General features: G+C 41.7%; 2 protein-coding genes and 1 long non-coding RNA gene across 3 annotated transcripts; all 3 read left to right on the top strand.

Moving 5' to 3' along the window:
- Positions 1-32,662: 32,662 nt before the first annotated feature.
- LOC149473095 (uncharacterized) lies at positions 32,663-55,552 on the top strand. Its single transcript, XR_016313776.1, has 3 exons — positions 32,663-32,732; positions 36,483-36,568; positions 54,130-55,552. It is a non-coding gene; the product is annotated as an uncharacterized LOC149473095 (long non-coding RNA).
- A 6,400-nt stretch (positions 55,553-61,952) lies between these two features.
- LOC149473094 (E3 ubiquitin/ISG15 ligase TRIM25-like) lies at positions 61,953-62,831 on the top strand. Its single transcript, XM_089683850.1, has one exon. It carries the CDS (start codon positions 61,953-61,955, stop codon positions 62,829-62,831), a length of 879 nt encoding a protein of 292 aa, XP_089539976.1.
- A 70-nt stretch (positions 62,832-62,901) lies between these two features.
- On the top strand, positions 62,902-70,059 carry LOC149473093 (E3 ubiquitin/ISG15 ligase TRIM25-like). The gene is made up of 2 exons (XM_089683838.1): positions 62,902-63,480; positions 69,970-70,059. The coding sequence occupies exons 1-2, from the start codon at positions 62,902-62,904 to the stop codon at positions 70,057-70,059; spliced, it is 669 nt and encodes a 222-aa protein (XP_089539964.1).
- The last annotated feature ends 2,030 nt before the right edge of the window (positions 70,060-72,089 follow it).

Below are 72,089 nucleotides of genomic sequence, written 5' to 3'. Positions count from 1 at the left end.
AGTACTCTGTAAAAGAAAAAGGTGAATACTTTCCTGTCCGGTGGGCAGAGAGTCCAGTATTTGTTTTATTCCAGAGCTAAAGGGTGCTGCTGCTATCTGACACTTCTGGGTGTGTCAGATAGTGTGTACTCACTGCACTCTGTGGTTCCATCTGCTGGTCACTATGTCACTCCAGCACCTTAAAGTAGTGTAGGAGCAGGTAGGTGATACTGCAGAACACGGCAGGGAAAACACTAACCTACAAACCCAGAAGTGTTGAAAAACAGTGATGCCACTAGCTCTGGAAGAGAAAGAACACTGAGAAGCTAAATACTGTGTTTCCCCGAAAATAAGACACCGACTTATAGTTATTTTTCCTCAAGAAAACACACTATGGCTTATTTTAAGGGGATGTCTTATTTTTATTAAGTATCGTACAGCAATCTACATTTATTCAAATATAGTTAAGTTGTCTTAAGCTGAAGCTTTTCCCCTATCCCCTGGTGTTTGTGGGGGGTGAGAGAGACCCACAGACTGTTGCTGGTCGGTGCTGGGGAGCAGCAGCTTTACTGGTGTTTGTGGGGGGTGAGAGAGACCCACAGACTGTTGCTGGTCGGTGCTGGGGAGCAGCAGCTTTACTGGTGTTTGTGGGGGTGAGAGAGACCCACAGACTGTTGCTGGTCAGTGCTGGGGAGCAGCAGCTTTACTGGTGTTTGTGGGGTTGAGAGAGACCCACAGACTGTTGCTGGTCGGTGCTGGGGAGCAGCAGCTTTACTGGTGTTTGTGGGGGTGAGAGAGACCCACAGACTGTTGCTGGTCAGTGCTGGGGAGCAGCAGCTTTACTGGTGTTTGTGGAGGTGAGAGAGACCCACAGACTGTTGCTGGTCGGTGCTGGGGAGCAGCAGCTTTACTGGTGTTTGTGGGGGCTGAGAGAGACCCACAGACTGTTGCTGGTCGGTGCTGGGGAGCAGCAGCTTTACTGGTGTTTGTGGAGGTGAGAGAGACCCACAAACTGTTGGTCGGTGCTGGGGAGCAGCAGCTTTACTGGTGTTTGTGGGGGGTGAGAGAGACCCACAGACTGTTGCTGGTCGGTGCTGGGGAGCAGCAGCTTTACTGGTGTTTGTGGGGGGTGAGAGAGACCCACAGACTGTTGCTTGTCGGTGCTGGGGAGCAGCAGCTTTACTGGTGTTTGTGGGGGGTGAGAGAGACCCACAGACTTTTGCTGGTTGGTGCTGGGGAGCAGCAGCTTTACTGGTGTTTGTGGAGGTGAGAGAGACCCACAAACTGTTGGTCGGTGCTGGGGAGCAGCAGCTTTACTGGTGTTTGTGGGGGGTGAGAGAGACCCACAGACTGTTGCTTGTCGGTGCTGGGGAGCAGCAGCTTTACTGGTGTTTGTGGGGGGTGAGAGAGACCCACAGACTGTTGCTGGTCGGTGCTGGGGAGCAGCAGCTTTACTGGTTTGTGGGGGGTGAGAGACACCCACAGACTGTTGCTGGTCGGTGCTGGGGAGCAGCAGCTTTACTGGTGTTTGTGGGGGTGAGAGAGACCGACACTGTTGCTGGTCGGTGCTGGGGAGAAGCAGCTTTACTGGTGTTTGTGGGAGGTGAGAGAGACCCACAGACTGTTGTTGGTCAGTGCTGGGGAGCAGCAGCTTTACTGGTGTTTGTGGGGGTGAGAGAGACCCACAGACTGTTGCTGGTTGGTGCTGGGGGAGAGAGACCCACAGTGCCGAGTAAAACAGCAGGCACAGCTTTACTTCTTCCCCGAGGCCACACAATATGGTACCTAAAGCAGAGCGTCCTGATCCTCACTTCACTGAGAAGACTTTTACTTTCACTTTCTACCTCTTCACCATCTCCCTCTATGAATTGGCTTGCAGCACGCACAGAATGACTGGGAGCCGACCTTGTTCATGGGGCTGCCCGCAACCTCTCCATTCACCTCCGAGATAGCAGCTGTCACAATGGGGGAGATGAGAAGGGCTGCCCGGCTCCGCGCCCGTACACTGCATAGCCACGCCTATCACTGTCTTATTTTCGGGGTATGGCTTATATTGCGCAAATGCTTAGAAATCCTGCTATGGCTTATTTTATGGGTATGTCTTATTTTCGGGGAAACACGGTACTTACCTATCCAGTGGGCACTGAATCCAATTTCAGGAATTTTTTATTATAGCGGCACATTCACTTTAAGGCGCACATTCCGGAAACTCTCCATGTGCATTCTTGAAATGCTCAAAAAATGTGTTAAAAATGCACATCACACTTGTTTTGCCATTAATTGTTAATGGTACCCCAAATATGGCTAGCAAACACGTGTTTTGCGGCATGGTAAAACGTGTGCGAAACTTAATGCCCGAAAACGTCCGAGAGCTTCTTTTGGCACGTTTGTCCCCCATAGGGCAGCCCATTCAAATGAATAAACTGCCATATTCTGTTGCGGAAAAAGCACAGAAAAACATGGGTGACAAATGTGACACAGCACTGTGAATGGGACCTTGAATGTGGCATGCATTCCTGCAATATTGCACTCTCTGCTGTGGAGTATAATGGAATGCCCATCTATCTACAGACATGCAGGGAGGCAGGCACTCTTTTATACTCTATGGCATGCCTGTATCCAGAGGTGTACCTACAGGGGTCGCAACTGAGACCTAGCCCCATGCTTCAGGGAGCCCATGTGGTCAATTGTACGCCTGGATAGGAGGAGAGGCAGGGCAGCTTCGACCGCAGGAATTCAGTGGTTACAGGAGGAAAATCGAGAGATCATTTCCTCTATATGCAGCTTCCCCCATATCTCCTCCTATCCAGCTTCTTTCTGCTTTGTCATTTAGCGGCCCCTTCATTTTCTCAACAGACAGTTAGTGATCAGTACCAATCACTGACTCTATCTATTCATAACTGAAACACAGTAAACTGTGTTTACTATGCTTCAGTTTATGAATGGGCAGGGAAATCTGTACAGACCTATTCCTGTCCATTCATTCTGTGCAGCTGAGGATGCAGAGAATGAGATTGAGGGCTGTCTCCTTAATCTCATTTCTCTGTCCCAAAGGTGGAACATCAGAGGTCTGTTTAGACCCCTGATATCTCACCAAAGCCAAAGAGCTCCTAAAAACAAAATTGTAAAAAATAATTTTAAAAAATTTAAAAATGGTAAAAAGAATAATAAATAAAATAAAACAACAACAATAAAGAAAACTACTGACACCAGTGGCGGAACTACCAAGGTCGCAAAGGTCACACTTGTGATTGGGGCCTTGCGCCCCCCCCCCCCCTTAGCTATTTCTCTAATGATTGAATTAATTTTTTTCCCTAATTATTTTATTATCACATTAAAAATGCTCCAAATGAAAAAAAAAAAAAACTTTTATTTTGATTATAAGTAGGTCCACCAATGCTTTGTTCTATTATTGTAAGTTTAGTGTTGTTATAAATTGGACAAATCAAAGAACAATGTAGACATTTTTATCTACTACACTAGTTGTTTTAAAAAAATACTTTTCAAAGTAGAAAACAAAACAGTTTATATATATATATATATATATATATATTTATTTATATTCTATCCCTGGCCATGCGGGATCTCCTGCATGGTAGGGGTTGGGGAAAGACCTGGAAACCTACCCTGTACAATAATTGCTAAGAGAATTCATGGAAGAAGTCGCTTGCGAGTGATGGTCCATGCAATTGCCAAGGGTCGGATACAACTGAATGGATAGATAGATATTCTATGGATTTAAAAGACAATAAAATATTTTTTTGCAAGACAATATAATCAAAAGAAAGTGTTGTTTGTGCTAAAAACTGTATTGTTTTGTTAAATTCTATGCAGCCATCCAATCAACATATGGATATAAATTTGACCCTTTGTCTCTTTTAAATAGTGCTTATGTAGTGTGCAAAAATGCCTATAAAAATGTGATATCAGCACCAATATAACCACACATACATACATAGTATACATCTTCTTTATAAAATGCATTAGACTATTGGTGGTTTATGTGGATCCTCTGAGATCTATGCAAAGCAGAATGGGCCCCAGGTCAGTAAAGATGCAGATACATATGTATGTCAGTAAGAAGATATGAACCAGGCTGGGCTGCAGGCAAATATCCCCTCTTCCTTTGTGTCCCTATCTGATAAATAGGTCTGAATGTGCAGTTTATAAGCATGATGTCCTTTTCCTCAGGAGACTTTATATAGTCATCATACAGGGTTTTTTAGTCTGGAGACTAAAGCTTGCCATAGATGGATCAAAATTTGACCAGTTCAGCAAGGACCGGACAAATTTCAATTAGTGTGAGACCTTCCCTTAGATTGATGACTGTCAAATGAACAAGCCGGAAAACTTTTGATGATCAACTGCTGCAGTCAATTGGCTGCAGCTGCTAATTAGTGTATTCTGACAGCGCCGGGCCCCACTGTCAGAATACAATATCCCAGTTGGGTAGGAGGGGTTGATGGATTCCTCCATCCAACCCGTTTGTGTAGTTGGAGGAACTGTCTACGGTCAGCTTTAGTTAACAATTTCTAACACAATAGTTTGGATTGTCTTGGGTATATACAGGTAGTGCTGCAAAAACAAATAGCAAATAGTATTTCTCTGTTGAATATTTTTACTTTCTCTCTCTTTTTTTTTTTTTTTTTTTTTACAGCATAGGTACATGGATATAAAGTCAATACAGAACTGAAAGGCAAAATGAAGCAAGATTCACTGACATCAGTAGCCCAACTGAGCGAACAGTGCCAGAACCTACCGTGTGAACTTACGTGGTGCCGCCATGCAGATTTTACTAAAGATTCAAAATAAAAAAACTATACAACTAACAAATAAAAATGGTTTTTGTGTATGAATTCTAATGGTTGCCAGTAGCCAAAAGCCCATTGAAGAGTACAAGTTTTTTTCTTATTTTTCACCATTTTTATTTTATATGATACCAATCAAGGTTTACGCTGGGCAAATAACCTTTCAGTTTTTGCCTGCATAGAATGAATAAATACAAATTATTTGTAGGTGATACTGCATGTATGAAACTGAAATATAACAGATGAAGACTTCAAGGGTTATTGGGGAACTGTCCAACCTCTTCTGTATGGTTCTCAGTGGTCTGAGAATTTAAATTGAAGAAGGCCCAGACTCTTCTCTATCTGATAAGTTATGCTTCCTCACATCATTATGCAGCTAAGGACTGGGAAATGTTTTAGGGCCCCTTTCTCCAGGATAACATGGTGTAAGCAGAAGTTGTTACTATACTCTTAAGTACCGAAGTGCTGTAATCTTTATTTCTGGAATTAAAGTATAACTAAAAGCAAACATTTTTTGTGTCAGATAGAAGGGAGCTCCTTCTGCTGCCAGTCAAACTCCTGCAAGGAGGGAGCATGGGCATGGCTTACCAGCGCTGTGTGTATCTATGCATGCACACCGCTCGGCTTGGGAGCGCATACACATGGGTGCCTTCTTAGCATCCGGCTTGCTGGGGAGGCACCCAGAGGAGGAGCAGGAGGATCAGACAGTGCCAGTAGGGAATTGCCAAAGAGGAGGTAAGGGACCTTTTAAATAAAACCTTAAAATAAAAGCCACAATATTGCACAGAGCAGCTAAGTATAACCTCTTTTTTTTTTTTTTTAATTCCAAAAGGTATTTATTGAAGTAAAAGGCATATCAGGTCATATACAGATACGGAGCACAGTCCGCGTATATACATCTGGCCTATTCTCCCGTAACGCAGACGGGTTATCAGATATTCATTTGAAGTGTGAATCGTTCTGAAGCAAAATAACACATTATAACAGGTGAACGATATAAACCAGTAAAGTATTGATTATAAATGGTAGTCTAGAAAATTAGGATGGATGCTGATCTATTGAGTAGGGAGTGCTCACATAATAGGACAATGAAGCATAGGACAACGATATCATCTAAAGGCGTGCATATCGTATGTGTCCGTATCCAAAAAATGTAGGTTTTTTTTTTTATAAAGGACATGCACACCTATATGCGAGAGGACACTCCATCCCTTATAAGAGATATAGTCAGTTGGGTAAGAAAAAGGTGTGAAGGAAAGAAGGAAAAGAAAGGAGAAGGGAGCATCAGATGAAAAGATAGGAAAGATAATGTCATAGAGGGGAGGGAGAGAAGGAAAAAAAAAGGGGGGGGTCAATTATTAAGTAGTTACTGTTAAACCAATCATATTGTGGTACATTAGTCAAACTAACGTATATTATTCCTTTGATTTAAGATACAGTCCGGTTAGGCTCAATCCATGGAGCAATTCTGGGGGTGAGAGCTTTAAAGGTTGTCTCTTTTTTTTACTTTAACAAAAAAAATTATAGCCTTTAATATCACTTTAAGTGTGGGCCCTGACATGTCCAGAAGGCTGAAAAAAAGTTAGTTTTTGAAAATTTGCTTTTTATTAGTTATTGAGATGGTAATAATGCAACATATCTAACGAGCAGGGCCCTCTGTTTCCTCTTGTACCAAATTGTATCGTAACTGTAATGTCTGCCTTCATTTTGTAAAGTGCTGCGCAAACTGTTGGCGCTATATAAATCCTGTATAATAATAATATATTTCTCTGCAGCTCCTTCCCTGTTTGGTCAGGTGACAAAATGGAAAGTGATGGGAGCACTCACAATCGGCCACCAACAAAAGAAGGCATTCTAATGTCCTCCAATGGAAGGGGCACACAATACTGACCACCAACCTAAAAGGACCACTTTTACCATTGACCACTAATGTAGGAGACACTTCTCCACTGACAATCAGTGAAAAGGTGCACTTCACCTATGACTGCCTATGTAAGGAATATAAGGTGATACCACACTGAACACTATGTGAACATACTGCAAAAATACCACTGAATTTCATAAGCAGTGCTGTACATTACATACTCCTGACCTAAGGGTTTGTTATCTCAGCGGTTGCTGATTGCTAACTAGTACCCAACCTAGTTAATCAAGTTCTTACTTAAAGAGTAACTCTACTTTTGTTGAGAAGAATGCAAGCCCTATTGGGTAACAGTGTACTCTCCAGCACTCCGGGAATCAATTGCCAAAGGAAGGCCAGGGGAACCAAGGCAAAAGGTGGCCTATGGATAGCGTTTTGGAGATGCAGCCCTCCTCAGATAGGGAAATCAACAACTTAAAAAGAGCAAACAGGTGGCGCAAACACCTACTGCATTATCCAAGGTTTATTGAAAAGTAAAAAAGACAAAAACATACAGACATAGCATGTGTGCAAAGCTTTGTATGATAATAAGAGATGGCCACAACAATGGGCAGGGTGTTCCGACTGTCAGTGTGGTTGGCTCTCTGAAGCGTTTCAGGGACGAATCCCTTTCCTCAGAGCTAAGCTAAGCTTCCATCATTAGCTCTGAGGAAAGGGATTCATCCCCAAAACGTGTCAGCAAGCCGACCACACTGACAGTAGGAACACCCTGCCCATTGTAGTGGCCATCTCTATTATCATACAAAGCTTTACACACATGATATGTCTGTGAGTATGTTTTCGTCTTTTTTACTTTTCAATAAAACTTGGATAATGCACTAGGTGTTTGCGCCACCTGTATGCTCCAATCCCTATTGGGTGACCAATGTACATCTCAAGGATTTTATCAAACTTTGTGGCAGATTCCTGCCTTGCCCTTTACCATGAAGTTTTCTCTGTTTTTGTTTCACCATGTCCTCTGCAGACTGATTCTGAATGGGAGGGGCTGACTCATTATAATCAGCTGGTGTACTCTCAGTATTTTAATGAGAAAAGCTGCAGTATCTACATCCCTGAAGAATCATTTAACCCTTGGGGAGTACCTAACCCAAACTGAAATCCCTTGTGCAGGGGGTGTTTAAAAATTTTACTTATATCTTAGTGAAAACATCTGGGAAATTTAGTGAACCAATCAAATAAACAGGAATATGAATTTCTGGGACCCTTCTCTACACCAGCAGTGTATAGAACACAATCAGGTTGCCATATTACATTGAATTTTTCATAAGATTACAGCATCAGATTGAAAAAGAAAGGTAATTTTAATAAGATAACATTACAACATGGCTTGTGTTGCAATTCCACAGTATATGCTTCATTATTTTTTGCATTTTCTCTATTTTTTTCCACAAATGTTGAAGTTAAGGAAGGCAAAGGCATAGAGTTAGCTTAATGTCTATATTTTGTGCATAGGAAGGCATGCGGTTTCTTTTTTTATTTTTGTTCCAACGTTCACTGTGGTATGATATACTGTACGTTCCTTGGGATTTCTCTTTCCAGTGCGCCCAGGGTTGCACAAAATTTTTTACAATCAAAGCAATGCACCTGACTTAAAACATTCAGATTAAAAAATGAGGTGTCGCGCAGATATTATTATTACAGGTACTTATATTATTATTATTATACAGTATTTATAAAGCACCGATGATTCGCTCAGCGCTGTACATTACAAAGGGGGACAGAACATGTGACAGAACAATACCAATACAATGCAAAACATGAGGGGATTGAGGGCCCTGCTCTTTCGAGTTTACAATCTTATATAGCGCTGTCAATTTACGTAGTGCTTTACGTACAGTTCAGCTCATATATATTTGGGCACAATTTTAGTTTTTTTTTCAGGTATTTACCAACACATATTCAAACTATAGTTATATCATGGATATGGGCTGAAAGTGCACACTCTCAGGTTTAATTTGAAGGTATGTACATCCAAATTGGAGGAAGGGTGTAGGAATTACAGCTCTTAAGAGTAGCCATCCGACCTTTTTCAAGGGATTCCAGAGAAGGGATACTGTACAATAGCCTTGCCAGCATAAGAACAGACATCTAGGATTACTCCTACACAGGGACGGACTGACCATTTGGAAACTCGGGCACTGCCCGAGGGCCCGGGGTCAGTAGGGGGCCCCATGAGATGTTCCTGGTACCTTTTTCATAGGCTTTTTTGAGTTTGGGCCCCATGATCCCCTATTGCCCGGGGGTTCCATGAGTTGTCAGTCCGCCCCTGCTCCCACATAAGGTCAAAAGAAGCGTTACTGCGTAGCATCCAGCCAAGGCTTTGGCTATAGACAGGGCTGCTGATAAGACAGTTCAGCTAGTCCTGTTGTACTAGACCTGGGCCCCATCAGCTCAATAGGGGTGTTTGGGGCAGCTTTATAATTCTTTTCTGCCAAATACAAAGATAGGACTCTCCTTTAAGAATCTTTCACCCAAGCTTTTCCAATTAGGGCCACCTACCAGTTTTTTATGCTTACCTTAATTGAAAGCTCCATGTGGGTCTACAGGAGTCTGGATGTAAATGGAATTCTTGCCATTTACATCCGCCTACCTCCATGTCCATTCAGGTCCAGAAAAAAAGTTTTTTTTCAAGGCAGGGTCAGGGGAGGGGCCAGGGGTGGGATCAAGGGTGGAGTCAAAGGGGGCCCTATCAGGTAGACTGTACAGGATTTCTATCAGTGACCCTGGCTATAGATACCCTTTAACATGTGATCTGCATTCATCTCTTGGGTCGGCTGCTGAAAGTATTCAGCATTCGTTGTCGTTTCCAGTATGTGCTGAATATCTTCACCCATTCAAGACAAGAACGCAGATAAGCAACTGTCATTTTTACTTCCTCCATACTTATCCTGGGCCAGTGACTCAGTATCTGGGGGGTTTCCAAGAAGTCATCTGTTCTTCTTAGAAATTCTTTCACTTTCATTTTGTGTTCATCATGGCGTCTGCTGCTATAAGAGAGGAGCTGACCTGTGCTATCTGCCTGGACATTTACACGGATCCCGTATCACTGAGATGTGGTCACTACTTCTGCCATGACTGTATAGTAACTGCACTGGACACCCAGGAAGGGGGTATATATTATACCTGTCCTGAATGCAGAGGAAAGTACCCAAAGAGGCCTCGTCTGATCAAGAACAGGAAGCTACGTAATATAGTGGAATACGTCCGAACTACGCAGAGAGAACAGGAGAAAACCGGGGTATCATGTATGTATTCTGTTCCCATGTTTGTATGCTGAAGTCTCTTGGTCTGAGATCACATGGAAGTCCTTATTACCATCACTGCCAGCAGAGCTCTCACTCTGCCCCTTGGTCTCAGATCAGTAGCTTCTACTTATCAAACTCTGTACCTCAAGTAAAAAATGCTGCATGTGTACAGCCCCATCCAGGTGTATTGTAACAACAATACAGTAATTACAGCAGCCAGGGCGCAAAAAAAACACGTCTGAACCACTTGTTTTTACCGTGCCCCCTCATCCCCAGATACCCATGTGTAGGAGCCCTTAAAGCATATCTATGATCAAAATTTAAAATCATATATTCATTTCCATATTGTGTTTCAATTATTTCTAGCCTATTCCCATTCATCTAAATAACCTTGAAGGTTTCAATTCACTTTGTAAAGATCCCCAGACATTTCCCTGCTTGAATTCTGTGACATAAATTCGCTATGCCCTATTGATAGTCACTGTTATGTCACACATTTCACAGAGCCTGCCTTCTGAACTACAGAGGTTCTCAGAGGAGGAGTTTCAGGAGGCGGAGTCAGTACAGGAATCACAGCTTGCAGGCAGCAAGGTACCATGGGATATGTAGTCCTTAGAAATGGCGAGCATGCAGCAGAGGAGCAGCTGGAAAGCATGCAGGGAATCTGAGAAATTGTGGAAAGAGATGGCCAGCAGACAGGCAGTACTCATGACATGAAAGCAGAATTTTTTTTAAGTAAGCTTATATTGGATTGTCAAAAATAACTATTGATTGTATTGCTATCACAGTACTGATGTTAAAAAAAGGAAAGTCTGTGCTGTGACCATAGAATTCCTTTAAGCTTAGGGGGTGGGACTTAAGTTTGGTGTTAAGGACAAAGTGAACCTGTGCTTTCCCCATTCCTTTCTACCCTGCTTTTGGAGTATTACCAGTCATAATATACTAGGCACCTAGACATATTAGGAGACAATTATCAAACAAATTGGCAACACAATTAGATGGAAACCAGGCTACCTCCTGTTAAAATGCCTATGCAACAGTTTATCTATAACTTCCACTTCCTCAAATATAATAAGTGACAAATTCAGAAAATCAATATACAACAAAACTTAAATCCCCATAGCACAAATAAAACCTTCACCCTTGAAGATATGAAATAACAATATAGAAATGTGCCAAAATTATACAAACTAATACTTATACAGTCCGCCCCATAGAACAACTCTATATCAATATTCAAAATAAAATTAAATTAAAAAAAGTCCAAAAAAAAGTCCAACCAAATAAATATAAATCCAAAAAATTCAAAAATAAAATAAAAGGGATCCCTTATGATTAAGTCGATGACGAAACGCGTCAAGGGCTGTGACATCAAGACGCATACAGGAACCGGAAGTCGACCGGCGGCCATTTTGCAAAAGGGAAAAAGAGGATAAGGACTGTGTGTTGGTCCCTGGATGTTCCCTGGATGGTAGCCTGGCGGTTTTCACGGTATCTAAAAGCGGTTTTGAATCATTTCAAATGTGAGCAGTTGGAATAAAGTGTTTTTCTGTACATTACTTTGGCGGTATTACACTATTTGTCCCTCATATGCTTTTTGTCTATATGGTGCCAATGATATGGAGATATGGAAAATCCTGCTGGAATAGTGCACTGAATATAGTGGAATCTGGGGAGCACTTTAGGAGGATCCCATCCATAGGATACTATTAAATATTGAAAGCAGGTTTATTGAGGAGTGTTGGTAAGGGTATATATTCCTTACTACAATAGAAGTGGCACAGTGTGGATTTGTTTTGGAGCACTGGAAGAGTGATTCACAGTACACAGTGCTTTGCACTAATTTTTCTTTTTTAATGTTTGTTCACTTGATTCACTTTTTACACTAATTATCAAAAGAAAAAAATGATATTCTTATTTGGATAATCACCAGAGTGTTGTCACGAATATTTCATTATATTATAAAGATAATACACTATGTGATATTGTTTCTTTTTTTTGAGGTTTATCGTGAGAAAGGAAGGATTGGAAGGATTTCTCAGTTTTATTTTATTTTATTTTTGAATTTTTTGGATTTATATTTATTTGGTTGGACTTTTTTTTGGACTTTTTTTAATTTTATTTTATTTTGAATATTGATATAGAGTTGTTCTATGGGGCAGACTGTATAAGTATTAGTTTGTATAATTTTGGCACATTTCTATATTGTTATGCAACAGTTTAGCTGTGTTTTTGCAACCCCTGTGCTTGAAATCCTGGGCAGCAAATTGTGACAGATTTACAAATGTCTGACACAGATTTATCATTGTTGATAAGACAGAATTTCACTTTAAACAGACACACACAAAGTGGTCAGGTGAGGTTTCATTCTGTGGCAGTGCTCCTTTAGAGCAGCAGGTCTCTGGATGGCCAACAGCAACAGCCATGCTAGCCCAGTGCACCTCCCGCCATCTTCCTGAAACAGGAATAAATATCTGAAACAGATTTATCATTGTTGATATGACAGAGTTTCCTTTAAACAGACACACACAATGTGGTCAGGTGAGGTTTCATTCTGTGGCAGTGCTCCTTTAGGTTGGCCAACAGCAACGGCCATGCTAGCCCAGTGCACCTCCCACCATCTTCTTGAATTATGGAGGAATTCTGCCATCTTGGCTATTCAAGTACTCCCGGCCTGAGGTCTGCTCCCAAGAACACTTGGTATTTTTGCTAATGAACGATTTTCAACACAGTCGGCTTTTTTGGATGCTTTACTAAAAAAAAAGAGTGGTAAAAGCTGTTCTGGCATACAAAACTGTTCCAATACTATTTTAAAATTTTTTCCGTTATCAGCTCCACCACCACTGACAACAGTCATCCGCCCCTTCAGAGGGAAGCACTCCCCTTCTCAAATCAACCCTAACTTCACCTGCAGCTCCTCTACATCTTTCTCCAGCACCACCTATATAGATTCCTGCAACTTTCACAACTGTGGGGTATTTGAGGCTGAGGACACGCTTGATCACACTGATCACAACTACACTTGGGAAAGTATTAGGGAAGCTGTCCACTGTTCCACCAGCCCAGAATGACTAGGAACAAGGAGAGCCCAGGGGGTCTGTTACTATTGATCCAACCCCTGACCCCTTGCCAACCAAAATGTCTTCCTAGGCTCCGTCTGTCACGGATCCACGGTCGCCGCCACCAACATGCGACAATCGCACGACCGTGACTAACAGTAATACGTCACGCCCACGGCGTCAGACACCAGACCTTCTCACCAAACTCGTGACCGAAGGACCGGCCGATCTAAAACCGCGGTGTGACGCGCGTAACAAGGCCCCACCCAGCTGCACCCTGCACAGCGATTGTCCAGCTAATGGGCTACAATCGGTGCCTGCAGCCTGAATGCGCTTGTTACTGGGTCAGGTTAATTACACCACTAGCCCTTCACATTGCCACCACCATCTTGAAATGTACAGAGAAGACGGACTCTGTCAGAAATACACTATAATGATTGAAAAGTCACCTGTCCAATATGGTCAATTGGGCAGGGAGTAAACAAACACAGTAGCCTCTCTTCAAAAGGCAGGAATTCGTGAATTGCAGGTAGGCGCTTAAAAACAGTTTAACACTTTCAGAAAGAAAGATTTATTACTAAAAGAGTCAAACAGGTGCAATAAAATATTTACAAAGAGATATCACAAAAATATATATATATGTATATAAAGACACAGCAGCAAGATAATAGGAAGGAGATTACGGGGTTAAGTTACTTGCCTTGCCTTGGTTTTGCAGATTCAAGTTGCAGAGCAGGGTGATTCTTTGATCTCCTTTTGTTACGATGTTCACTGGGAGATCTGTGTGTATCTTAAACTAGCTTGTCTCTTCTTAAAAGTCCCTCTCAAAGGGGAGGGAGGCTCTTACTACACGTTTTGGGAGTGGTCAGTGGGAAACTCAGTTAAAACTAACAGCTTCATAATCCATGACATGAAACACACAGTTGACCTGAGGAATGTTCAATTCTCTTTTAAGTCCTGGAGAGAAGCTATTATCTGTTTTATGATGTGGGGGCTTACACAGTTTTGGGGTCAGTGCTTTCCAATTCTCTGAGAAATGCTGCCTTATCAGACGTAGGTGAGAAAGGTTACATGTTTCCCCAGACAACTGGCACCCAACCAGGGATGTCTTAACCTGGTTGACCCACACCATCTGTCTGGAGATAACGTTTGCCTCTCAGGACTGCAGGGGGGTAGGAAATGAGGCTGAGGAATGAGAAATATCTCAAATAAAAAGAGAAAAAATGGAAAAGGAGAACTCAGCTCCAACTCTGAGTTAGTTTGCTACACTGTCCTCCTCCCAAGGTATGGCTAGATATTTTGGTTTCTCAGGATCTGGAAGGGTTTCAAACAGATACATATGACACTTCCCACACTGTGGCTACAGTGGTACCTGCGATTCCCTAACATCATGATGGCACAAAGGCAGTCCTCTGTTGTGCAGGAACCTCAGCCCACTGTCCACTGTAGTTCCCCCACCATACAGGGCCAAACCTCATCCTAAGTAGCTCTTTTCCAAGGTAGTAGAAACCTGCTTTCTACTTTAACCACATGACCTGACAAATTGCTGCGTTCTTTCCACTGCCCCTTTGATTCCGCCTTTCAATCAAGCCCCAACTAGCAAAGCTGATATATTCTCCTTTGGTGGCAACATATCCTACCCTGTCAACTACGCCAAGTGTAAGCAGTTCCTGGTTGGCCACCAATAACTGTCATGCCAGGCCAGGGCACCACCCATTCCCTCCCTAAAACATGATCGAGATGGGGTACCAAACACCTGAATTATGGATGAATTCCTTCATCTTGGCTACTCACATAATCCTGGTCTGAGGCCCACTCCAAAGAATACTTGGCATTTTTGCTAATCAACGATTGTCCATACGGTCAGCCATTTTAGATGCTTAACTAAAATAATATAAGAGTGGTTAAAGTGGTACAAAGCAGTTCCTGTGTACAAAACCATTCCAATTCTTTTTCCTTCTACCTCTCCCCACAAACTCTGGCAACTCTTGTATCAACACGGTGGGTACAGCACAACCTTCGCAGATTCAGTCCCAAAAATAATTGTCCATAGCTCAGACCCACTTCTCTCAGGAGCAGCCTGGGGCCTATCAGGGTATTTCTCTAAACCCTTGTAGCCTCACATGTTGCTATTGCCAGGTCACTATCTCCCCTTCAGACCCTTCTCCCTTCCTGCAGGGGCAATATATATGCCAAACGTTGACTCAACCCCCCAACACGTCTCCTGGGCAGGGCTTACACTTAAAGGGCCTTTATCCCCTGAATACACTGATCAGGGGCTTCAGCTGCCGACCGACAAAAGTTTTCCAACAAACCATAGATTTTTTAAAAAATGTAAAGTGTAAGTTCACCTTTGCACAAAAAAAGGATAACTAACTAACACACTGCAACCTCCCCACCCCCCTGGTTCCCGCTACATACTTTGGTGGATTAGCTTTCATTGCCCGCGCAGCCAGTGCGCTGGTCCAGGGATTTGAAATGTGCAGTTTTCTTCCCCTTCTTTTTTTAAAGATGCTGGGACGAATGAGAGTGATTCCAATTGGTCAAAGCAGTCACGTGCCAGCCCTGACCAATCAGAATCCCAAACTCTGTCCTGAGTGGGGCTTACACATAAAGTGCCTTTACCCTCTGCCTGCAAGAATTTAAGAAGTGAAGCATCATTACACACTCCATGAAACAGTAAGAAGAACTGTAGCAGCATACCTTACTGTGCTGTGTTCAGGCAAAGCATGCACATTATGGGCAGTGCACAGTGAAACATGGGACATGTAGTCCCACAGATTTCAATCTCTGACATGCTCAAGGTATAATCCCTGAGTGGATATTCAGGGAAACTGAAGAGGACTAAAGAAAGAGGAAATCAAAAAAGGAAGTTTTTGGGGAACCTCGAAGGAAAATAACACTATACTATGTACTAGTTGGGTGGATCTTAATGTAATCTTAATGTAATGTAAGAGAAATGTTACACAAAGGTTTAATTTTCTCTAAGGAGTAACCTTGTAGTAAATCTGTCTCCAAATCTATTTCACCGTTTCTGTTTAGGATGAGCTAAGGCATGTTTGGATCCTAGTTCAAAACCACCAGGAAAATATTCCCAGAGAGAAATCACATCTAGTGCATCACTATATATGCCTAGCTCAACCAAATTCTAAAACATAATGGAGACCATCACAAAGCAACATTACAGCAGACACAGTGTTGAGAGCTCACCCCAAGCTGCACAGGGCTGCCCAGAATAATAGGAGTGAATGAGGCAATGATTACCAGATAGAGGTTAGAAGCCAACTATCATCCCATCAATTGCAAGGCCTGTCCTCCTCTCCCACGGCACAGTTTTTCCTGAAGAAGCAGGTCTTAATTCCTACATAACGTGTTGAGACATTGTCTGCGAATTTAGCCACGCTCAACAAACCATATGCTCATCTACTGTAAGGACTTTTGCCCGGTTTTAATACGTTGGTGATAACCACTATGAGATATTTATAATTGTCTATATTTAGCTGTATTAGGGTGGCACAGTTCTGCAAAGAATTTCTCTTAACCTTTCCCCATGATTGTTTTTAACAAGAATTTGAGTGTTTTTTTTAATCTTTTGAATTGATAAACTTTGTAGGGGGTTACCACATTTTTTACAATATGTTGCGTTAAAGCGGAGCTCCAGTCCCCCTTAAAAAATTTTTGTTAAAAACAGATCCACAATGACCTTACAAATAGCATTAACAATTGGAATAACTCAATATTAAAAGCATTGTAATTACTTAGAAAATCGTAAACATTTACCAGGATCTCAGAAGCAGGCAGGCGCCATGATGGCTGTGGGCATCTGAAGCCTGCAGGTATTTATTTCCTGGAATCGTGCTACTAGCTATCCCAGCATGCACCACTGGTTCTTGCGCATGCGCAGTACAGACACTGCTCGGCGCAACGTGTGCAGTACAGGTTGCCATAACAATGGTGGGGACGGATGAAGTTCCCGCCCCCCGTCAGGCAACCTGTACAGCACTGCACTGCAAGGAAGGGAATATATCATGGACTCCGGTAAAATGGCGTGAAACACCTCCCATTTGCGTCATTTTCGATTTTCAAGTCCCGCGATTACAGGAAACCAAAGGACTCCTGGGATAGAGGAAATGACATCCCAGGAGACCTTTGCAAATCGCCTTACAACGTCATCGCCTAGGTGGTCGGGACCGGAATTGCAGGCTTGCAGTGGATTAAAAGGTATGTATAATGAAGAAAAAAAATATTCAACTTGTGCTTTATTTCACAGGGACTACATAATAAGATAAAGTATTAAAAATGGGTGGAACCCCGCTTTAAGTGTGTATTCCATGAGAACCTCTAAAGTCCTTTTGTAGCCAAACCCATTTTGTTATATGTTACTACTTGGGCGTGGTGCTCCTGCAACATGTCCCAATTATCCCTCCCATCAGGAAGCTGTCATTGTGCTCGGCCAATCATAAGCAGCAACCCCCCTGGCTACACACCCCTTGTATATGCGCGGGGAATGCCTCGACCACTGTTGACCACGATTGACCAAGTATAATGACAGCTTCCTGACGGGAGATGCTTTAGCCTTACTTTGCTTTAGCAAAATTGTTAAATGTCTCCCACAGTGTATGTAGAGGACAGACTGATGTTTTGGTAGCTCTCTTTTCAATATCTTTATTAGTTTCTGGTGGTTTATTGGATTTGTATTTCTGGTACACTGTGCTATACCAACATTGTAATCCTGTCCAAATTAGGTGGAGAGCCCCCCGTTCGGGAGTGTCCTGAAAAATTCCTAGAAAACACATTGCCTGTAAGTAAACTGATCTTTCCATCTCCTAGTAAACACTCACCTATTTCATTTTAATTTCATAATGAAGGTTAGAAAGTGATTACAGTGGGTTTCATTTTTACTTTAATCAGAGGGCCAAACAAAAAAACAAACAGATTCCCCAGTCGACACAAGCGAGGTGGATGGAGGAATCCTCCGCATTGTGCCATTGGATTCTGACAGCGGGACTCACTCAGTCTCTGTCCTCTCCTCTCAGGACTGTACACGGAGCCAACGTACTCCATCCATTCTGCCCCATCCTTTCAGGAGCCTGTCATGGGGCCCCCAACTAACCTGCCCCTGGCACCTGCACCCTGCTCCATGTCCATCCATGCCATGTGTATGACAGTGTTTGGGGCAGAGGACATGGTGGGGTGTCTGTCTGATAGATCATCAAGGAGGATACTTCCTGAACCAGTGAGAGAACCTAGGGTGTAACAATGAGAGGAAGGAGGGAGAGCTATGTGTGACTGGAGGGCTGAGAACTGAAATGTGAGAGCCTGAGGGGAGACCTGTGTCTGTGTGTTTGTGTGGAGGTGCTCTGTATTCTCTTTATGTAGTAGGGGGGCCAGGGGCGGACTGACAACTCATGGGGCCAACGGGCAATAGGAGATCATGGGGCAATCTGTGTCCCTGCCCACACTCAAGCCTCACTCACACAAAACCCCACCTAGATATTGTAGTGACCGCATTACATGTGTTTGACACAGAATTTCTCTACACTATGTTCAAAATAAATGTTTATTATAGAAATTAAAGAAAGTTTTACCAAAGACATGTAGCAGAATACATTTTAGCCCAAAATTTATGAAGACATTTTATTTTTTTAATTATTTATTGGATATATTTTATAGCAGAAAGTAGAAAATATTTTTTTTTTATCAAAAGTTTCCGTAAATAGTAAATAGAGTCCACCTGTGTGTAATTTAATCTCAGTATCAGTACAGCTGTTCTCTGAAGCCCTCAGAGGTTTTTTTTAGAGAATATTAGTGAACAAACAGTATCATGAAGGACAAGGAACACACCAGATAGGTCAGGGATAAAATTGTGGAGAAGTTGAAAGCAGGGTTAGGTTATAAAAAAAAATCCCAAGCTTTGAACATCTCATGGAGCACTGTTCAATCCATCATCCGAAAATGGAAAGAGTATGGCACAACTGCAAACCTACCAAGACATGGCCATCCACCTAAACTTACAGGCCGGGCAAGGAGAGCACTCATCAGAGAAGCAGCCAAGAGGCCCATGGTAAATCTGGAGAAGCTGCAGAGATCTGCAGCTCAGGTGGGAGAATCTGTCCACAGGACAACTATTAGTCGTGCACTCCACATATATGGCTGTTATGGAAGAGTGGCAAGAAGAAAGCCATTGTTGAAAGAAAGCCATAAGAAGTCCCATTTGCAGTTTGCAAGAAGCCATATGGGGGGCACAGCAAACATGTGGAAGAAGGTGCTCTGGTCAGATAGGGCAGAATGGAACTTTTTGGCCTAAAATCAAAATGCTATGTGTGGTGGAAAACTAACACTGCACATCACCCTGAACACACCATCCCCACTGTGAAACATGGTGGTGGCAGCATCATGTTAAACAGGGACAGGGAAGCTGGTCAGAGTTGATGGGAAGATGGATGGAGCCAAACACAGGGCAACCTTAGAAGATAACCTGTTAGAGTCTGCAAAAGACTTGAGATTGGGACGGAGGTTCACCTTCCAGAAGGACAATGACCCCAAACATACAGCCAGAGCTACAATGGAATGGTTTAGATCAAAGCATATTCATGTGTTAGAATGGCCCAGTCAAAGTCCAGACCTAAATCCAATGGAGAATCTGTGGCAAGACTTGAAAACTGCTGTTCCATCCAATCTGACAGAGCTTGAGCTATTCTGCAAAGAAGAATGGGCAGAAATGTCCCTCTCTAGATGTGCAAAGCTGGAAGAGACATCCCCAAAAAGACTTGCAGCTGAAAGGTGGTCCTACAACGTATTGACTCAGGGGGGGTTGAATACAAATGCCGCCACGCTTTTCACAAATTTATTTGTAAAAAAATTTAAAAACCATTTATCATTTTCCTTCCACTTCGCAATTATGCACCACTTTGTGTTGGTCTATCACATAAAATACATTTACGTTTTTGGTTGTAACATGACAAACATAACATGACAAAATGGGGAAACTTTCAAGGTGTATGAATGCTTTTTCAAGGCACTGTATATAACACTGATATCTGTACACTGACTGCTATTCCCTATATATAACACTGATGTCTGTACACTGACTGCTATTCCCTATATATAACACTGATGTCTGTACACTGACTGCTGTTCCCTATATATAACACTGATGTCTGTACACTGACTTCTATTCCCTATATATAACACTGATAACTGTACACTGACTGCTATTCCCTATATATAACACTGATGTCTGTACACTGACTGCTATTCCCTATATATAACACTGATATCTGTACACTGACTGCTGTTCCCTATATATAACACTGATGTCTGTACACTGACTGCTGTTCCCTATATATAACACTGATGTCTGTACACTGACTGCTGTTCCCTATATATAATACTGATGTCTGTACACTGACTGCTGTTCCCTATATATAACACTGATGTCTGTACACTGACTGCTGTTCCCTATATATAATACTGATGTCTGTACACTGACTGCTGTTCCCTATATATAACACTGATGTCTGTACACTGACTGCTGTTCCCTATATATAATACTGATGTCTGTACACTGACTGCTATTCCCTATATATAACACTGATGTCTGTACACTGACTGCTGTTCCCTATATATAACACTGATGTCTGTACACTGACTGCTATTCCCTATATATAACACTGATGTCTGTACACTGACTGCTATTCCCTATATATAACACTGATGTCTGTACACTGACTGCTATTCCCTATATATAACACTGATGTCTGTACACTGACCTCTATTCCCTATATAAAACACTGAGTGTACAGATGTCAGTGATATACAGTTGTGTTCAAAATAATAGCTGTCAGACATCACTAACCTGATCAATCACTGTTTTTGGTAGAAATGATATTTCTACATGGCAAATAATGTACTAGCAGGTGTAGTAGAGTAACAGAAATCCAAAAGACCCAACAGTCATGACATGCATGCTGCTGATTCTGTGTAATTGAATCACTAGTTTAAAGGGGCATGTTCAAAATAATAGCAGTGTGGAGTTCTATTAGTGAGGTCATTCATTCTTTGAAAAACAGGTGGCAATTATTGCCCTTATTTAAGGAAGGAAGGCAGCAAATGTTGTACATGCTGGTTACAGTGCATTTCTCTCTGAAATTCTGAGGAAAATGGGTCGTTCACTGTTCATTGTTCAGAAGAACAGCGTACCTTGATTAAAAAGTTGATTGAGAGGGGAAAACATATAAAGAAGTGCAGAAAATGATAGGCTGCTCAGCTAAAATGATTGCAAATGCTTTAAAATGGCAACCAAAACCTGAAAGATGTGGAAGAAAGCGAAAAACTACCATTCGAATGGGTAGAAGAATAGCCAAAATGGCAAGGACTCAGCCTACAATCAGCTCCAGGAAGATCAAAGAAGGTGTAAAGTTCCCTGTGAGTACTGTTACAATTAGAAGACGCCTATGTGAAGCCAAGCTATCTGCAAAAAGCCCCCGCAAAGTCCCACTGTTGAAAAAAAGACGTGCTGAAGAGGTTACAATTTGCCAAAGAGCACATTGACTGGCCTAAAGAGAAATGGCGCAACATTTTGTGGACTGATGAAAGTAAGATTGTTCTTTTTGGGTCTAGTGGCCGGAGACAGTTTGTCAGACGACCCCCAAACACTGAATTCAAGCCACAGTACACTGTGAAGACAGTGAAGCATGGTGGTGCAAGCATCATGATATGGGGATGTTTCTCATACTACGGTGTTGGGCCTATTTATCGCATAACAGGGATCATGGATCAGTTTGAATACATCAGAATACTTGAAGAGGTCATGCTGCCTTATGCTGAAGAGGAAATGCCCTTGAAATGGGTGTTCTAACAAGACAACGACCTCAAACACACCAGTAAACATGCAACATCTTAGTTCCAGACCAACAAGATTGATGTTATGGAGTGGCCAGCCCAATCCCCGGATCTTAATATAGAAAACTTGTGGGTGACATCAAAAATGCAGTTTCTGAGGCAAAACCAAGAAATAGAGAAGAACTGTGGAATGTAGTCCAATCATCCTGGGCTGGAATACCTGATCACAGGGGCCAGAAGTTGGTTGACTCTATGCAACACAGATGTACAGCAGTTCTCAGAAACAGTGCTTATACAACTAAATATTCATTAAGTGATTCAAAGGAAAGCAAAATCTTCAAACATTTTTCAGTTTATATAGTGAATGTTTGAGTTTGTAAAGAAGAATACAAACACTGCTATTTTTTGAACAGTCTAATATTCACTTTTCTTCAATTTTTTTTAGAGGAACAACACAAATTTGATATATTTTTCTTCATGTTTTGATTTGGAATAGAATGTGTTGTGTTCCCAATGCATTTGTGTGTATGGAAATAAAAGCTATTAGAAGGATTTTGAGCTTTATTCACTTTTATCAACACACTGCTTTGATTTTGAACACAACTGTATATAGGGATCTGGACACCCAGGTGACACCATTAGTGGCATAGGGGTACATCAGTTTCTCACTGTGCAGGATTTGTGATGATGAGGATGAATTTAACAAAGAAGCAGCATGAATGTGTTATTTTTTTTTGTCAGCGTGAGTACCCGAAAAATCATTGAAAAGAGCAGTACATATAGCTAAAACAGGAAGATAGGGAATCTCTGTTATAAGACAGGAATTGATACATGTTCTTCACAACATGCAGCATAGAGTTTAAAAAGACTAAAACATTGTGGAACGATACCTACCAGTATTGTATGAGGAGGATACATATGCCCAAATTTTATCTGGGGGGGTTAAAACTGTCTCTCGGTGAGCCCTTTCTGTAGGGATATTTCTCTCCCTCAGCTACTTTCCTTTAAGGGCAGGACTCCAATTAAAAGGTAATTAAAGATATGGTGGGGACAGGTTCCTTTGTTGTCCCCATATTGTTAGACACAAAGAGATTGAATCTACTGTAAATGGCAAAAAATGTAAAAGAAAAATCTTTATTAATTTCAACACTCAGTACGTTGTCTGATAACATGCAAGGTTTGCTCAGTACCATACAGGGGCGGACTGACAACTCATGGGGCCCCTGGCAATAGGGGATCATGGGGCCCCTGTGTTCTTGCCCAAACTCAAAAAAGCCTATAAAAAAGGTACCAGGGGCATCTCATGGGGACTCCCAACTGACCCCGGGCCCTTGGGCAGTGCCCGAGTTTCCAAATGGTCAGTCCGCCCCTGGTACCATATGTGGGTGGACTAATAGAAGACTGTGGGATTGTCTCCATAATCACATCTATAACAATGAAAAAAATCTCTCCACAAATGTGGCTAAACATTTTATGGGCGTGCATGGGGGCAACCCCACAGTCTTATAAATACAGGGCATAGAAAGAATTGTTGCCCCAAAATTGGGAGGTGACACCTTCAGACTTCTCTGTAAGTGGGAAGTCTTCAGGATTTTGCACTTACAGACAAGGATTCCAGGAGGCCTGGACTATGAATGGGATTTACCCACTGTTATGAATAGGCCACTCTGTCCAAGATTTAACCAGTAGGTGCTGGAATATAGATTTTAGTAGAAGAAAAAAATCGAAAGTCATGCACAACCTGATATTCTCACTAATGTTTTTATTTATTAGTTGTTTTTTTTTCCTTGCAACTGTTACAGGGTATCTTTCATGCACACAAGACATTTAAAAAACTCTCCTAGAAGCTGTCCTCATGGCAGCAGCGTTTTTGCATTAAAAAAGCCTGATGCCTGTAAAAGTATCTAACACTTCTACAAGCATTTAGGCGCTTCTAAAAGCGCATTTCATTGGCCAGAATGATCATTTATTCTGGCCATTGAAATGAATTAACACTCAAGCACTAGATATGGCTAGCATTTAATGCGTTTAGCTGCGACAAGCATTTTTTTTTTTTCTGCTAGTAAATGCTACTGCAACTAAAAGCTTCTAAAAGTCTATGTGTGCATGGACACATAGGACTACATAGAGGGCCATTTGGAAGCACTAAAGCATCCCTAAAAACACCCTGTGTGCATGAGGCCTTAATGTGATGCTTTAGAAGGGGAAACATATTATGTTGTTGATGGCATGTTTTGTTTTTATTTTACCATCTCTCATTCCCCCCACACTGAGTGGTTGCTTCTGTGTGACCCTATGTAGTCTCTTACAGCAGTGTTTTTCAACCTTTTTTGTGCAAAGGCACACTTTTTTCATGAAAAAAATCACGAGGCACACCACCATTAGACAATGTTAAAAAAACTTACCTCTGTGCCTATATTGACTATATATAAAGTAATTCTCTTGAATAGGAATCAAACACAAAGAAATTATTTTATAATAGTAATTAATCCCCCATATAGTAATTCATCCCCCCATAGTAATTCATCCCCCATAGTAATTCATCCCCCATATAGTAATTCATCCCCCATAGTAATTAATCCCCCATATAGTAATTCATCCCCCATATAGTAATTCATCCCCCATAGTAATTCATCCCCCATAGTAATTCATCCCCCATATAGTAATTAATCCCCCATAGTAATTAATCCCCCATAGTAATTCATCCCCCATATAGTAATTCATCCCCCATATAGTAATTCATCCCCCATAGTAATTCACCCCCCATATAGTAATTCATGCCCCCTATAGTAATTCATCCCCCATATAGTAATTCATCCCCCCTATAGTAATTAATCCCCCATATAGTAATTCATCCCCCATAGTAATTCATCCCCCATAGTAATTTATCCCCCATATAGTAATTTATCCCCCATAGTAATTCATCCCCCATATAGTAATTAATCCCCCATAGTAATTCATCCCCCATATAGTAATTCATCCCCCATAGTAATTCATCCCCCATATAGTAATTCATCCCCCATAGTAATTCATCCCCCATAGTAATTCATCCCCCATAGTAATTCATTCCCCATAGTAATTCATCCCCCATATAGTAATTCATCCCCCATAGTAATTCATCCCCCATAGTAATTCATCCCCCATATTAATTCATCCCCCATATTAAGTCCCCAAGCCCCCCCTGTGTCAATTCACTTACCTTTGCTCCGCGCGTTCCTCTCGCCGTCTTCCCGCGCCGTTCCGGTGTAGCATGAAAATCTGTCTCCTATGAGGATCTGTCCCCCTCGACGTATCTGCGCATGTGCCAGTTTCAGGCATTAGCAGCCGATCGGCGATCTCCGGCACATGCGCAGATACGTCGAGGGGGACAGATCATCCTGACAGTATCACGCTCCGCGGGCCGGATTAAAAGGTCTATGTTACGGATGAAATTGCAATTTTTCCCACGGCACACCAGACAATATCTCACGGCACACTAGTGTGCCGCGGCACAGTGGTTGAAAAATGCTGTCTTACAGCACCGCTCCAAGCGCCCATTCAGCCCCATCCGGTAACCCACTACTCAAGGGTCCTGGCCGGCTATACAAAGTATGACTCAGAGGTGCTGCATCCTGAATCAGTGGATGGAAAATTACCTCTGCCTAGGCTCTTCCCAGGCCATCTCCTCTGACACATTTGCTCCGCCCACATGCCTCTATGACTAAACCTCGTGGGTGGGGTGGAATTGTCCAGCACACACAAATTTGGTGGGGAAACGCAAACTTGTTGAGAATGATATATAAACAACTGAAAATGCCACACATGAACCAGTGTTGCATGTCACAAATGCTATAAGTTCCCAAGAATGCATATAAAATAGTGGCAATAGAAAAAAGTTAGTTATAATGCTCCAATTCTGTGCCCCAGATTTGGGCTACACTGACTTGTTGAAATGTACCAGCAAAGGGGGGCTGCTTCGGGCTCCCTGAAGGCTGAATCATCTCAAAGGAATATCCTTCGAACAGCCTCTGGCTCTGAGGAAGAAGGGTATTCCTCCGAAACGCGTCAGCCGTTAGGGACACCGAAGCAGCCCTCCTTTGCTGGTACATTCCTCTGTGCTTTGGAAACTATCCAAATTTGGCCACTAATGTGTGGCTTGAAGAGTGTATTTTAGTTCTGTGTTTGTGAGCACTTTGTGAGCAGTTTTCTGCTGGTATTTTTTATTAAAATATCTTAGATAATGCACTACGTTGGTGCGCCCTCTTTGTTTTCTGTTGTTTCCACTCGCTCACCTCTATCTGTCTCCTCATAATGAACCCTTTGCTGCATGACCACACCTCCCAATACTGCCTGTTCACACCTTGTTCACATCTTACCCGCATCTCTCTTTATAAACCCTCTGCTGCCTGACCACACCACATCCACAGCTTCCCAACGCTTCTCCATGAGCCCATGCTGCCTGACCACAACTTGTTCACATCTTACCCGCATCTCTCCATAAACCCTGTGCTGCCTGACCACACCACATCTACATCTTCCCAACACTTCTCCATGAGCCCCTGCTGCCTGACCACAACTTGTTCAATTCTGTCCTATATTATAGACCATAAGGGCATTCTTTCTGTGTTTTCATTTTTGCCCTCCATTCCTCTTCCATAATCTCATTCAATGCTCTTCTGCCTGCCCACACCTCTCTCTCTATCTTCGGCACCTCCTTATTTGCCTTTTCCTGCCTTCCCTAATTTCTGTCACCTCTCTTAATGAACCCTCTTGCTACCTGTTCACACCTTACTTGCCTATCTTTGTCTCTTCTCTATGAGCCCTCTGCTTCCTGTCCACATCTCACTCACCTGTGTCCTGCACCTTTCCATGAACATTCTGCTCCCTCACCACAACTTGATCACCTTTCCATGAACCTTCTGCTCCCTCACCACACCTTGCTCACCTTTCCATGAACCTTCTGCTCCCTCACCACAACTTGATCACCTTTCCATGAACCTTCTGCTCCCTCACCACACCTTGCTCACCTTTCCATGAACCTTCTGCTCCCTCACCACACCTTGCTCACCTTTCCATGAACCTTCTGCTCCCTCACCACACCTTGCTCACCTTTCCATGAACCTTCTGCTCCCTCACCACATCTTGCTCACCTTTCCATGAACCTTCTGCTCCCTCACCACATCTTGCTCACCTTTCCATGAACCTTCTGCTCCCTCACCACACCTTGCTCACCTTTCCCTGATAACTCTCCATGACACCTGTGCTGGATGTCCACAACTAAAGTACCTCGACCAACACCACATCATGAACCATGGATAGGGGTTTGGCATTGTCAGCCTGCAATGGGAAGTGCTGTTACTGACAGACTCTTAAGGTAAGAAACTTTGTAACAGATTGAAAAAAATGCTTTAGTGACTTCAGTGGGGCATCTCATCTGTATGCCTTGTCTTGGTTGCCGGGGCTCTGTTTGCATTGATATGTTTTTTATTGTTTAATGGTGAAGACTTTTCTATATCTAGGGTAAACCAAGAGCTTCTATCAGAAATTTGAATGGAAATGCTCAGTTCCTCCTTTGTTTAGCCTTTCCCTACAGATTCAAGCTCAGACTTTGTTGTAGGTTTATTGTCTTTCTTCGACTTCACTTATCTTCAATTTATGATCAAAGTGGCTAAGTTTTTGTCTGAACCAATGTTTATTCTATCAGCTCTCTCTACACACTATACTGAGCATGTCTGCCTTCTCCTTTATTGCTTATACACTTTTAGTTTTTATAGCTTATATGTTTTACAGTCTTGGAAATCTTCTTTCCATTCTCCAGTCCCCTCTACAGTCTCCGGTTCAGCCAGTAGGTACAAATCTTTCCACTGAAACCAGCACAGGTACATCTCCCTCAATGGAAATCAGACCCCTTACTGATCCAGAAAAACGCAAGCTTATCCAGCAGCAGTTGGTGATAATGCTACATGCACACAAATGTCAACGACGACAGCAAGTCAATGGTGAGATGTACGTATGCACCCTTCAACACTGTCGTACCATGAAGAATGTTCTGAATCACATGACAATCTGTACAGTTGAAAGAACTTGTCAGGGTAAGCTGTTATTACATGTACTGAGCTGTTAAGACCCTTTCACACTTGAGCAATTTTCAGGTTGAAGCTTGATACTCAAAAACGCTCAACAAGTAAAATCCCATTATTTCCAATTGTACCTGTTCACACCTGAGCATTCTGTCGCCTGTAATAAAATGCCTTTCACTGAAAAACGTACTTGCACTACTTTTCAGGCAGATCTGAGCATTTTGTCTCCATAGATTTTAATGGAAAATGCCTGAATAGTGGGAATGAGCATTTTTTTTTTAGGCATTTTAAGCTCAATTTCTATTGGCCTCAGCAAAAACGTCAAAATGAAAAACACCTGAAAAAATGCCTATAATATTTGCAAATGTGCTAAAAAAAAAAGCTTAAATTGCCTTAAAAAAAAAAAGCTTGAAAAAACGCCTGAAAAACTCTCCCATCTGTTCACTGCTTTGAATGTGCTAGGTTTCCAACCTGTGACTTCCTACTTTGGATGTTTTTTTCAATCAAGCTGTCAAATCATTGTAGCTTCTGAATTTATTACCATGGTGCCTGCAAAATGTGAACTTAAAAGAAACAAAATTTGCAGATGTGAATATAATTCCAGAATAATTGTAGGATCATTCCAATTCTTAGGGGTCAAAAGCCAACAATTACTACATTTTCACTGTCTTTACTTTATAATTCTCGGTGCCATAAAATAACTGCTGGTAGCCAGATTTTTATTTTTGACTTTTCAATTCTACATTAAATGGACCAACCTGTTTCTGATTTGGTTTTCTTTTTTGGAACAAAACAACTTTACATTTTAGGTAGGCTAAAATTGAAATTTTTAGGAACACTTTACTTCATAATAGAGCTTTGTCTAGAGAATTGTATGCTTGCTTTAATATTCCCCTCCCCAACAGCATATACATGTAAGGGTGTGACGCATGGATTAATACTGGTCTGTAATGTTAAAGTGCAATATGCTCTTTGGTCAGTAGATGGCAGCAAAGTACAAGAATCGATTTTGTAGTGACTTTTGCTAAGACAAGATAAATGCTTATTTACCCTATAAAGTTTAATGAATACTAATTTAGGGGCCGAGTAGGATCCTCAGAAGGGTCATAGTGAACTGTAAATGCAGGTTTGAGGCTGCAATTAAGAAATGACTTACTGCATCGCAAACTCTATGGGAAGGGGAGGAGTTCCTGTGCTGAGGAGGAAGTGAAGTCTGAGTCTGGCTGTTGGATGCTGTGGACCTCTGGAGAACCGGTGTGGGGCCTGGAAGAGGATTTACGGCTCACAGTGGAATCTGGTGAGGGCACCTAAGGAAGATTCACAACGAGACCAGGAAACAAGTGACTGTATGGTCCGGTTCCAGAGTGGATCAGGAGAAAGCACCAAGAGCCTGCCAGGGAACCGTAAGTGCGGCTTTGCCGCAGCACATCGCACCACACGTGGTCAGTGACATTTTGGATATACCAGAAAGTTACAAGAGACACATTCCACTTTCCTTTGGATTACAAATAGTATTGTGCAATACTTAGGGTGCACCCCAACGTTATATCTTGCTCAGGAACATTCAGGCGCAGCCAGGCTGCTTTCTGGACATTGGGAAAAGTCCGCAAGTACGGGGTTAGTGTTAGACAGTATTATTCTTACTGTATGGTTATGCGCTGTTATCATTCTGTTTACGTATGCTCAACTACATGATCACTATAACTGTTCAGTAAACGTAATTGTTTTAAAAGAACCACTGTCTGTGTCTGTGTGGCATTGTGTACCCTCTGAATCTGTGGGCCCAGCCCTTGGTCTTTCTTCATACTCACCTTTTTTTAACTATCCTCTTCGCTCCATTCAATCACTGGTACACTTCTAAATATGGATTCTAGATACAAGAACATGATGAATACTGGTGCCCTTTGCGTACTTTGCTTCTGTGCATGACCGGTCACTGCTACTCTCTCCCTGTGCAGGATGGCTGTTCTTGTATCTGCTCCCTGCAGTTTCTTTGCAGGCAGCCTGTAGTGGGTGGACCAGATTAAATAAAATAAAGAATTTTATATGTATGTTAATTTATATTTTACTGATTATAAACCCTTTTCATCCCTTAGTTCCCCACTGCTCTTCCTCTAGACTGATACTCTCTCATTGGAAGAACTGCACAAGGCATGACTGTGCTGTGTGCCAACCTTTAAAGACCTGCAGTAGCAACAGGTCCCGGCTGTGTAAGTGTATTTTCTGTCCTTATACTCTTTGGTGACCTAGAACAATGTTACTAAAAAGGTTTGTCATTGTGAGCCATGTCTGCCCTTACTGATGATAGAATATATTGTGTATAATTTATTGTGGAGCAAATGCAATTCTAAGCTTTTAACGTGACTCCATTGCTATAATAACCCAAAGCACACTGTAAAAGAAGATGCTGATTACTTGCCTGTTGAGGAGGCAATGAGTCCGGGTGGTTTTATTCCAGAGCTATTAGTGATTCTATTATCTGACACTTCCAGGTGTGTCACATATACACTGCACTCTGTGGTTCCATCTGCTGGTCACTATGCTACTACAGGACCCTATAGTAATCTAAGATCTGATGGGTGAAATGGCAGAGGGAGGAAAGCAAGGGAAACAGTAACCTGCTGTAGCATTACCCCCCTAGGAGTCGCAGAGTTATTTTCAGGTTCCCTGTCACTTTTGACCCCACTCTGATAGCCTAACCCCTGCTGACACCACCCTACACTTCTGACCACAGTATTACCATAAAATAGACTCACACACAGATATTTTTTTATGTTAGAACTGAATGAGGCCACAGTAATGCAGCACACAGAAACAGGCTTGGATATTATGACAGTTTATTTATTTATTTCAGGTACAGTTGCAAGAAAAAGTATGTGAACCCCTTAGGATTACGTGGAGTTTTGCATGAATTGGGCATAAAATGTGCTCTGAACGTCATCTAAGTCACAACAATAGAAGAACACAGTCTGCTGAACATAATACTACACAAACATTAGATGTTGCCATGGTTTAATTGCACATAACATGTAAACATTCACAGTGCAGGGAGGAAAAAGTATGTGAGGCCCTAGCTTAATGACTTCTCCCAGAGCTAATTGGAGCCAGGAGTGAGCCAACCTTGACTCCAATCAGTGTGATGATATTGGATGTGTTGCTGACAGCTGTCCTGCCCTTAAAAAACACACACCTGTTTTGGGCTTACTGATTTCAAGAAGCACTGTCTGATGTGAACCATGCCTCGCAGAAAAGAGCTCTCAGAAGACCTACCATCAAGAATTGTTGACTTGCATGAAGCTGGAAAGGGTTACAAAAGTATCTCCAAAAGCCTTGATGTTCATGTGTCCACGGTAAGACAGACTGTCTACAAATGGAGAAAGTTTAGCACTGTTGCTACTGTCCCTAGGCGTGGTCGTCCTGTAAAAATGACTGCAAGAGCACAGCGCAGAATGCTGCATCAGGTAAAGAAGAATCCCAGAGTGTCAGCTAAAGACCTACAGAATTCTCTGGCACATGCTAACATTTTTGTTGCCACATCTACAATAAGGAAAACATTAAACAAGAATGGAGTACATGGGAGGACACCACGGAGGAAGCCATTGCTGTCCAAAAAGAATATTGCAGCACGTTTGAAGTTTGCAAAAGAGCACCTGGATGTTCCACAGCACTACTGGCAAAATATACTGTGGACAGATGAAACCAAGATTGAGTTGTTTGGGAAGAACGCACAACACTATGTGTGGAGAAAAAAAGGCACAGCACACCAACATCAAAACCTCATCCCCACTGTAAAACATGGCGGAGGGAGCATCATGGTTTGGGGCTGCTTTGCTGCCTCAAGGCCTGGATGGATTGTTGTCATTGATGGGAAAATGAATTCCAGAGTTTATCAAGACATTTTGCAGGAAAACGTACGACCATCTGTCCGCCAACTGAAGCTCCGCAGAGGATGGGTGATGCAACAGGACAATGACCCAAAGCATACAAGTAATTCAACAAAACAATGGCTGCAACAGCACAGAATACGCCTTCTGGAGTGGCCCAGTCAGAGTCCTGATCTCAACCCGATTGAAATGCTGTGGCATGACCTTAAGAGAGCGATTCACACCAGACATCCCAAGAATATTACTACACTGAAACAGTTTTGTGAAGAGGAGTAGTCGAAAATTACTCCAGATCGTTGTGCAGGTCTGATCTACAACTACAGGAAACGTTTGGTTGAGGTTATTGCTGCCAAAGGAGGGTCAACCAGTTATTAAGTCCAAAGGTTCACATACTTTTTCCTCCCTGCACTGTGAATGTTTACATGTTATGTGCAATTAAACCATGGCAACATCTAATGTTTGTGTAGTATTATGTTCAGCAGACTGTGTTCTTCTATTGTTGTGACTTAGATGACGTTCAGAGCACATTTTATGCCCAATTCATGCAAAACTCCACGTAATCCCAAGGGGTTCACATACTTTTTCTTGCAACTGTATATTATTGTTGGAGAATAAGGATATGGTTTAGTGTCACTTTATGGATAGTTGTGGGGGTTATAGTGATCCTGTTAATTGTTCATGCTGCTCGGCAGCAGCCCTACTTGCTTTATTTCATTCTCTTTGTTCAGTTGCTGGGTGTGAATATAGAAAGTCCCATGTAGCTTACACAAGGCCGAGGCATTTCTCCAGCCTCAAGCATCAGAGTGTGAACAAAAAAGCCTATGTGCTGTTTCTGGTATCATGTACTATACTCATATCCTGATCCTGTCCCAACTAGATGGAGAGTCCCTCTCTCAGGATTGTCCAGAAGGACCCCCAGCAAACACATCATCTGTAAGTACACTGGTCTTCCTTACCCCTCATAACTCCCCAGCATTCTTACTTTATTTTTCTTTGTCAATTGTGCTTAACCACTGCAATGCCGGACACTTTTACCCCCTTCCTGTCCAGGCCAATTTTCAGCTTTCAGCGTTGTCACACTTGCAATTGCACGGTCATGCAACACTACCTGTATGAATTTTTAGCATTTTTTGAGACAGAAAAAACTTTATTTTGGTGGTATTAATTCAGCACTGGGATTTTTATTTTTTTGCTATATATATTAAAAAGTACAAACATTTTGTTAAAAAGTTTTACTTATATAATTTTGCAAATACATAATCTTCCTTCATAAAATCAGTGGGGCGATGAAAGGGTTAACTGTGTGCTGTTTTACATACCGGGCTGTGTCTGTGCTGCACTGTAAGCACACTGCTTTGTATGGCTGTGCTATGCAGAGCCATGCACAGCAGTGTACAGGAGCTGACGAGATTGAACTGTATTGTTTACAGTCAGAGATACTTGGCAAACACCAGGAGTCGGCAAGTAATAACTGGCCAGGATAAGATCTGCTGATCGCTGGTGCAATGCTTTAGGCTCCAGGGATGAAATAGAATAAATGCACATTTTTTTACCAGCAAAAATAAAATGTGCAGTTATTATTTTTTTGCAAAATAGTGAACGTATCCTTTAAGCATTTGGAGTATCCTATTCCCCATATCCTTCTCCTGTTGCAGTTTTAGGCTCCATGCACACTAGCATCTCCTAGAAGCTGTTATTAGCGCTAAATAGTGTTCTCCTACGTGTTCATGCATACTACTTAAGGCTATTAGCATTAAAGGTGACTTCGATCAAGGCGAATAGGATCCAGTATCCTGATGTGAAAATATAGATAGATTGCCTACTCACCAGAAGCGCAATCTTAATGCGCATATCAAGATCTTATATAGCCGGGGGTCCTAGGTAGTAGCTGCCTGGTGATGTGATCCTCTGGCAGTCACTCAGTTCAATGATGTGTGATAAGGATACCGGTCTGGTCATAGGCACTTACTCCTCAGGTCTGCACAGATACCTGGAATACCGGGGCTGAGGTGTGGAAGCTCAGTGCTGGCCTCCAGGCTGTGCAGCTCCGGTGTCCCAGCAGTGGTGAGATCTTCGGCTCGTAGATTGACCATACAGATTTCAGCTGGCAAGTTCATCAGGATCACCCAAGTGCTCTTTAGTGCAATAGCTGCTCTTTGGAGTGCGCTCGCTAACTCACATACATAGCTACTAAAATGCTCCTAACAGCTTTTTTCTTGCTTTTTTCTACATGTACTGTAAATATGCTAATAAAATGCTACTAAAAACGCTTATCCCAGTGTTTTTTATCCAGCATTTTTTCCAGCGTTTTGTTTAACCACTTGAGCTCCTGAGGATTTACCCCCCTTAATGACCAGGCCTCTTTTTGCTACTCGGCGCTGCACTAATTCAACTGATAATTGCGCGGTCATGCAATGCTGCACCCAAACGAAATTTACGTCCTTTTTTTCACACAAATAGAGCTTTCTTTCGGTGTAATTTGATCATCTGTGTGCTTTTTATTTTTCACGCTATAAACAAAAAAAGGCCAAAAATTTTGAAGAAAAACAATATATTTTACTTTCAGCTATAAAAAATATATAGTAAACTCAAAGTTGGTTATAAATTTAGGCCAAAATGTATTCTGCTACATGTTTTTGGTAAAAAAAAATCCCAATAAGTGTATATTGATTGCTTTGTGTGGAAGTTATAGCGTCTATGGTATAAATACTGCAATTTACGCCATTTTTCTGCTATACAGCGCTGCGCTAGTTTAACGGACAATTGCGCGGTCATGCAATACGGTACATAAATTAAATTTACATCCTTTTTTTCCCCACAAATTGAGCTTTCTTTCGGTGGTATTTGATCGCCTGTGCGGTTTTTATTTTTTGTGCTATAAAAAAAAGGATGACAATTTTGAGGAAAAAATACCAATATTTTGGACTTTTTGCTATAAAACATGTCCAGTAAAAAAAAAATGCAAAAATCAAATTTAGTCATAAATTTCTGCCAAAATGCATTCTGCGACATGTCTTTGCTAAAAAAAATCCCAATACGTGTAAATTAATTGGTTTACGTGAAAGTTATAGCGTTTACAAATGGCGGGAAAGATACTGGGATTTTTAATTTTTATTTATACCAATAATGGCGCCGATCAGCGACTTTTGGCGGAAATCAGCGACATATGGCGGCGACCAGCGACTTATGGCAGGACTGCGGGACTGCGGCGGACATTTTGACACTGGGGGGGGGAACTGACTATGGGGTCACTGACATCCCTAGTGACACCAATACAGTGATCAGTGAAAAAAAACCACTGAAACTGTACTAATGTCACTGGGGAGGAAGGGGTTAACATTTTTAGAATTTGCTGTGTAAGGGGAGTGTTTTACTAGGGGGCGGGGGTGTGTATTGGATGGGGGAGGGAGGGGGAAGCTGATCCAGGGAGAGAAACTCTGCAGCTTCTCACAAGCTGTCAGAGAACTGACACAGACAGGGCTGTGTGTAAACAATGCAGCCCTGCTCTGTGTCAGCGATCACCGTCAATCGCGGGAAAACGGACGGTAAAAACCGGCCGTGACCCATCGGCTGACACCCGCTGCTGACACCCGCGGGACAGGTAGGGCGGGCGCACGCCTCATGCGTGCCCCCTACCTGTTTTGAAGGCAGCCGTTTTAAAACGTGCTTTTGCCTACGAGTGCCGCCCTGCTGCCGTTTATATGCGGTGGCTGGGCGGCAAGTGGTTAAAAAAAAAAAAAAGCTAGTTTCCATGGAGCCATGCAAGCAATAAAGCTTTAAAAAGACATCCCCTAAACTGTTCAATGAGCCAGAATGAATGGACTGTTGCTGTGTGACTGGCTGTCTCTGCACCCTTTGGGGGTAGCGCTACAGTGCATAGCATGTAAGTGTAAGTTATGTGTGTGCTATGTGTGCCGGATTTATTTTGTTTAATAATTTATGTTATATGTTTTTTCATAAATTTTTTTTGTAAGTATGTAGAAAAGATAATAGAAGGAGCGCTAAATGCAGTATATGATATTAAAATGATATATATTCAAATGAATTAAAAGCAGCTAGCACTCCGGTTATAGGTAACAGTCCCAGAGTCACAATTTCTAAAATATTAGTGCAGCGCTGCACTAATATTTTTGAAATTTTTTTTGTAAGGGCTCATTCACATTTAATGCACATAAAACACACTCTGCAGTGCATTGTGTTTTTGCGTGTTTTCGCAGATTTTTATGCCTGTTTATGCACATTTTCCTGTGTTTTTATGCAAGTTTATCTACATATAATCTTTTTAAAAGGCATGTTTCTTCTAACCTATTGTTGTGGGTGAGAGGTGCATTGCAGTGTGTTCTGGCACATTTACATGCGTTTCTGTGCATTGCAGTATGAAACTATTCAAATATGTGGCATAAAATTGCACAGCTCTGAAAAGCAGAGGAACACAGAATTCTGGTGTGAACATGACACATAGAAAACTATTGTTTTTCTATGTGTCATTGCACTTACCTGCATTTTTCTGCATGGAATGCAACCTGTCACAGGCTGAAATGCCGTTTTTGTATACATGTTCCTTATATGGAGAAGTCAGGGGTCTAAATGTATGTAATTATATAAAAACAAAGCAGATTTTGTGTGATTTAAACCCCCTTTGATAGTTTTTGACAAACAATAATTATTTCTCTAATATTGTAGGCTAACCCCCCAGCTGATGCAATAACTGACCACCAAGAGACCAACATGTTCAATATGTCTGCACCTCCTAATGCCCCGGCCAGCCTGTAAGTGACAATTTGTTCATAGCATCCAGTCTGAAGCGGTATTATGTGATGAGGGGGTAATACTCTTAGATTATTTGCTTATATCTGAACGGACTGAGATCTAGTCTTTGGTCAGACTGAATCCAACTTTAAAATCGTGCAACTACACTTGAATTTACACGATTTCAATGTCAGATGTCAGTCCGACTTCAGGTGCAACTTGTTAGACATCTTTGCGACTTAATGCGCAGATGTCTATGCAAGTCGCACCTGAGCTTGCAAAAAATAGTATATGAATAATTTTCAATACTGGTGTGACTTTGACGGAGTCGGAATCGCACTGATATGACCGCTACCATTGTGGACAATAGGGAACGACTTGTCATGAGATTTGAAACTATCAAATCGCATGACAAGTTGCAACAGTGTGACCGAGGAAACACATATTAAGGAATATTGACAAATTAACTTAAACCAAGAAAGTGGTTCACATCTTTGGGGGTATTAAAGTGAACCTGTGCTTTGTCCAGGCCCTGGATAGTCTTGGGAGGAATAACTAATTCTGTCAAGATTTTATTACTATCTATGACCCTCTTGGGGCAATTCCCACTTACTTCCTGTCCCTGTGAGAGCCTGTGACTGCAGGAAAAGAAATGAGAGGAATGGTTGTCACCACGACAGGAAGACACAGACAGTATTTATAAACTGACATAAATTGTTACCCTTCCACATTTTACTATAAAAAAAGTGTTTTGCTGCAGTCTCTGTTCCCACTAGAGAGATTTATTTTCACTTCCTGTCCTGAAAGGAAGTGATGAGAAATCTACTCAATCGACCCACAGACCATAGTAAATACCTCTGCAGGGCAAGCAAACTTCTGAGGCTTAATGACCATACTCTGCTCTGTCCTTGCTGCCTATACAAAGCAGAACTACACTGCATCTGAGCACCACAAACCAAAAATGACTTTGAAAAATACCACCCTAGAATTTCTGGCCGTGGCCATCTTGAGTAAGGACAAATGATTCATGTAGCATTTATTTCCTGGAATCCATCTGCCTTTAGCTCAGGCACATAGGCAGGAGGGTGTGCTTAGCTGATAAACCCCCTCCAAAGACTACTGGACTCCTGGGATATATAACATCATTTGCCTAGGCTTGGAGACCAGGAAGTAACTGAAGAAATGTAACAAAATGTTTAAAACAAGCAAATATGATTTACATTCCTACCTATTTACTAATGCTAGCAGCATCCGGATTACAAATAGTCAATGTTAATTGAGAGTGTGAAGTTCCGTTTTAAGATTATTCTCATGTATGTAATAATGACTAGAGAAGAAACCATATAGACATGTAAAACCCAGTCAGTGTGGATGGTTCACATTTATGCTGGCTATTCTCAGATATAAAATCCATGCAGTACCAAGACAAGGTCCTTTAACACTCAAGGCAAAGGTGCCAAAGTGCCCCCTCCTCACCCTTCCAATTTGACCAGTCATTGACACAGATTAGGCAATGATGTAATGTCTATGGAGCAACTGCAGATACCACTGGATGAGCTTGAGTGCTAAGGCTCACTGGAGGAAATAATGATTGAATGAGTTGGAAAACCTTATCCCATCACTCTTTTCTTCCTCATAGGTTGAAGCCATTGGCGTTTGTAACTTGCTTCCAGGGCCAAGCTTAGGTGTAGCAGAAAAGGCGGTTGCGTTAGGCACATCAGTAATAGAGGGGTGCAAAAATGGCAAGACCTGCAACTTATGCTGCTGAAGTAGTACACAGCTCATGAAGAGGATAAGAGCACACTTTGGCCTTTTTGCCTAAGGTGCTTGAAGACCTTGACTGGCACTGTATGCCCCCATAGTCCTAAACATGCTTAGGTAAGTGAACAGCAAGATGTCTGAAGCTGGTGCGTGTGTATGCCCTCTGATGCCTTAAAGTTGAAGTCCGGGCTAGCACTAAGCTTAAAAGAGAAGTATAGTCAAAGCTCTTTTGGCTGTACTTCTCCTATGAATCACAGGAGTGCCGTTCGTTCGGCACTCCTGTGAATATCTTGCAGGGAGCTTCCCACAGTTAGGCCACAGAGGGTGCTGGCTTCCCTTATTCTCAGTCACTCAGAACAGGTTCCTCAACATGTAGTGACTCAGAGGCCTAGGGTTACAAGGGGTCAGATGAGTCCACTGCCTTTCCTTCACCTGGGCCCGTGGTTAAGTCCTCAGATGAGTCAGTACAGTCTGTGCTACTGAATAAAATAGATGGGCCCCCCATGCTCTTAACATCAATGGAGTCAGGCTCTAGGTCTTGGGAAGCTGGAGACTCAAGTATGAGGGGCGGCGGGAACCAATCAGTTGGAGCTTCATGCACCGGGGGATGATATGTGTTGTCAAACGCCTCCTGGGGCAGTCACCACTCAGCACACAAAGTCTCAGCATGTTCTGATGCAGTCTCTTTTTGGGTCGGGGCCCTCAGAGACCAGGTAATAGAGTGGGGAAGGTGGGAAAAGCTGCCCCACCACCCTGTGATTGGGTGTGCTCCAACCCACTTGGGCTCCAGCTTTCTTCCTCTCGTGTGCTTGGTGTTCTTAACCAACCAACACATGTCCCCCAGTTGTAGTGGTAGCTCGCTCAGAACAGGGTCAGAAGACAATTTTTTGTGTTTATCTGCTTGGCCTTTTGCATTCGCTCCCAATGCTCCTGTACCCAAGAACTGGGTGTTCTTGGCGGGAGGTGCTTTGGAGTTCCCAATAGGAGGTCCACAAGCATTTGGCATATCGCCCAAACATCAGGAAGAAGGGTGTGTGCCCAGTGGACTGTGTTGTTATAGGCCCACACCATGGCTCCAACGTGTTGATGCCAGCAATCCCGGTATCTCAGTTCTAGAGTCTGTAGCATGCCCAGCAGGGTGCGGTTAAACCGCTCACTGGCCCCATTTCCTTGAGGGTGGTAGGGGGTGGTGTGGGACCTCCAAATACCACTGAGGTGGCACAGTTCCATCATGATCATGGATTCGAAGTTTGAACCTTGATCCAAAAGTATCCGCTACAGGCAACCATAGGGTTAAATGATGTGTGGCAGAAGAGCTTGGCCGTGCTGACAGCTGTATGGGCTTTTGTAGGCACCACCACTGCAAATTTAGTGATGCGGTTAATGAAGACCAGTGCATACTGATACCAGAAAGGTGCACTGGAAATTGTCAGAAAGTCCATGGTCACCAACTCAAAAGGCTCAGAGGTGGTGATAATCATAGGTGTTACCTTCTCAGGGGATGCTTTGTGGATGGTACAGCTTTTGCACTCCTGGCATGCTTTGAGTACCCAGTGTGGCAAATGGAGACAAAAGAAGTACCTCTGAACGAGTGACTCAGTTCGATCTGCCCCCAAATGGCCACCCATGGTGTAGAGTACTTGACAGATTTCCAAGACTGAGGGACCACAACTTGAGGGATACCCTGTTGTTCAGAAGGGATGCAGGCTTGATGGTAGAGTATATTGTCTCATAACTCCAGCCAATCCCATTATCTCACGATTGCCCTATTAACAGAGGACAACTTTTGGCACTCCCGAGAGGTAGGCTTGTACTTCTGTGAGTGGTTGTGCTGCACTTGTTTGAAATCTGGGTCCTTTAGTTGGATCAGTGCTCATTCCTCCTGCTCATAGAGCTCTGCTGTCTTGATCTGTGGGCCATGATCTCGTTCCTAAATGGTATACGAGGCAGGACAGGAGCGACCTCTGTCTTCCAGGTTAGAGTCCACATCCTCTCCTGGGCGCTCCACTGGAAAACGGGACAGGGCAAGCAGGACTGAGCTCCCTTGGCTTGTAAAGTATCTTGAGTTTAAACCTTGCCAAGCAGGCTGCCCATTTCTGCTCCAATGCCCCTAATTTTGCAGTTTCCAGGTAGGTCAGCAGGTTGTTGTCAGTAAAGACCCCAATGTCGGCCCCCATGATCAGGGAGTAGGCTCCTGCTGGCATATGCAATCAGCCTCTCTTGGCCATCCTGCAACTGGACCAGGACAGCACCTGGTCCCTGGAGTCTTCCGTGCATGTACACCTGGAAGGGCTGGGTGTAGTCTGAGTCGACCAGTAATGGGGCAGAAGTCAGTTTCTGCTAAAGTGTCTGTAATATTAATTTTTTAATATCCAAACTTTAATTCGGTCTTTAGTAGTTTTTGAAATATATGCTGGCAGAATATATCCCCTATTAATTGGATGTGAATGTGAGGTTTTGTATTTCAGTGGTCAGATGTGAATTATTTGTGTTTGAGTTAAGGGTAATCAGTAGAGGTTTAAAGTCATGTTTTCTTTTAAAATACTCATGTAATGTATACCATATTGTGAATTCTTTTAATGAGTCTGAGAGTTTAAATTGTAGTCATAAATCATGGATTTTGACAGTTGTATGTAATATAAGAACTTCAGAAACCTTTCTCATAGTCTGTATGTCAATCATGATAATGACTTGGTGGTTTGAATGGGAACATCTGTTTCTATTCAAACTAGGAGTGATTATGGGAGTGGTTTAGAAGCCCGTGAATTTGAAACAAAGCTTAATGGGAGGATCTAATTTCTCATGCATTTTAAGTATGCAGCTTTTCAAACAACGAGGCAGAAGCCTCTCAGATAGACTACACTTCACTTCATTCACTCACACACACAGAGACATTCTTTTCACACACTCTTACTCAAAGCACATGCTTGGACAAAGAACAAAAGAAATTGAATCTCACATGGTCATTTCTTAAACTAGGCCAAGAAAACTTCTATCTAAGCTATGCAAAGGAACTACATTATTTCCTAATATCCAAGGCAATTTATTCTTTATTTTTATTTCATTTTAAGCTACATATGTCTGAATTTACTGTTTTTTATTGACTTTGTATTTTTGGTGTGTGATCAAATAAAGTCACACTGCTCATACTGACCTGGTTTTCATAAGGATTTCTTCCCACAACCATCTACAAGAACCTAGAAATATTAATAGAGTTTTTTCATAACTCTGGAAATCTAACATTATTGGCGAGTGCCAGCCATTCGATTTTTCCACGTTTTTTCAATTTCTCCTCGCTTCTTCAGAGGGGATTGAGATGAACTATTTCTATTGATTAAGCTTCGGAAAGATTGCAGAACCTGGAACGGAAAACGTTGGTTGTGGAGATCTGAGGATTCAAGTGGTGACCAGAAAAGTCTCTAAGTCAGGACAAAAGAGGAAATTTACTACATTCGGTGAGTAGAAAAATGGAATTTATTGATTCATTAGCTAATGAAAGTAAATTGGAATTTCAAGGTTTAGCTAGCCATGCTTCTGATACTGGTTTATGGAAAGCTATGTATGATCAATGTATGCAGGCTAATGTTGATATTGATAGCTCTAGATTTACGTTTAATAAGATGAAAAGAAAATTGCGTAACATTGTGAAGCTAGTTAGAGTTTTCAATTCTATGGTGTTTGAATTGCCAGAGAAAAATGTGGTTTGTGTTGTTAAGACAGATAGCAAAAATGTCTTACAGAGTACAGACATGCAGGATACTGTTGAATCCAATTGTGCAAACTGTGAAACTTTTTGTACCTATATTGAACATCTTGAGCAAGAAATTGAATCTCAAAATGTTGCAATATTAAAAAATAAGCAAATAGCTGTGGTGTCGAAGAAAAAACAATCAGAAACGGCCCAAGCCTCATTTATCCCGGACTCACCCAGGGGTGATGAGGAAGGCAGTGAGACTACTGTTCAGAGACAGAAATTACTTGCTAGAGCATCTAAGTTGAAGTTACAGATTCAGGATCAGTTAATGAAAATATTGAAGGATATACCAGCATATAACATGAGAGAAAATTCTTTCCATAATTCCGATGTTTTTGAGAATTTTTGTGATAGGTTTCAATTAACTGATGAGCAAAGAAATCGCATTTTTGGGTTGTGGATCCCCAGTTTTATGGCTCGTAGGTTAGTCAAGACTCCTTTCATGAATGAGGATGATATAGAAATTCATAGCAATGCTACTGATAGACTACGACAGTTATTACTGTTCACAACAGGAGAGGAGACACCTAGTTTGGAAATTTTAGACTCCTTAAGAGCTACTATTAATGATGACCCTTATGATTTTAGGATTAGATTTTCTAAGGCATACAGGATGATTTTTAATTTACAAGATGAGACCCCTGCTATGGTCAAGGATTTTGTAAAAAAATTTAAGTACCTTGATCCAGCATCTTTATTGATTGCTAATGAAAAGGATAATTTGGATGACGCTGCCTATATTATTGACAAAATTAGGAGACAATTAAAGCTAAATAATGTAAGACCAAGAATTGCTTTAATTGAGAATAATTATCCTAAGACTGACAGTCAGGATAAATTCAAGACAGGAAATGCTGCCCCCCGCAGGAATGACAGAGTAAGACAAGGGAATCAAAGACCACTCACTTGTTACTATTGTGCAAAACCAGGGCATTTGAAATGGCAGTGTAGGAAGTTTTTGAAAGACATTCAGATGAGAAATTTGGGTAAAGAAAATGGACTTATTTCTCCTGAACCGTCAGCTCCAATTCGTTCACAGGAAGTTAAGTCATCTTCACCCTACGCTCCTCTGATCAGAGAGATTAGTGAAATGTCAATTAGTAATGGAGGAAATGTGAACAACTCACATTCATCCAATACTTCAAGACAGCCATTATTACCTTCACCATGACTAGCAAAAGAAAAGGAAGTTGAACTCCATTGTCTGGAATATGTAGCTCCAATTTTCTTGGACAAGTGTGGCCGCCCTTATGTAAAAGCTAAAATTAATGGACAGAAATCTTCAATTCTTTTGGATAGTGGAGCCCAAATAAGTGTTTTAGGCATGAAAATAGCAATTCCATCTAATGCAACAGTATGCACAGTTGTAGGTTTCAATGGAAAAGGTGATGTTCAAGCTAAAAAATGTAAAAATGTGTCTTTTGAAATACCAGGATGTTCGCAAATGGAGATAGACTTTTGGTATTGTCAAGGATCAGAGAACATTATTGGTGCTGATGTTTTGTCTCAAAGAGGGTGGATACTTGATTTAGCCAATGGCATTGTTTGGCAAGGCTCTGCTAATCGTAAGCCTATGGTAATTGACCCAGCAGATTATTGTGAAGTCGGTAGCATCTGTTTGACAGAAGCAATTGATGCTGACTATAAATGGCCAGATACTGGAGATAATTTGGAATTGAAACAATTAGTACAACTACACAAAAAACTGTGGAGTCAAGGTAAAAATGAAGCTGGATTGTTCAAAAATATTGAAGTTAATATTCAAGGCAAAGACCATCCCCCATTAAAACAATACAAGTTGCCGCCAGAATCTGATGAACCTGTATCAGTAATCATACAAGAATTTTTGGAACAGGGTATCATCAGGAAAGCTAATTCAGTTACTAATAATCCTTTGTGGGTAGTGGCAAAGCGTGATGATCCTAGTGCATATAGATTATTGATAGATCTAAGAATGCTAAACAAATACACTCCAAGTTGTACACCCATTGTGGCAGAAACTCCAGACATCATGTCACAAATAAATGCCAATGCGAGAGTGTTCTCTGTACTTGACATTGCAAATGGATTTTTTAGTATTAAATTGGCTGAGAGTTGCCAATACAAGTTTTCATTTGTCCACAGAAATGTGCAATATTGTCTCAAACGACTTCCAAAAGGATATCATTCTGCTAAGTATATATTACATCAGGCATTAGCAAATGTTTTGTCTAAATTTTCTAGACCTGATTGTTTAATACAATATGTGGATAATATCTTGCTTATGACGAATTCTGACACAGAACACAGGACTCTCTTAGCAGAATTGTTTACACTTCTGCAAGATGAAGGTCTCAAGCTGAATACACGCAAAGTTCAGCTCATGAAAAATGAAGTAAAATTTCTTGGAGTTTTGATTGGTCCAGGAAAGAGACAGCCTTTACAGGAAAGAATTGAGTCTATTGCGTCACTTCCTGTACCAACAACGTTCAAAGCACTGAGACAGTTTTTGGGTTTGGTAAATTTCTCTAGAGATTTTATCGAATCATTTGCAGAAAAAGCCAAACCATTGTATGATTTGTTGAAGTACAATGAGGAAAATGTATTTGGTCCCTGGACAGAAATACAGCAAAAAGCTTTTGAGATGTTGAAAAATGATTTGCAAACAGCTCCAGCTTTGGCTACTGTTGATAAGCAAGCACCATTTGCTTTGCAAGTGCATGCTTCAGAAACTGCAATCTCAGCTGTCTTGATTCAGAAACAGGGAGGAGTCTGGAGAAGTCTTGGATACTTCTCACGTCTGCTTACTCCAGTAGAGAAAGGTTTTGATGATTGTGTCAGACAACTTGTGGGAGTACATTATGCAGTAAAAGCAACAGAGCATATTGTAGGATTCAACAAAATTATTCTACAAACTCCACATAGCACTTTGAAGTTTCTTTTTGAGAAAAATGTTCCGGGAGTTTCCAACCAAAGATTTTCTCAATGGTTGTTGGCTCTATCACCTAAGCAAATACAGGTTGAACATAATGCCAAGTATGTTCTACCTCAGTTGATGGAATACAACGGGTTAGAACATGAATGTCTATGTGAAGTCCAAGAAACTTCCTCTCCTCTTTTCCGTAGAGAGGCAGAGAAAATTGATGAACCTGTATTTGTTGATGGTTCTAGATACTGTATGTCAGGTAATTATTACAGTGGATATTCAATTTGGTATCTAGAGCGTAATTATTCCATACAGCACAAATTGCTAGGACATTTTTCAGCTCAAAGGGCAGAACTTGAAGCAGTAAAAACTGTGTTGACATTAGACAAGGAAGAGAACAGAAGTCCATTAGTGATTTACAGTGACAGTTCATATGTTGTACGTTCCCTGACAGATTATTTACCAATTTGGAAACGTAGAGGTTTTGTAGATGCATCTAACAAAGTCCTAGTGCACAAAGAGACACTTGAATCAATTTTTAAGCTAGCAGAGGAAAATCCTATTGCCTATGCAATTGTAAAAATTCCATCTCATAGGAAGGACAATGATGAGATGAGTGTAGGCAATAGAACAGCTGATCTCTTAGCCAAGGAAGCAGCTTTACACGGAGTACCAGTGATGCAGTCTGAACCAGTCTCAGTTAATGTTGTTAGGAAGACAGACACACAGATTCCCTCCTTTGCAGAAGAACAGAAAAGGGATCCATCTCTTTCTGCTTCTCAGGTTGATCCAAAATTTCCCTTTATATGTGAATATGGAATTTTGTATCATGACTTAAACGGGTTTCTGCGTCCTGTTATACCGCAGCATCTACAGGTAGAATTTACAAAGTACAATCACGAAAGCCTAGGTCACATAGGTAAACAAAGATTGCTTGAAATACTCAAGGAAAAATTTTACTGGGACAAAATGGAAGAAACAGTAGACAGTGTAGTGCAATCTTGTCTAATCTGTGCTCAAGTGAATCCTCGACCAAAGGGTCAAAAACCTCCATTACAAAGAACTCCTCCAGCAGATGGACCATGGTCCACATTACAACTAGACTATATAGGACCGTTACCTACAGGTAAACATGGGTACAGGTATGCTTTAGTTGTAGTTGATGTTTTCTCGAAATGGATTGAAATCTTGCCTGTTCGCAAAGATGATGCATTAACAACTGCTAAAATGCTAATTAATCATGTTTTTCCAGTCTGGGGTATACCAACAAACCTCAGTAGTGACAGAGGAACCCACTTCACAGGTAAAATAATGCAGGCAATGTGTAAAATCTTGGGTATACAACAGAGATTTCATGTGCCCTATCATCCACAATCTGCAGGTATTGTGGAAAGAATGAATAGGACTGTCAAATCAAGGATTGCAAAAATGTTATTAGACAGAGGAAATACTTGGGTTGATGCTGTACCATTGGTTCTGATGAGTGTCAGAAGTACAACATCTTCTGCAACACAGTATTCTCCTTTTGAGTTAATGACAGGAAGGAAAATGCGTATTGTTTTTCCCCATGAACCGTTCTTGTCAACGCCGCAAAAAGAGGCAATAGAAAAAACAAAGTGGTTACAGATGTTGCAAGACAATCTGAACACTATTGTACCACATGCAGCTACTCGCATGCAAAAAATGGTTCCTCCACATTCTTCTAAGTTCGAAAAAGGAGGACAAGTAATGGTAAAAACTTTCAGAAAAACTGGACCATGGCAAAGCAACTGGGAAGGTCCATTTGATATTTTGGATGTTCAAGGAGTAATGGTACAAGTGCAAAGACCTCTTAATTCAGTAAAAAATGCGCGCAGACAACAAACAATGTGGGTGCACAGTGACCAATGCAAATTGTTTATACCGAGATAATGATACTGCATTTCTTTTGCAGACATGGATTTCAATAATCCGGAAGAAACAAAGCATCGCAGATTCCAAAGAAAAATAAACATTACAACAAAAGAACATAAGGAAAATCAAAGCAGTAGAAAGAAAAGACTTATTACAGGATCGATTTTTTTCTTAGTGACAATGACAATATTAGTAATCTACAACATAAACTTTTCCAGCAATGCAGAAGTTAACAAGACTGAAGCCCTACATAAGAAAGACACTAAACTTATTAGGAACAAAAGATTTTTTCCTAAAGACAGTAACATTAATACAGCTGAAGACTTGCTAGGATATATGTGCATAGGTTATGGTAGAACTTGTTGTTCGGAATTGTATTTCGTTCATAATAATGATATTGAAGTTAGAGCTAAAATAGAGTCTAAATCAAAATTTGTTAAAATGCAAGGATCTTATAGGATCAATAACGAAACTAGTAACTTTGAATGTAATTTATCCGATATGGGATACTGGTTAATAGTTTTAAAGGGAAATGAACCTACTATTTGGTCAGGAGATATTTCCATAGACATGTTAAATACTGGAAATATAGGAAGTTCTAAAAAAGATATTTGGTATCAATTACAAAGTTATTCACACTTTCTTGATCCTGAACATTTGAATATAAATGGTAATGAAAAAGAGGACATAGTGAAAATATGGGATTTCCAAGTGACAAGAGCTTTGGTTCAAACTAAAGTCAAAGTAATTGTTACTGTGGTAGATTTGATAGTCCCAGAGATAAAAATATCTCCTCAATCATTAAGACTTGTAGAAGGAAAGGATAATCTGAATTTGATGTGTAATATACAAATACACCTACCTCAAAATTCATTATTAACTTGGAAAAGGAATGGTGAATTTTTGGGAAGTTTTCTTCATGATAAAACTGATGTTATCCATAAAAGTATTTTTGGTAATTTGAACTGGGATAATGATAACTTTGTGTATCATCAAAACACTATATCAATTAATGATACAGGTATATATGAATGCTGCATATCAATAGAAAATTATCCGAAGAAATGTGTAAATACAAATGTAATTGTACTATCCCCTAAAAGAACACAGTGTATGGATAAGAAATTTATTCCAGCCAGTCCCTTCCAAATTAACCATTTCCAGACCAGACGTCTGTTGAGAGAAGGAAAGTTTGTTATTATAGTGTGGAACTTTAACATTTCAGAATGGAAAATCTCAACAAGGTTTCCACAATGTAAAGAACATCTGGTTAACATGGAATTAGGTATTGAAAGATGGTTTGGTACTGATATTAGGAATCCTCACAGGAATAAACGTGGTATAGTTGAAGGTATTTTAGGAGGAATAGGTTCTATTGGTAGTATTACAAATAGCATGGACATTAGTACACTAAAGTCTGATCTCGAGACAGCCGGTTTAGTGGGAAGCAATAGTATTAAAGTACAAAGAAACTTGAATCAAATATTGGAAAATATGGTGATTAAAACAGCCAATATTATGGGTCCATCTATATTACACTTAGAGAATATTACTCTTAATTTAATGTCAAGTGAACAGCATTCCCATATAGCCAGAGCATGTTTAGAAATTCAGATGGAATATTCCACAAATTTTAAAATAATAGCTCAAGCTTTTCAAAGTGGAATAACTCCTATAGGTATTGTACAAAATTTACCAAGAGAGTATGTATATGCCATAAACCATACTGATCTGTGGGTAAATAAGTGGATTGGATGTTATCAGAACATATGTTATAGTTCTTCAATGATTCCTGTAGCAGGAAAAGAACAAATGTTGGTTCCAATCACTGTCTTGGGATTACCAGTTAGCAACACACAGTTACTATATTATCATCTGCAATATACAGATTTTGCATTTACTGATAATAATTTTGAGTTAGAACAATTAGATCTGTCTTCATGTTTACAATTTCAGTCTAAAGTGATTTGTCTACCTAATCAAGACAAAGGTATATTTCATTCTTGTTACCATAACCATACTCTATGTTCAGCAAGGATAGAAAAGGTTAAAACCACTTCTGAGTTAATCTCAATTGTAGATAAAAAGAAAGTTTGTTTTCAAGTTATGTCTGACTCAGAAGGGGTTCAATCCTTCTTCTCTTCTTGTACACATACAGAAAATTTAAGTCGAGGTTTGTTCTGTATAGAAGGAGATATTTCAGCAATAAGTGTTAATGGGATGAGAATGAATTTAACAAACATGCTTATGAAAAATATAAGTGCTCTTCCCATACAGTACAATATATCTCAAGTGGATGAATTCCCATGGAGAGATTGGGCAAATGTTATTCAAAAAGATGAAGGTTTACTGATAGCATTATCAGATGAACTTCAAAAAGCAGAAATATTATTTAAACATGAACAAGGGAGTTTAAAAGATATAGAACATGAATGGTCTGAATTTTCAGGTCATTCTTGGTGGTCAAAATTTAAACGTACTGTATCAATGTTGGGAAAAACTTCAATTGCATCTGCAGCAGGAAATATTTTATTACATCCTGTAATAATTATTTTTATTATTATCATATTATGTATTATATTTCAATTATGTTTGATGTGTAAAATGAACAGTTTCTATAAGCGAATTAGAAGTGAAATTAGGAAAGGAGATAATCTATTACAAGATATACTTCAGAGGAAATTACTTTCTGGTTATGCTGACTCAGTTACAAATAATGATACATTTGAGATTACTAAATCAAAACCTGAGTGTTTGTGATATAAATGATGTGTGTTTGTTATAAATTAATATGAATTTCATATTTCAGAGGGGAATGTAATATTAATTTTTTAATATCCAAACTTTAATTCGGTCTTTAGTAGTTTTTGAAATATATGCTGGCAGAATATATCCCCTATTAATTGGATGTGAATGTGAGGTTTTGTATTTCAGTGGTCAGATGTGAATTATTTGTGTTTGAGTTAAGGGTAATCAGTAGAGGTTTAAAGTCATGTTTTCTTTTAAAATACTCATGTAATGTATACCATATTGTGAATTCTTTTAATGAGTCTGAGAGTTTAAATTGTAGTCATAAATCATGGATTTTGACAGTTGTATGTAATATAAGAACTTCAGAAACCTTTCTCATAGTCTGTATGTCAATCATGATAATGACTTGGTGGTTTGAATGGGAACATCTGTTTCTATTCAAACTAGGAGTGATTATGGGAGTGGTTTAGAAGCCCGCGAATTTGAAACAAAGCTTAATGGGAGGATCTAATTTCTCATGCATTTTAAGTATGCAGCTTTTCAAACAACGAGGCAGAAGCCTCTCAGATAGACTACACTTCACTTCATTCACTCACACACACAGAGACATTCTTTTCACACACTCTTACTCAAAGCACATGCTTGGACAAAGAACAAAAGAAATTGAATCTCACATGGTCATTTCTTAAACTAGGCCAAGAAAACTTCTATCTAAGCTATGCAAAGGAACTACATTATTTCCTAATATCCAAGGCAATTTATTCTTTATTTTTATTTCATTTTAAGCTACATATGTCTGAATTTACTGTTTTTTATTGACTTTGTATTTTTGGTGTGTGATCAAATAAAGTCACACTGCTCATACTGACCTGGTTTTCATAAGGATTTCTTCCCACAACCATCTACAAGAACCTAGAAATATTAATAGAGTTTTTTCATAACTCTGGAAATCTAACAGTGTCTCAAAAGCCTGCTGTTGGGATTCGTACCATTGGGCTTGGATGGAAGGGGAGGGTCCACCCTTCCTCTAGGTCAGTGGTTCTTAACCTTGTTGGAGGTACTGAACCCCACCAGTTTCATATGCGCATTCACCGAACCCTTCTTAATTGGAAAAATAAAATATGATTTTTAAAATTCAAAACATAGGTATATATTTATACATAGGTGCACAAAATGAACAAAACCGTTAAGAACAAAGAACAAAACCATTAAAACATGATTTTCACACAAAAACAAAACCATAATAATGAATATTTACTGCACGAATCATATGAGTCGGGTGTGGGTCTTCACCTCTGCCGAACCCGCAAGACTGACTCACTGAACCCCTGGGGTTCGATCGAACCCAGGTTAAGAACCACTGCTCTAGGTACTGAGTAAGTAGGGCAGCTATCTGGGTAAACTTCAGGATATAACGCTGGTAATATCCTACCAGACCCAAGAAGGAGCGTAACTCCCTGATGGTTTTGTGGGTGCCAATCTTGGACAGCTTGTACTTTGCCTGGATATGGGGTCACGCCTCTGGCTTTGACAACATATTCCAAGTACTGTATCTTTTGCCTCACAAGGTGGCCCTTGCTGGAATTGAGGTTTAGTCCATATTGAGCCAAACAGGAGAACACTTGGTCCAGATGTTTCACATGTTTTATTAAACGTCTTGGAGAAGATGATAATGTCATCAAGGTAAACCAGCAGTCTCAAAATTGAAATCCCCAAGACATCTCTCCATTAGGTGCTGGGAGTGTTGCTGAGGCTGAAGGGCATGCAATTAAACTCGAACTATCCCAGGGGTGTAATAAAGGCGTTTTTTTTTTCCTTGTCTTGGTCTCATAAAGGGACTTGCCAGTAGCCACTGGATAGGTCCAAGATGGAGAAGAACTTGGCTTGTCCAAGTACCGTCAGGGATTCCTCAACTCAAGGAAGGGGGTTGGCGTCCCTGTGGCTGCATGCGTTCAGTTTGCGATAGTCCATCCAGAACCGCAAACTGTTGTCTTTCTTGAGCACCAGTGCAATGGAAGCAGCCCAATGGCTGCAAATTTCCTGGATCACTCCACCTTGTATCATATTGCAAAGTAGCTCCTTGGTACAACTCTAGGGGAATATCACAGTGCAACTCCAGAATGGGCAGTGTGTCCCCGTCAGGAGCGCTCCTGCTCCATCTCAGCTGCTAGTTTCATTCCAGCATCCTGGTTTTGGATATAATACATTCTCCCTGTCTGTCCACTTGCAAGGTGATTGATGTGGCCAGTCTCTGGCTGGAGACTAAACCTGATTTAAGCCAGCCAAGTCTGCAGTCTCATGCTTGTGATATTTCATTTGTAACACATGCTCCAAGCTCCCTGTTTGTATGCCCTGCTTGCTAGCCTGAATTTCGTCATTGACGTCCTTGAATCTGACATTGACTACTCTCTGGGCTCTGCCTGCATTTTGACTACTGATTTGAACCTGACTAATGCAGCCAGCACGAGTGTACCTGACTGTTGCCACACCAGTCCCAGTGTCACCAGATTGGTGCAGTATGCAACAGTGCAGGGGTAGAAGCCTGTCCAATGGGGTTTAGCACGGCAGATGGAGACCAGCCATCCACTCCTGTCATCCTTTCTCCGGCCATGAGTGCAGAGTCCTCTGTGGATGCCTCCCATGCATAGGTTCCTGTAACTGCAAGCTCCATGGTGGACACAATGGAAGAAATCATGGCTGCTGAGCCTACTTTGTGCCTCACTTCGGTAGATGCAGCATTGGTCTAATACTGCATCTTTCTCACACTGGGTCAAGGACCGAGAACTGAGTGATCAAACACCACTGAACGCTGAGTTCTCGGTCTTCAGCCTGCAGAGAGACAAGAACAGTGTTCTTAACCCCAACACCAGTCTCAGTATTACCAGACTAGTGGAAGGCAGTAACCATGTTCCTGATCACCACCACATCAGTCTCAGCATTAAAGATGAGTGTAGGCCAGCAGCAGTGTTCCTGATCACCGTCCCACCAGTCCTAGTGTCTCCAGACTGGTACAGGCTGCAACAGTGCTCATGTTAGATGCCACGCTCCTGATCCAGCTGCCATGAGAGATCGACGCGTGGAGAACCTGGTGGCGTATGCTAGGAAGGTTGAGGGTGACATGTTTGAGTCTGCCAATAGCCGGGTATGTATTGTACTACAGTGTCTTACAGAATTTTGTTGATTAGAATGATAAGAGAGATATGAAGATGGCTTCAATTACTGACCTTCTTCTGAAAGTACTAGTAGTCTGGATACTGTGTTATACTATATTTACATTTATTAATACAATTTTGTATCTAAAGGTTTTTTTCTGCATGCAAGACTTCATTTGATGAAGCAGGATTGTGACTTGCTCCCTGTTTAAAGTCCAACTCTAGATTGTAAATGCATCCCCTCCCTCAACCCCTTCACCCCAGCATTATCATCACTTGTAGTGCAGGGTGCAAAAGCTTAGCAGTGGGTTAAACGTGTAACTGGAATTTGGCTTTATACAGTATGTGATTTTGCACTTCCATCATAGGGAGGCCGGCGGATCACTTCTGCTGTTAACACTCACAGCAGATGCCGATCTGCGAGTGCCGGTGAACAGACATCTGCTGGCGCCTGCCAATCGTTGGGCAGGACACAGAACAGAGCTCTGCCTAGGGACGGGGGTGAAGAATCATGTGTCCCTGCAATCATGTATCCTTCACTTCCCCTTGCAAAAGCACTACCTAGTGTACACCAAGCGCATAGCTAGGCACACAGTTAAACCTTTTATCATCCAAGATGTTTAACCCCTTCCCAGCCAATGTCATTAGTACAGTGACAGTGCATATTTATAGCACTGATCACTGTATTGGTGTCACTGGTTCCCACAAAGTGTCAGCTAGTGTCAGTTAATATAAAAATGTCCGCCGCAATATCGCAGTCCCGCTATAAGTAGTTGATCGCCCCATTGCTAATATTAAAAAAAATGTTTTTAAAATTCCAGTATATGTACCATAGTTTGTAGACGCTATAACTTCAAAATATGCTTATTGGGATCTTTTACCAAAAATATGTAGCAGAATTCTGGCCTAAATTTATAAAGACATTTGATTTTTTAAATTTTGTTTTGGATTGGTTTTATAGCAGAAAATAAAGTATATATATATATATATATATATATATATATATATTTTTTTTTTAAATTCAGTCTTTTTTTGTTTATAACTCAAAAAATTAATGCAGAGGTAATCAAATACCACCACAGACCTCTCTACTTGTGAGGAAAAAATTATGTAAATTTCATTTATTTACAGCGTTGCATGATTGCGCAATTGTCAGTTCAAGTAACGCAACGCCGTATCGCAAAAAAGGCCTGTTCAGGAAAGTGGGTAAACCTTCTGGAGGTCAAGTGGTTAAAGCAATCCTGTGTTCTGCCCATGCAGAGAGTTTTTAAGGGACCATGGATTTTAAAGATAATGATTGTGTAATAGTGGAATTTAGTTATTTTCTGTTTGTCTGTTTACCTTTGTCTATTTCATTTCATCCAGGATGAGTACTACCATTTGATTGCAGAGAAAACTTACAAAATCCGAAAGGAACTAGAGAAGAAGCGAAGGTTACGCCAAGAGAATGTTATGAAGAATCAGACCTTATAAATACACTATGTGGCCAGAAGCGTGTGAACACCCAGCCATTCCCCCTGAAGGGGAAACCTATACTCATGGCTTTTAATAAAATTTTGACTGCTGAAGCCAGATTGGAAAGTAGATGTATTTATTATACAAGCATGCAGAGCTAGCTGCATGCAGGGAGAGAACCACAATACATAGTATCAGGGGCGGACTGACAACTCATGGGGCCCCGGGCAATATGGGATCATGGGGCCCCTATGTCCTTGCCCAAACTCAAAAAAGCCTATGAAAAAGGTACCATGGGCATCTCATGGGGCCCCCTATTGACCCCGGGCCTCGGCCAGTGCCCGAGTTTCCAAATGGTCAGTCAGCCCCTGCATAGTATTGGATTCTAAAGAGAACTCTGTCTAACTAATGATCTCTAATACAATTTATATGTCCTAAACTGGATGGGACTTAGCTATCTCACTTTCTCTGATGTTCCATCTGTGTAGTAGTTGTTGACTACTTATATTTATTTGCATACAATACCATTGACCAGAATTTTACGGAAGAGCAGCACTATTTAGGAGATAAAGAACATTTTTTACCTTAATGCATTCTCTGCATCAAGCTAAAAAATGTTCAAGTGGAAGTATCGCCCCCTTTATACTTACCTGAGTCCTATCTCAATCCAGCAGAGATTGGGGGTGGGGTGAGCTGCACTGTTTGTTTCTATAGACACACACAGTCTGGCACAGAAGCAAGCCCACAGTTGTGCCCCAATGAGAAGCAGCTTCCTGAGCGGTGCACAGAGAAGAGGAGGAGCCTACAGCCCTGGCAGGGGGCCCAGAAGAGGAACTTTGGGGCCTCTCTGTGCAATACCATTGCACAGGGCATATAAGTATAACGTATGTAGGCAGGTTGAAATTAGCCAGATAGGTCCAGCTCCAGATGGGAGGGTAGGGGTTAATGCCTTCCAGGTTCTTTGGCTTTTTTTGGCGGGATCTTTGGGTCAAACCCACTGCACATGTGATATAAAAGGGGACGGTGGGCCGAGTCCAAAGTTTTGGAGTGATTGCCTGGTCTTTCCCATTTTCCCAGTTCCCAGAGGAGAGCTACACCTGAAAAGAGTACAAATATGTCATAGTCTGCCATCAAGATATAAAGTTGTCAAAACTTTATTGTCAAAGACTCCAGTGCTGGAGAATGCCTCAGAAGGACTCTGTGTAGCCTGGTTAGAAGTAGGGACTAGGGACTTAATATGTTGACTGTTTTATTGACGCTCTACTGGATTGTTATGTCTGCTTGGATTCTATTGTAATGTTGCACTTTAATACAAGTAAAGCATTAAACTTTGCCTCCTGTCTGGTCTGAAGTCCTTGAAAAGGGTGCATTGCATGTAACTGGCACTATCACACACTCTACAGCTTGCATCACATGGGGTATGACGAGTCAGCACGTTAAGAGTCATTCTAGTGGAAGTTATACATGTGGTTGCCATGAGCAATGAAGGTACAGTCAGCAAGCAGCCTGTCAAAATGTGTACCTGTTATAGGTAGAATTGCCTCTAGCCACCAGGGAGATGTTGTTGACACTCCTGACGCCTCATTCCGTCTCCCTTAGCTAGAACGGAACTTCAGTGCAGAGGACCCATCCTGTAAAGAGGTACGGAAGTTCAAGACTTAAAGCCAAGTTCACTTTTGAGCCTGCGCACGATGGTGTTCCATGCTGCTACTGGGACCGGTAGTCCGACATGTTCGACATGTCCTGTCTAATTGCAAGTTACGGTAGAAGGATGTACATTTACACGGGGACTTTACTGGAGAACAGTGCAAGTGTACATGGTGTACATTCATCTCTAGTAGTAGGGGCCTGACCTAAGACCGAGTATTTCTTGGCAGCCAGCTTAGCCTTGTCCCAAGGCATTGGTGAAAGCTGCACAAAGGTACCCCTTTTGTGTGAAGTAGGGGAGACCCTGTACAAGGTGCCTAGTGTAGCCCAGAAGAACCCACCCTTGCTTGGCACTCAGTGGGGAGGGAATACATGAAGGATGTGACAAAGAATCACCACTTTGCCCTTTACATGTACTGTATGTTATGTAATAAAAAACCTGAACCTTTACAAACAGTTTTAACCTCCCTGGCGGTATGATTATTTCAGATTTTTGGTGCTGAAAGCGGTACCATTTTTTTGCATGGAAATATGTATTTTTTTTATTGTAGGCTGTAATTTTTAGGAAAAACTCACTGAAATCTGTCCGAACAAGAGTCTAGTAAACATCCCGGGTATGATAAAATTTGAAACACAAAATCATAAATTATAATTTAATAAATAATCATAAAAATAATATAAAAATAATAAAAAATTTAATTCAATAATATAATCAAACCAAAAACACTGAAATGTGAAATAGAGCGCCAAGTTCGCACATTGCTGAGCTCAGTCGCAAAATCGTTTTCAGTGTCTGATGACGAATTTCCCCCACGAATCATTATCACTCAATTCTGCAAGTGGTTCTGATTTACTATCGCTGTTCTCTAGCTGATCTAAACCGCTTTTGACCTAAAGGGACACTTTTTGGACGCCATGGACATTTCTCAGTTTCCAGGCAGAAAGAACAGACAAAATGCAGGTAGGGCACAGGACAAAGCACTAGGGACAATATGTATGTGAAATTGGTTGAGACAGCAATGTTTTACTATGTAAAATGTAAAAAAAAAAAATGACATTTTTTAAAATTTTTAAATTTCCCGCCGCCGGCGGCGCCCGTACGTCCCGACGTCACAGGGACAGGACACAGAAGCCGGATGCCGGCATCGGCCGGAGGAGATGGCCGGGGACGCTGCAGGGGACACATCGTGGGAGCGCAGGGTAAGGTAAGTGAAGAACACATGCCGGAGCAGTGCCGTAGGGTAAGCCCGAGTGTAGCTCGGGGTTACCGCTTTTGGTACTGAAATGTTACCCCGAGCTACACTCGGGAATACCGCCAGGGAGGTTAAATCAAATTTTTTGTAGAGTTAGGCAGGTTTAGAACATCTGACAATGTTTTTATTGCTGTTTGTGCCATCCTGTCCAGGTTAGTCCTCATTTCTTTCACAGGTGTCACACGGACAGGACGTAAGAGAAAATCTCCCCAATGGAGTTACAGATTGAAAAACCTTCGAGAATTATTAACTCTGGCTAAAAGGGTAGCACTTCCACCTGGCAGCACTAGGGTCGTCGGTTTGAATCCCATCCACAGCACCACCTGCCTGGAGTTTGCATGTTCTCCCTGTGATTGCATGGGTTTCACCCCACACTCCAAAGACATGCTGGTAGGTTAATTGGCTCCTGTCTAAATGAACCCTAGTATGTAAAATGCATGAATGTGAGTTAGGAACCTTAGATTTTACGCTCCTTGAGGGTTAGAGACTGATGTGAATTTACAATATATATATGTAAATTGACAGAGCTACATAAGTACCTGTAATAATAATATTTAACGCTTCCCCATTCTATGCAAATTTAGAAAAAGTTTCTGGTTAGGCTTTAAAAGATATCCAAACCTTGAAACCAAAGGTAATGCACTGCAGCTTCAAACGATCCATTATGCTCAATCCGCAGATTCGAACCATCCCGCTGAGATCGTCGGCATGCAACCTATATAGGCTGACACCAGACCCGCTCCACGAAAAGGTATGTTGTAAAGAAAGCCGACGAGCCCCGCAGGATGGATCAGATCTGCGGATTGGGGAGTATAATGGATCGGAGTCCGATCCATTATGCTCAATCCGCAGATCCGATCAATTCTGTGGGCATCGTCGGAGGGGGTGTCACCAAGCGTTATTGCACTGGGTGACACCAACCATAGTCATGCCCCTGATGTAAGGTGTAGTGTTTTTACTCACGTGGATCTGCTTTCTTCTCTCTCTGAGACGGAATGTGCCCAGAGAGAGAAGATTTAATAATTTCCTGTACCTGTGTAAATGTAATCACAGGTACAGGAAGATCTCTGAAAGGGCAGGGATCATTCAGAAGATCCAGGCCGAACATCACTAGCCGAAATCTGTTGATTGATTGGTCAGGCACCAAATCACGGCAGTGGTGGGTCGGCGGGTACGTGCGCGGTCGCCACAGTCGCGCGAATCACGTATATATACGTGATGTCGCACAGAGAGTCCCCCCTGTAGCAGTATTTCAGCTATAGTGCGGACTTAAAGCAGTTAAGATAGTACCCATTACCCTCAATTTCCAACCACTGATTCAGCATCCCCCACCCTTTAGCTGTGTGATGAAGTGCTAAAAAGTCCAGGATAACAAACAGACACTTCACAGGCAGAGCAAGGAAGGGCAAGATAATAGAAATACACAACAGTTCCATGGGAGGAAAGCAATGGAAAAAAACACCCACCTCCAGAATGCCCTTAAGACAGATGCACTGTATACAGGACACTGGCACACGGCTATTTTTATACAAACTCAGAATAAAATGGAATATTTATTGAACAGTAACAAGGATGAAATAAAATAAACACAACTCATATAGTGTTATAGTGGTGCTAAATAAATAATAAATAAAAAAAATGTGAAGTGAATACCACAAAATAAATGTGACCAAAAATGAATAAAACATCCATGATTAACGTGATAAAAAATCAATTTAAATTAAAGGTGATGAAAAGTCCATGAAAAAACATAATAAAGTGATCCAAAGTCCATAAACTCAATTCTTCTCCTTCACTGCGTGCAATAGACTGATAACCAAGTGCTTCACAGAAATCCCCCACATGGATGTGCACTCACCGCAGATAATTGCCTTCCAGTGTTGTGGTTGGCAAACAAGCTTCCTGGGATAATCTTCCTGTGATGGAGGTGTAGGTGAGACAGAACACACGCAGAGAGTGGTCGGCGCACAAGGTTTTTATTGAGGGATTTGGGGCACTTGATCGGTGCAGCAAGGGTTAAGTCCGGGGCACACAGCAGAGGGACAGTTCAGGCAGGTAATGGGTAAAGTTCAGGCTACAACATGGCAGTTCAGACAGACAATGGGTAAGTCCGGGCACACAGCAGAAGGGCAGGCTGGCAGACAATGAACATTCCGGGCACACAGCAAAGGGGCAGTTCAGGCAAAGATAATCCGGGCACACAGCAGAAGGCAGCTCTGGAAAAATCAGGACATGATTTCTAAACTACCATCACTCCCTCATTTTCAAGTCCACCTACACAAATCTTATATCAAAACATTCAGCTATCCCTGCTGCCACTAAAAATGTCCACGGCTAAGCCATATTCCTAATAGTTTTCACAATATGACCATTTGTTTGCAACTCATGCCGCCCATTGACATTCATTGAAACTCCACTCTAGCCACCTCAAATTTGAAGGGCAATTTCTAAACTAGGCATACTATGCATCAAAATGTAGGTCTGGGTCTTGTGATTCTCACAATATAAAGCTCTTCACTGTAGGATTTATAATTTTTAAAACTACGACCATTTGAAGATGCCAGTGAAGTGAGCAATTTGGAGCAGTTTGTTTTTAACCGCTCTTCTCTGCCCTATTTGAAATCTAATTTTGAATTTGTGACAGTTTGGCCGGCTTCTGGTTAAAGGTTTGGAAATAAGTTTTCTACAGTAGAGAGTATTTGAGGTGTTTCAACTAGCTACATTTATGAAAAGAAATTAGAGCTGTGTGAATATCATCATGCCATCTAAAGGAAAGAGATCTAAAGCTGCAAAGATACGCTGGATTAAACTGGACCTTTCAGACCCACGCTTTCGGGATCCGGAGCCCCACAGCAGCATAGTGTAAATGGAGGCCCACTCCATAAAGTAACTCTGTCCAGTCCAACCTTTTCACAGTTACTCCAACCACTCCAACCACACAACAGTTACTCAAGACACTCCACCCAGTTACTCTGCCCACTCCAGTTGTAGACTACTGGTGGAGGCAAGAACACTTCACACAATTTCCCCAGAAATTGTAGATTTTCCAGTTCTTATTCTTATTATAGCCAAATTTACCACCCTAACTCCTCCCACAGTTTTTGCACTACATAGACAGTAATATACATGCGGATTGTTCCCGATTGGTGTGCTATTACTTTGTGGAACGTTTCGCCGAATGGTTCACGAAATATCAGCGTTTTTGTGGTGAAATTGGTCCCATAGGAATGAATGGCGGAATGTTCAAAACTAGAGTGGGAGCTGAAAAATCAGGACATGATTTCTAAACTGCCATCACTCCCTCATTTTCAAGCCCACCTACACAAATCTTATATCAAAACGTTCAGCTATCCCTTCTGCCACTAAAAATGTCCACGGCAATTTCTAAACTACGACTGTGCCTTAATTTTTAATATTTCAGAGACATACTATGTATCAAAATGTAGGTCTGGGTCTTGTGATTCTCACAATATAAAGCTCTTTGCTGTAGGATTTATAGTTTTTACTCTGCCCAGTCCAACCTTTTCACAGTTACTCTAGCCATTCCAACCACACAACAGTTACTCAAGCCACTCCACCCAGTTACTCCGCCCACTGCAGTTGTAGACTGGTGGAGGAAGAACACTTCACACAATTTCCCCAGAAATTGTAGCTTTTCTAGTTATTATTATTATTATACAGTTTTTATATAGCGCCAAAGGGTATGCTCAGCGCTGTACAGTAGCAAGGGGGACAGAACATGAGACAAGACAGTAACAATACAATACACAAGGGGTTTGAGGGCCCTGCTCTTTCGAGCTTACAATCTAGAAGGGAGGGGAAGGTGGTACAGGAGGAGATGGCTGTGAGGGATGGAGTGGTGGGAGGAGTGGAGGAGGTTAGTTGTTAGGTGAGGTCGGGTGTTAGGTGAGGTTGGGGTAGGCTTCCCTGAAGAGGAGGGTTTTCAGGGTGCGCCTGAAGGTGAGGAGGGTAGGTGACAGTCTGATGGATTGGGGTAGGGAGTTCCAGAGGATGGGGGAAGTCCTGGAGAAGTCCTGCAATTGGGCGTGGGAGGAAGAGACCAGGGAGCTAGAGAGTAGGAGGTCCTGTGAGGAGCGGAGGGCACCGGTAGGGTAGTATTTGGGTATCCAGTCAGTTATGTAGTTCGGGGCGGCATTGTGAATGGCTTTGTAGGTCAGAGTTAACAGTTTGAATTTGATGCGTTGGGCAATCGGGAGCCAATGAAGGGATTGGCAGAGGGGGGAGGCAGATGTGGAGCAGTTGGTGAGGTGGATGAGTCTAGCCGCTGAGTTTAGGATCGACTGGAGTGGGGATAGCATTCGTTTGGGTAGGCCAGTGAGAAGGGAATTGCAATAGTCCAGGCGTGAGATGATAGCTTTTCTAGTTATCTGTTATTATCTCTTCTGTTGTGACACGTGATGCATAAAATCTACTTTGAATAGGCAACGCCTGTGTTTTGTCTCTCATTTTACTCTGCATTGGACATACTTCAATTTGTATTGGGATTCAAGTTTTATGGATTGTATATTTGCGCTTTCATATGTATTTTATCTTGATTAACCATTGAATAAAGTATTGACTGTGTACAGGAATAGCACTGTTCTTTAGACACATTCTGACTACAATTATGCTGTGATTTACAGATAGACAGACAAAATAGCATTTTCAGAAATGGTATGCAAAGGCTGCTCCCATATTTCTCCCATGACACGTCTATTTTCAATTGGCAGTGTTGACTGCATGTGTTAATGTTCAAGCTGAACATTCTGTGAATGTCTCCCGCCCTTCTAGGAGTAACATTTTCACTTTCATTTCTGCTTCGCTCGTTTCAGCATGGCGTCTGTCAATCTACAAGAAGAGCTGGACTGCTCCATCTGTCTGGACATCTATAAAGATCCTGTGTCACTAAGATGTGGACATAACTTCTGCCAAGACTGTGTGGTGTCTGCACTGAAAGCACAGAAGTCCAGACTGTATACCTGTCCCGAATGTAAAGCTGAGTATGCCGAGTGGCCTCAACTAGAGAAAAACAGGAAGCTACGGAACATAGTGGAAGGTTTCCTATCTATCCAGAGAGACCAGGAGAATATATTATATACGTATTGTGTTAAATCTTCTACACCCGCTGTTAAGACCTGCCTCCATTGTGAGATCTCTCTGTGTGCAGAGCACCTGGAAGCCCACAACAATAACTTGGATCATGTTTTAACAGAACCCACCTCCTCCTTCGGTAATAAAAAGTGCTCCATCCACAAGAAACCTTTGGAGTTCTACTGCTGTGAAGATACTACTTGTCTGTGTACCTCCTGTTGTTTGGTTGGAAAGCACAAGGGACATGATGTGATTCTTGTAGAAGAGGCTGCCGAGCAGGTGAAGGGGAGACTGAAAAATGCTTTGGTTAAACTTACTCCACTGGAAGACAAACTTGAAAAACAAGTTCGAAGTCTGCAGGAGCACAAGAAAAAAGTGCAGGGGAAAGCACATTCTGAAAAACAACAGGCTACCAACCTGTACAAAGATATCAGAAGACAGGCAGAGGTCCAAGAGAAACAAGTCCTAAGCGACATCTCCAAGGTGGAAGAACATGTTTTAAACAAAGTCTCTGATGTGATCAAGGAGGTGGGATCACAAAAGACCAAGCTGTCCAAGAAGATACGTGAAATGAAGAAGCTGAGTGACATGACTGATTCAACAGCAAGCAAATGTAGATGAAGCTTCTGAGGGCCAAGATGTAAAAGTCAATAAAGATCTGGACATCCCTGGTCTGGATGAGGTTTTGGTTATGTTGACTTTGCATAAATCCATTACTGATTTTGTGAACAAGGCAAACTTGAAAGTTTCTTCCCACATAAAAGAGGCTTCTGACATGTTATTGGATGTCAACACTGCGCATATGAATGTGGCTTTATCCCATGACCTGAAGGTAGCATCATTTTACACAACACCTCAGGTCAGGTCAGAATTACCGGGGAGATTTACATTCTGGAGTCAAGTGTTGAGCACCAAGAGCTTCTTCTCAGGACAACATTTCTGGGAGATAGAAACCAGTCACTTTGGACTGTGCGAATTTGGGGTGTGCTACCCTAGCATGGAAAGGCATAAAGAAAGGTCTGGTATTGGAGAAAACAACAAGTCCTGGAGCTTACGACTTGCTCCGAATAAATATTTAGCTATGCATAATTCAGAAACACAGGACGTTCCTCGCATGTCTCCCTGCTTGAGATATGTCGTGTACCTGGATTACAAGTCTGGACATTTGTCCTTCTATCAGCTGTGCGATACCATCCTACATCTGCATACCTTCAAGGCAACCTTCACCGAGCCCCTGCATGCTGCATTCTATGTGGATGATGGCGCTTGGGTAAAGATAAAAAGTTAAAAGGGGTACTCTGCTTTCTGACTGGTGCAAAACAGGTTCCAAAGTTTGAATTTGTGTATTTAAAACATGAACTAGGTTTTTTATTGTATATTCACATTGGAAATGACATGATCTCGTAAGTATGCATATCTCATACTGAGAGTTCGCTGTGGAAGCTCTCAATGACTGTAGTAGTAACTGCTATTACAGTGATCGTCACTGTCTTCTGGGTCTTGTGGCAAGCAGCTGCCCCACTTCACACTGATCACAGGGGTTCGCTCACTTGGCACTGCTCATCACCCATTCACAAAAGTAATTGTATTTTTTCAATGAATACAAGACTGAATTAACTGAAGAGGAGGGATGGTGATATCACAATCTCCACCTCGTCCATTCAGAGAACATTGTGTATTCATTAAAAATGAAGAGGACAGTGGTGATCAGTGTAGTACAGTAGCAATGATTGGCAGCTTCGACATTAGCTCTTCAGGTATGATGTGCATACTTACATCGGTCTGAGCTGGACCAATCAAAATATGCAGTGAAGATCATACCTGAAGTTCAGCATCAATGATCTAAAGTGGTTGTAAACCCTTACATATACAGTCAGGTCCATAAATATTGGGACATCGACACAATTCTAACATTTTTGTCTCTATGCACCATCACAATGGATTTGAAATGAAACAAATAAGATGTGCTTTAACTGCAGACTGTCAGCTTTAATTTGAGGGTATTTACATCCAAATCAGGTGAACGGTGTAGGAATTACAACAGTTTGCAGATGTGCCTCCCACTTGTTAAGGGACCAAAAGTAATGGGACAGAATAATAATCATAAATCAAACTTTCACTTTTTAGGACTTGGTTGAAAATCCTTTGCAGTCAATTACAGCCTGAAGTCTGGAAGGCATAGACATCACCAGACGCTGGGTTTCATCCCTGGGGATGCTCTGCCAGGCCTCTACTGCAACTGTCTTCAGTTCCTGCTTGTTCTTGGGGCATTTTCCCTTCAGTTTTGTCTTCAGCAAGTGAAATGCATGCTCAATCGGATTCAGGTCAGGTGATTGACTTGGCCATTGCATAACATCCCACTTCTTTCCCTTTAAAAAACTCTTTGGTTGCTTTTGCAGTATGCTTTGGGTCATTGTCCATCTGCACTGTGAAGCGGCGTCCAATGAGTTCTGAAGCATTTGGCTGAATATGAGCAGATAATATTGCCCGAAATACTTCAGAATTCATCCTGCTGCTTTTGTCAGCAGTCACATCATCAATAAATACAAGAGAACCAGTTCCATTGGCAGCCATACATGCCCACGCCATGACACTACCACCACCATGCTTCACTGATGAGGTGGTATGCTTAGGATCATGAGCAGTTCCTTTCCTTCTCCATACTCTTCTCTTCCCATCACTCTGGTACAAGTTGATCTCGGTCTCATCTGTCCATAGGATGTTGTTCCAGAACTGTGAAGGATTTTTTAGATGTCGTTTGGCAAACTCTAATCTGGCCTTCCTGTTTTTGAGGCTCACCAATGATTTACATCTTGTGGTGAACCCTCTGTATTCACTCTGGTGAAGTCTTCTCTTGATTGTTGACTTTGACACACATACACCTACCTCCTGGAGAGTGTTCTTGATCTGGCCAACTGTTGTGAAGGGTGTTTTCTTCAACAAGGAAAGAATTCTTCGGTCATCCACCACAGTTGTTTTCCGTGGTCTTCCGGGTCTTTTTAGTGTTGCTGAGCTCACTGGTGCGTTCCTTCTTTTTAAGAATGTTCCAGACGGTTGTTTTGGCCACGCCTAATGTTTTTGCTATCTCTCTGATAGGTTTGTTTTGTTTTTTCAGCCTAATGATGGCTTGCATCACTGATAGTGACAGCTCTTTGGATCTCATCTTGAGAGTTGACAGCAACAGATTCCAAATGCAAATAGCACACTTGAAATGAACTCTGAACCTTTTATCTGCTCATTGTAATTGGGATAATGAGGGAATAACACACCTGGCCATGGAACAGCTGAGAAGCCAATTGTCCCATTACTTTTGGTCCCTTAACAAGTGGGAGGCACATATGCAAACTGTTGTAATTCCTACACCGTTCACCTGATTTGGATGTAAATACCCTCAAATTAAAGCCGGCAGTCTGCAGTTAAAGAACATCTTGTTTGTTTCATTTCAAATCCATTGTGGTGGTGTATAGAGCCAAAAATTTTAGAATTGTGTCGATGTCCCAATATTTATGGACCTGACTGTACCTAGTGAAGTGACTGACCTTATATGATAGACAGGGGTGAAACAAATCCAAATAAGTTCCAAGGAATTGTTGCTGTATTGTCTCCCTTTATATTGTAAAGGGCTGAGCAAACTGTTGGTGCTATATAAAACCTGTATAATAATAATAAGTTGTACCTGTTTATTTGCAGCCATTTGTTCTGTACATCCTTGTAAAACTCAGAGATGAAAAGGATTATTCAAAGATTCACAGAGCAGGGGTGGGGAGCTGCAGTTGCACACTGTATAAGAGCTCTGAGAGCTGATTGGAGGAAAGGGACTCCCCCCCCCCTTCACACAGCATACAGGAACAGAACTGAGGCTGTCAATCACAGGCTGTCTGCTGGAGCTCTCTCCCCTGTCACCTTTTTAGCTCTTGGTGTCAGGAAAACATGTCAGAAGTGACTCATGCTGATAACAGAGGAACAAGACAGCAGAAAAACGACACATAGAGCTTTGGAGAGAGGCAAGTAAACATTATAGAAATATGTTCTTTGTTCAGATTTCATGTATGAGGTTTACAACCACTTTAAAGCTGACCTCTGGGGAAAATTTTAAACTACCCTTGTAGGTGGGGCTTTCCCTGCACTGCAGGGGTTAAATGCTCTTTAATCCTAGGGTACCATTAAAAGCAGCTTCACTTAACATATCCTATGCTATGGTTGTGGGGGGCCCTCGGCATCCTCACTTATAATGCAGACCACTGGCCCTGCATTGTATGTGTATGTGATGATGTAAGAGTGCCTGCAACTCATGGAGTGCTGAAGAGAAGTGGCTTTCGGCGATCGGCTACATGGAAAGGGAGAAGCCTGGAGGTGGAAGGAATAAGGTAAGTAAAACTGCATTTAAAGGTACCCTAAGGCCTGGCTCACACCTATGCGTTTTTAGTGATTTTTTTATTGCAAAAACTCACTACAGTCCATTTAACATAGTTTCCTATGGGACAAGTTCACATTTATGCATTTTCAGCCGTTGTATTTTTGGAAAGGATCAGGGACTTGTTTTTTTTCTGCAGCAAATTGCAACATGCATAGGTGTGAACCACGCCTTAGACAAAAATGAGCATTTAGCCCCTGCGGTCCAGGTTGAGCAAAGGTCATTTTAAATTTTCCCAGCTTTATCTAGTGGCATCACCCCTACTGCAGATGTGTGTTTACACGAAACGCGTCTAGGAGGAGCCCCTGCACGCTTTGACGCTAAGCCGCCGGATCAGGAGGTCCGGCGGCCCACATTAGATGTATGCTGGTCAGTGTTTTTGGGTGCTTTTACTGCTCATAGCAGTTTCATACTATATACAGTCATTCATGTATGTATTTCTGCTCAGATTTTAATGTAATAAATTTATAGTTTTAAATACTACACTATGAGCACCTTTATTCTCCATATCTGGCACTGAGCCTCCATGTCTCAGCCCCAGTGATTTAGGTATTGCTGCAGACTTGATGAAGTAAATACTTGGAGATCAGATCGGTATCCTTTCTTTCACCACTGAGGGTCCATCAGAGGATTTCATTTCCGGGCTGTCTTTATTCAAGATCCTAGGATGCATGTGATACAGATATGCGTTTATTACTGGGTTTCTGGTGAGTAGGCAATCTATTCATATTGTCACAACGGGAGACCGGATTGCACCTACAACGTCTGATATTTCACTGTGGACTGAGGAATCCATATATTTATATTACAGTGGACTTATTTTAATATTAGTATTATTTGACTATATTGATATTATTTTACTGTATTTTTTCTTTGCCATTTAATTTGATGTAGCGCTGCACTCCTTGTACTTTTGAGTTTATTAGAAAGGTTTTGTGGTTCCTTTTAGTGCATTGGTCGCTTGTCGGATTGCGCTCACTAACTTATATATTTAGAGATTTCCCTATGCAGCAAGTGACCAGGGGCGGACTGACAACTCATGGGGCCCCCAGGCAATAGGGGATCATGGGGCCCCTGTGTCCTTGCCCAAACTCAAAAAAGCCTATGAAAAAGGTACCAGGGGCATCTCATGGGGCCCCTTACTGACCCTGGGCCCTCGGGCAGTGCCCAAGTTTCCAAATGGTCAGTCCACCCCTGCACGTGACTTTTCTATATGTGGACTTTTTTCTTTAGGATGATTTATCCAGATATAGGGCTGGATTCTGCACTTACCCCTGGTTCACATATCCGCGTTCCTGCGGTCTGCGTTTTACGCGGACACAAGAGCCCATTCATTTGAATGGACTCCCGCGCCCCAGGACACGCAGTGAAGAAGTCCCTGCACTTCTTCTGAAAACGCAGCCCGCATGGGAACCTCGGTTCCCAGTACATTTGCGATTTCCAGTGCCGGCGGAGTGCCATCAGAACTAATGGGACCTGCCCGTGGGTCCGCATTTCTCTGTGCGGGTGGTGCGGCTGCACAGATTTTTTAGTGCGGATCTGAAGCAGCACCACCCGCACATATGTGAACCTAGCCTTAGCGTATCAGTGTCTGGATTTGTGGAAGATGATAGGCACATTAAAAGAGCCATTACTGAGAAAGCACATTGACTGGCATTGCCTTTTGAAAATGCTAATTATCTGGCTGTTATGCTGAGTTTTAGCCCTCATGGGCTGGGACGTATTTTGGCTGGAAAAAGACCCCAAAACTAGTGGGTTTCTAGGGGAGTTTTTTAGCTGTAAAAATGCTCTAACGATGAAAAACGCGGAAAACGACGCAAACTGGCATTTTTGGACTTTTTTGACCAAAAAGAAAAATTTTTTTGGTAAAAAAAACACAAAGTTTTTTAGCTGTAAAAATGCTCTGATGAAAAATGCGGTAAAAAGCAGCAAACCGGTATTTTTGGACTTTTTTGACCCAAAAGATTTTTTTCTGTTAAAAAAAACAAAGTTTTTTAGCTGTAAAAATGATCTAATGAAAAATATGGTAAAACGCCGCAAACCGGCATTTTTTGACAAAAAAAAATATTTTTTTTGGTAAAAAGAAACACAAAGTTTTTTTAGCTGTAAAAATGAGCCAATGAAAAACGCAGTAAAACACCGCAAACTGGCTTTTTTGACTTTTTTGACCAAAAAATATATTTTTTTTAGTAAAAAAAAACACAGTTTTTTTAGCTGTAAAAATGCTCTGATGAAAAACGCGGTAAAACGCTGCAAACCGGCCTTTTTGGACTGTTTTGATCAAAAAAAAAATTTTTTTTTGTAAAAAAAAAAGTGTTTTATAGCTGTAAAAATGATCTGATGAAAAACGCGGTAAAACTGCCATTATGTGACCAAAAAAAATATTATTTTTGGTAAAAAAAAACAAGTTTTTTTAGCTCCTCCTCAGCCTTTCCACCCACTGCTATCTCCTGCTGTGTAAGCAGATGGCTGTGTCTGCAGGTTTATCCTCTCACCCAGAGATTTAGTGCAGCACAGCTTAGGAGCGGGATAAACCCTGACTCCTGTTCTCCTCTCTCCCTCCTGGCAGTGCAGATTTGAATCCAATCAGAAGGCAGAAAAGAAGGAGCCAATGGGAGCATCAGTAATGACTCATTGTGCGGGCACCATGGATGATGGGAATTGTAGTTCTTAAAGGGATGTTTCACCACCCTTGTCAAATGAGGGCTAACAAGTTCTTGACTTCAGCTCCCATAGATCCCTGATAGTGGAAGATTTGGAGCTTCACCATTTTTCTGGGCAAATCTGCTGAGAGGGGGTCAGTTTTAGAGAGGAGAGCAAAGGATATAGGCCTACTGTAGGGGTCTGTATTACACATCCACGGGACCAAAACCATGTAGAGGAGCTAACGGACATTCTTCTGTGCCTGTCCATCTGCACCAGAGAGAGAGAGGATGGATCTGTTTTGAGCCTGAGTTGCCCCAGAGACTGAACTTCAGAGAGAGAATTGCTGTGCCTCCAGAATCTGCAATGACCACAGGAATCTGCAATTGTAAATGAACTAATTTCCTGCCAGGGGCTGAACTACACCTCTTAAGCTCTTGCCATACACATTGCACGCTGCAGAGAGCGTTCTTACCCAGATGTTCATGTACATCCACAACACTCTTAAAGGGGCAGTTGATGTGCACCATCTAAATAAGGGCCCCACCAAAAGCCGACCAACGTTAACTAACCAGATAATCTTAGCTGCCTTAAAGGGGTACCCCATACCTTGGGAAAGCATACTCATACCGGCTGCGACGTTTATATGCAAAATGTTGTATCCATTAGCATTTAAGCTGACTTTGTGTGTTAACTTCTCAGTTAAAAAAGAAACTAAACAGATTTGTCTCCAGGGTGTGGAACCTGAAGGTGGATGCAGTGGATGCCCTGGTGGCACTGTGGGATCAGTAGCCCTGATATATGCCTTTCTTCTGAAACATTTACCTTTTGAGGTAAACACATGCATTCCAGTCATTTTCAAAGCTCCAGATTGGCCTTGGAGAGCGTGATTTGCTAGCCGACACTCCATGACCTCTGCCAAATCTGTCAGATCTGTTATCTCAAGGACTGATCTTTCATCCTGATTTTTGAAGTATACACCATAGGATTGTAAAAGACGTGGGACACCTTTGGGTGCCTCAAGGGGCGCAGTAATGAGGCTTGCTACATTTGCCACAATGAACAGTGGGTGTGGGCAAATTGCATTAACAATGGGAGGGGCTTAAAGGGGTATGGTTAAATAAAACTGAACAGTTTCAGTAGAGCAGTGGACAGTGTCAGTAGGGCAGAGGTTGGTGTCTCTAGGGCAGTGGATGTTGTCAGGTTTTTTTTTTGTTACTGATTTTTTTTAAATATAATTTGTTTTCTACAATATTATTTTTTATAATTGTTAGGAGCCCTTGGGGGGCTTTGGTGAAATATAAGGGGTCTAAACAGACCTCTGATGTCTCACTTTTGACACAGAGAAAGGGACTAAGGACAGAGATTCCCTGGTCCCCATCTCTAAATGACTAGGAAGCACTCAGGACTAAGCAGCTTCCTGTTCCAGCTTCCATGTGAGTGGAACTAAATAGAGGATAAGAAAAGATAAAATGTCTGATCTCTGATGCCTTCACTTTATCCAATATCACTCACATTGTAAGAGAGAGAGAGAGACAGTGACCAAAGCATCTCATCTATTTGACAAGTAAAGCAGCACGTATCTGGGGTCTGTGGTGTCTGTGGCTACAGTGATACCCGACATGCGGTGATAGGGTCTCCTCCCCTGCACCTCCTCTTCACGGTCAGCTAACCGCCCCCCCGAGAAATGACGTCCTAGGCAAACGCCTTGTTTGCCTCATGGCAGATACGCCCCTGAGTATACTGTCTTCAAAAATTGCTTCTGCTCTGGTTGCTAGTTGCTAGAACGGAATATTGCCTTATAAACCACAATCTATTTGGGCTCATCTGTCAATCATGTGACAGAGCTCAGGCCTGGTGTTTGTCAGCTACACTTGAGCACTGTCACATGGGAGGAAGTCACAGCCCACCAGCTGTCAAAATATCCAATTAGTGGCTGCGTCTGATTGGGTGCAACCACTGTTTGGCTGACATTTCTCTGCCTGACTTTTTCAATCAAAGGATGTCAGGCAGGAGGGGGATGACAGGACGACCCACTAAGCAAATTTCAGCCTGTTCATCACATGTGTTTTAACCTCCTCGGCGGTATGATTCTTTCTGATTTTTTGTGCTGAAAGCGGTACCATTTTTTTGCATGGAAATATGTAGTTTTTTATTGTAGGCTGTAATTTTTAGGAATAACTCACTGAAATCTGTCCAAATAAGAGTCTATTAAACATCCCGGATATGATAAAATTTAAAAAACGAAATCATAAATTATAATTTAATAAATAATCCTAAAAAATAATAATATAATAATAATACATTTAATTCAATAATATAATCAAACCAAAAACACTGAAATTTGAAATACAGAGGCAAATTCGCACATCGCTGAGCAAAGTCGCAAAATCGTTTTCAGTGTCTGATGACGAATTTCCCCACAAATCAGTATCACTCAATTCTGCAAGTGGTTCTAATTTACTATCGCTGTTCTAAAACCGCTTTTGACGTAAAGGGACGCTTTTTGGACGCCATGGACTTTTCTCAGTTTCCAGGCAGAAAGAACAGTCAAAATGCAGGCAGGGCACAGGACAAAGCAGTAGGGACAAAATATATGTGAAATGCATTGAAACAGCAATGACAGCAAAAATGAAATTTTTTAAAAATTTCAAATTTCCCGCCGGTTTCGGCGCCCATACGTCCCGACGTCACAGGGACCGGAACACAGAAGCCGGATGCTGGCATCGGCCGGAGGAGATGGCTGGGGACGCTGCAGGGGACACATCGTGGGAGTGAAGGACAAGGTAAGTGCTGCAGGGACCCCCTGAGCAACGCCGCAT

The sequence above is a fragment of the Staurois parvus genome, unplaced genomic scaffold (assembly GCF_062004578.1).
Source record: "Staurois parvus isolate SC_StPar_1 unplaced genomic scaffold, SC_StPar_1.0 ptg000018l, whole genome shotgun sequence".
NCBI lineage: Eukaryota > Metazoa > Chordata > Amphibia > Anura > Ranidae > Staurois > Staurois parvus.
This window is presented reverse-complemented; position numbering and strand designations above follow the sequence as displayed.

Coding starts and splice junctions, on each gene's coding strand:
- LOC149473094 (XM_089683850.1), top strand. CDS start 61,953: ATGGCGTCTGTCAATCTACAAGAAGAGCTGGACTGCTCCATCTGTCTG.
- LOC149473093 (XM_089683838.1), top strand. CDS start 62,902: ATGTTGACTTTGCATAAATCCATTACTGATTTTGTGAACAAGGCAAAC. Junction 63,481..69,969: donor ATGTGGATGATGGCGCTTGG/GTAAAGATAAAA, acceptor TTAACTTCTCAG/TTAAAAAAGAAACTAAACAG.